At 39.5% G+C, this 58487-nt stretch overlaps 2 protein-coding genes across 2 annotated transcripts; both read left to right on the top strand.

The window, feature by feature from the left end:
- The first annotated feature begins 41021 nt into the window (after positions 1–41021).
- On the top strand, positions 41022–42075 carry LOC131920878 (mas-related G-protein coupled receptor member B4-like). Its single transcript, XM_059275376.1, has one exon. It carries the CDS (start codon positions 41029–41031, stop codon positions 42073–42075), a length of 1047 nt encoding a protein of 348 aa, XP_059131359.1. The 5' UTR covers positions 41022–41028.
- A 14085-nt stretch (positions 42076–56160) lies between these two features.
- LOC131902348 (mas-related G-protein coupled receptor member B4-like) lies at positions 56161–57036 on the top strand. The gene has a single exon (XM_059253347.1). The coding sequence runs from the start codon at positions 56161–56163 to the stop codon at positions 57034–57036; it is 876 nt and encodes a 291-aa protein (XP_059109330.1).
- Positions 57037–58487: the final 1451 nt, after the last annotated feature.

The following is a 58487-nucleotide window of genomic DNA, read 5'->3' as shown; positions in this document are numbered from 1 at the left end:
ACATTGGGAAACTCTTTGGCAGCTTCTTGAAGACTCCCATGGCAAACTCAGTTCAGTCCTTTCCTGCCATCATAGAAGAAACCCCTACTCAGAGCAATTAAATAACCAAATGCATCTTGTAACAAACCATACAGCTTGGGGTGATAAAACACTTATAGCAGAGAGAACAGGAAATTCAGGAGAAACCATAAAGTGAAATTTTTGGCAAACTTCTATAAATTAGCAAAGTCCAAAATTAAAAATATGAATTAATGACTTTCTCTTAGAAGGTCTTGTAGACACAGGTATGGATTTCACAATAATTGCATCAGAATTTTGGCATCCAAATTGGCCTCTTCAGGAGGTTGATGTCCAGCTGTTAGGGATTGAAACATTATCTCAAGTGAAATACAGCAGAAGATGGCTCGAATGTATAGGTACAGAAGGACAGAGAAGAAAATTAAAGCCATATGTGGCTAATATACCTATGAATTTATGTGGCCATGACCTATTACAACAATGGAATACCCAGATTAACAATCCTCTGATCTAAGAAACAAACCATAAACTAACATATGCTTCTGAGAGAAATATTAGAAGGTATTTGTAGCTGGAGAATTTCTCTCCAGCTCCCGCCACCAAGTCCCGCCAGTCCCAGAGCCCATTTATAAAATAAACACACAGACTCTTACACTATTTAAACTGCTTGGCCATTAGCTCAGGCCTGTTATTGTCTAGCTCTTACTCTTATATTTAGCCCATTTCTATTAATCTTTACTTTGCCACATGGCTCATGGCTTACTGGTACCTTACATCTTCCTTGTCCTGATGGCGGCTCGCAGTGTCTCTCCCTCCGCCTTCCACTTCCCAGAATTCTTTTCCTTGTCCCACCTATACTTCCTGCCTAGCCAATGGCCAATCAGTGATTTATTTACTGACCAATCAGCAACACACTTGACATACAGACCATCCCACAGCACTTCCCCTTTTCTTTTCTTAAAAAGGAAGGTTTTAACTTTAACATAGTAAAATTACATATAACAAAACAATTATCAAGCAAGAATTACAGTTACAATATTAAAGAAGAGATCCTATCTATCTTTTATTTGTAAGTTTAAGGTTTTATATCTAACTTATCTTTTATTATAACTAAGGAAAATTGTAAGTATCTAGTCTTTAACCACATCAAAGACCTCAGAAGGATATATTACTACCTGAGAAATGGAGAAGGATATAAGCAACTTTTAGGAGTATTGTAGGGTAGACAGAGACAGCTGGCAGCCTGGACAGTCATTCAAAGTTCTCTTGTAAAGTTGGGGCATCTGTCTTCAGCCCACAGGCCTAGAGTCTCTTACTCATTTTTCTCTGTGTCCTGTAGAATGTCTGGCAGTTTTCTCTGCAAAGCAGGAACCTGAAGGACCATTTTGTCAAGCAAAGTTCAGTGGTCACCTTTGTATGGGTCCTGCATGTCCAGTTGATCAGGCAGTCCAGGCAAGAACAGTTTCTTGCCCAAATGGCTATTTTTGTCAAGGTGAAGATAAACTCCGTATGGAGTGTCTTCGATGCCCATCCTCCTCTCTGAAGTAAATCGGTGCTGTCAGGAGCAGACACGTCTCATTGTCCAAAAAGTCTAAACTTTTAAAACATTTTAAATGCCATATTCTGTAGGTCTTTGAAGTGTTTGAAGACTACCTATCTATCTGAAATATATCTATGTATACCTAGAAGACTTAACTAACATGGCTACAAATATTATCATAGATGACTAACTATTAATCTATTTTTTAATTATCCATTACAATTTTAAATGAGTTACATAAACATAATACCTCAAACAAGAATAGAAATATATATACAGTATAACAAAATTAAGTTTAAATTTGTATCAATAAACTAAAATCTATAGCAATGTAAAACATTTTAAACAAGTTGTTATTCTTTAAAAGTAGGTTCATTAATCTACCCTTTCATCCTATCATATCTAAACTATCCCCCTTTTTGTTTTAGAAAGAGATTGTATTTATAATCAACCTGATTTAAATAAAAATATTGTTTTTTCTCTGTCCCACATCAGAGGGTTCTTCTGATTTGGGACACAAGAATCTCTTAACCATTTTTTTTTGAGCAATATGTCTGGGTTTAGAGGGGGAGTGAGCCAATTCCATCTCTAAAGCCAGCTTGGTATATTTGGGAATTTGGGCGTAGCTTCTCTTACTACTTCCTGCTGGAGGGGGGCGCTGTATCTTCTGGAGACAGAAAGAAAATTTTAGGATCATGGAGTAGTCCGTGAGGCTGTATATCTGAGCCAGTTGACTTGAAACCATTCTGGATGTTGAATCATCTGGGCCATGGTGTCATTGGAGAACTTTCAGGGGGTCTTGGCTGGTCAAACCTGATGTATCTTAATCTGGAACAAATCCATAGTCTCTGGCTTTCTGTGGAAACAAGAGCAGAGACTCTTTTCCAAAGCAACATATCCTTATATCCAAATTTTGAAGTCAAGGTACCTTTAAAATATACATTTTGGCATAACTCAACAGCTTTTACAATCAAATGTTTTTCTGCAGTTACGAATATCAAAGAGAACATAATCCAGATTCTCTGTGTGGTAGTCATCTTTATGTGGCTTATTTTTTTATATTAGCTTGAGCCTATTCCTTTTAAACTGCAGCCTTCTAAGCCTGAAACGGCGCAGTGGCTGCTGGCTCCGCCCACTTCAGCTTCCCAACATGGCGGTGGTCCGCTTTCTGCCAGCTCTGGGAGCCGTAACTCTCAGAAATAGTGGGTCTACATTTTTACCAAAGTAGCGTGTAGCCCAGAAACCTCTTTTTTTTTGTTTTGTACTAGCAAAGGCTAAATTCATCACATAGTTTAATGTGCTACTTGCAGAGGCCTCATTCCCACCATACTGTAGGTCGAGAGCGCACGCTAGGAACCCGCCAGTAGCTCAAACCGGCAGCTGCCGCTTATTTGAGAGAGACAATTAGGAAGCTGTTTTTAGGTCCATTTTAGAATCTTTTTTCTAAGTTTTTAGGTGGAAACTCTTGCCCCACGTTGGGTGCCATTTGTAGCTGGAGAATTTCTCTCCAGCTCCCGCCACCAAGTCCCGCCAGTCCCAGAGCCCATTTATAAAATAAACACACAGACTCTTACATTATTTAAACTGCTTGGCCATTAGCTCAGGCCTGTTATTGTCTAGCTCTTACTCTTATATTTAGCCCATTTCTATTAATCTCTACTTTGCCACATGGCTCATGGCTTACTGGTACCTTACATCTTCCTTGTCCTGATGGCGGCTCGCAGTGTCTCTCCCTCCGCCTTCCACTTCCCAGAATTCTTTTCCTTGTCCCACCTATACTTCCTGCCTAGCCAATGGCCAATCAGTGATTTATTTACTGACCAATCAGCAACACACTTGACATACAGACCATCCCACAGCAGGTATTATTATAAAGAGTAGTCACTGGCCATCCAGACTGTACAAAAACAGGGCAAAACAACTGCTGATCTTTCAAGGGCACCAACAGCTCCACCTTTTTAATGGTTAACAAACAAGCCTGTATGAATTCAGCAATGGCCTTTAACAACAGAGAAACTGCAGGCTTTGGAAGAGACGGTATTAATGGATTATTCAGAATCTCTCAACATAGTCAGTGACTCTCAATATGCTGAAAGGGTGATCTTACATATTGAAACTGCAGAATTTATCCATGATGAGTCAGAATTAACTTTGTTATTAATTCAGTTACAAGATATAACCAGGATAGGAAGCATCCCTTTATAAACAACTCACATCTGATCCCATACGGGTCTGCCAGGCCCCCTAGCACAAGGTTATGATGAGATTGATAAACTATTGATAAGAATTGTGCTGGAAGCCTCAGAATTTCATAAAAATCATCATGTCAAGAGTAAAGGTTTAAAAAAGGATTTTCCCATAACCTGGCAACAAGCCAAGGAAATTAGAAGGAAATGTCCTACATTTTACAATCAAACACCACTACCAGCAGGATATAATGCAAAGGGTACTCAGAGGAATGAAATCTGACAGATGGATGTGTTCAACTTTGCAGTATTTGGAAAACCACACCATTGATATTTATTCAGAATTTAAATGGGCAACTGTAGATGTAACCAACCTTCTTATTAAATAAGAAACACAGAACCAATGCAAAGAAGAAAGCCAAGAGTTCAGAGCTAAGAGCTAAAACCTTACCTTTCCTCCTGCAGTGGTCCTACCTCTCCGAACTCACTACCCCTGTGTTAAAGTCTTTATATAGTGTTCCTGTTCTGCCTTCTCATTGGTTGTAAACCCAACCACATGACCGCCTTGTCACGGCCTGTCTGTATAGGCCTCCAGGTTTTCCTTGCTTGGTATTGAGATTAAAGGCATGTGTGTCCAATAATGGCTGTATCCCTGAACACACAGAGATTTACCCAGCTCTGCCTACCAAGTGCTGGGATTACAAGTGTACGCCACCACTGCCCTGCTTTCCTATGGCTTGCTAATAGCTCTGACCCCCAGGCAACTTTATTTATTAACATACAAATAACATTTTAATACAAATAAAATATCACCATATTTCCCCTTTTCTATTTTAATAAAAAGGAAAAAAGAAAAAGCTTATAACTAACATAAGAAAAACTATATACAAAAGTACAATAACTATATACAATATATACAAGTAATAAATACTTAAACAATGTCTAGTTCATTTGTATTTGACAAATTCAGGGAAAATAATTCCATTATCTATTCTATTGTATCTAATTCACTTTCTATCCTAATTGTCAACTATAACTAACTAATCTTCAACTCCCTCAGAGACCCAAGAAGGAAATAGTTTTAGCTAACAAAAAAAATAAAAACAGGAAGTATATGCAAGCAACTTCCAAAAAATTGTGAGTTGACAGAAACAGCCAGCTGCCTGGACAATCATCTGAGGTTTCTCCGCAGTGTTGGGGCATCATCTTCAGCCTATAGGCTTAGCGTATCTGACAGACTCATTTGTGAAGTAGAATGTACACAAGGTCAACAGTTCAACCTCACATTGGGTGAGAGCAGTCTATATACCAGAAATACCTGAATTCCACTAGTGTCATGTCATGATTCAGGATTTTAAATTCTGGAAATTGTTAATGTTTTTTGAATTCAGCTGTCCATTCTTCTTGGCTATGTGTGTATGTGGCTTCATTTCAGCATCCTGTTCTTCTCCATATCCCTCTATTAAATGCCATTCTTCTGTTGAGAGGTGTGAGCTTAATTACTCTTCAAGAATAACTGTTTCAGCTACCTCCCCATTGCACATCAGAAGCCACTGGCCCACTGCCTGTTCAGCTGCCTTCGAAGAAAAGGGCACTGTACCTTTCCCGGATTGTGAAGGCCACTTCAGGGATGGTGCTATATTGTCCTGGCCTCAGAAGATGCCTTTTGATAAAGCCATAACCACACTTGTTTTGACAAGAATCGGTAGTCCTTTGCTTCGTGTCCTGTCTGTCCTGTTTGTCAGCAGTTGATTCGAGGATACTTTGTTGTCCAGTGACTAACTTTTGCTACAATGAAAGTTAACTCCAATTGCAGTTTTTTCAATGCCCATATTTTCTCTGAAGTAGATTGGTACTGTCAGGAGCTGACATGTCTCATAGTCATAACAAAAAAGAAAAATTTTCTAAGTTATTAAAACATTTTAAATGCCATATTCTGTAGATCTCTGAAGGGTTTGAAGATAACCTGTCTATCTAAAATATATCTACTCAATCTTGAAAACATACCTAATATAACTACAAGTTCTATTATAATGTCTAACTACTAACTTTCATTTCTTTATATCCTAATAGTTGGTAAAAACAACATTCAAGGATTAGAAAATTGCATTCCATTGTTAAATGAATGGTACAATTAGAAATATACATATAGCATTTTCTAACAATATAAATTTCAATATATATAATTTGTATACAATATAAAACAATCCAATCCAATGTAAAGTATTTACATTTTTCTTTTCTTTCTTTCTTTCTCTCTCTTTTTTAAAATAAGAACCTTAAATCTAATCTCCTTTGCTTAGCCCTTTTCCTCACCCTTGACAACAACTTGTAACCAACCCCCTAATCAATGAAAATTATCCCAAACCCAAAACCCATTAAAAGACCTAAAAGACCAAAAAAACCAACCACCCCACACCACCTCTTTAGGAATGTGGGCGTCGTATTCTTGAAATTGCTTCCTGGTGTATGGGCGAAGTTATCTTTATCCTGAAAGAAAAATTTTAGGTTAATTGTCAAATTCTGGGAAAGGTAACTATATCCTTCGTTATCCAGTCTGTGTATAATGCCAAAGTTCAGGGTTTATCTCAAATCCTTATTCAAGTAGTCTTTGAGACTGGATCATCTCAGCTAGCTCTCTCAAAATTGCTCTGAGCACCTTGTTCAAAGCTGATCTGTAGATGATGTTTGTCAGCTTAGTGATATTTGTCAGCTTAGTGGAATTGTTGTTGTTATGGGGCCCCATCTTCTTCCTGGAGACTTCAGTTGATGTTAGGCCTGACCATGATTTTCTTCAAAAAACTGATAAGAGACTCGAACACAAAGACTATATATGTGGCTTTTTAGAATTAGTTAGTACTCTATATGACCATTTATATCTTAACAAAGTTTAAAATGTATATATATATATATATATATGTATATATATATATTAATCTTGTAAATTTTGATATAAATTTCATACTTTAAAAAAAGTTTAAAGAATTAGAATAGAATCAAAGAGTTGAGATTAGTAATAGAATAGTCCCTTAATTAATTTGGCTTTTCTCCTGTCCCATAGCAGAAGATGGCTCTTTTCCTCTGGTATGATACAGGGAGTCTGCATTTTCCTTTTAACAACATGCTTGAGTTTAAAGAAGGAGAGAGCCATTCTCCAACTCCAAATTCAGTTTTAAATTTTAATTGAACTGGGACTATTAGAAGTTAAATAGTGTTAAATCTTTAAAGAAAAGCAGAAACAAACATTTAGGAAGACATAAAATTTTTTAGATAACATACCCATACACCATTTCACTCTGTTTCTTAGGATAGACGATTTGTCCCTTTTCTTCAGTTGTCTCATTTGTCCAGTGTTCTTCAAATTCCTTAACCTTCATTCTCCTAAAAGACAAAAACAAAAACCTTTCCCCAAGGTTTTTTGGGGATGTTCCTTTTTTGGCAAGTTATTATCTGATTAAATGAAAAGGCATATGTTACTGGTGTAAGTTAGTTTAAATTGGATGTTCATGCTGGTTGAAGAACTATCACCTCCTCTAATTAAGAGGTCTCTCTTGTTCAAATTGAACCTTTATCAATTTTGATGGTACCCACAGCTTATCTTCTCCTGTAGAAATAAAAGCAAAACCTCGTCCCCAATGTAATACATATCCTGGTTTCCATTCTGAGGTCAGCACATCCTTAAAGTATATAGGTTGATTTAATTCTGTAGTTTTTTCTATTATCCAATGTCTCTCTGCAGCTGTTGTTCCTTTCTCATTGGCATTGAGAAAATTCAAAGTTAATAGAGCATTATGTAGTCTATTTCTGGGGGTTTTTATTACTCCTTTCTGTTTATTTAGCATATCCTTTAGAGTTCTGTTTGATCTTTTTATAACTGCTTGACCTGTAGGATTATGTGGTATACCTGTAATATGGTTTATATTATAATAAGCAAAAAACTGTTTCATTTTTAACAGAGACATATGATGGAGCATTATCAGTTTTGATTTGTGCAGGTATACCCATAATGGCCATAACTTCTAGCAAATGAGTGATTACAGAATTAGCTTTTTCAGAACTCAAAGCAGTTGCCCATTGAAATCCTGAATAAGTATCAATAGTGTGGTGTACATATTTCAATTTTCCAAATTCTGCAAAGTGAAACACGTCCATCTGCCAGATTTTATTCCTCTGAGTACCCTTTGGGTTACATCCTGCTGGTAATGGCGTTTGATTGTAGAAGGAACAAGTAGGGCATTTCTTTACTATTTCTTTGGCTTGTTGCCAGGTTATGGAAAAATCCTTTTTTAAACCTTTACTATTTACATGATGTTTTTTTATGAAATTTTGAGGCCTCTAGCACATTTCCTATCAATAATTTATCAGTCTCATCATTGCCTTGTGCTAGAGGGCCTGGCAGACCAGTATGGGATCGGATGTGAGTTATATATAAAGGATGACTCATTTTTCTGATTGTATCTTGTAATTGAATAAATAATGAAGTTAATTCTGAAGCATCGTGGATAAATTCTGCAGTCTCAATATGTAATACTACTCTTTCAGCATACTGAGAGTCAGTTACTACATTGAGAGGTTCTGAAAAATCCATTAATACCAACAGAATAGCATACAATCCTGATTTTTGAACTGAATTATAAGGACTTTGAACCACTTTACTTAAATTTTCTGATTTGTAACCTGCCTTTCCTTGTTTGTTGGCATCTGTATAAAATGTACGAACTCCAGATATGGGTTTTGTCCTCACAATTCGAGGCAAGATCCAATCAGCTCTCTTTATAAGATCAATTCTATTGCTTTTGGGATATTTGCTGTTAATTTCTCCCAAAAAATTACTACAAGCTTTTTGCCAAGCTTCATTTTCTATCCATAATTTTTCAATATCTTCCTTAGTTAAAGGTACAATAATTTCTGCTGGGTCTATTCCTGCTAACTGACGAAGTCTCAATTTTCCTTTCCAAATCAAGTCAGAGATTTTTTCCACATAAGTTTTTAATTTTTTATTTGGTTTATTTGGTAAAAATATCCATTCTAATATAATATCTTCCCTTTGCATTAATATTCCTGTTGGAGAATGCCTAGAAGGTAAAATAACCAATATGCAATCCAGCTTTGGATCAATACAATCTATGTGCCCTTTATGTACTTTCTTTTCTACCAAGGCCAATTCTTTCTCAGCTTCAGGTGATAATTCTCTTGGATTGTTCAAGTCCTTATCACCTTCTAAGGTTTTAAACAAATTATTCAGTTCATCATTTTTTACCCCAACAATAGTTCTTAGATGAGAAATGTCTCCAAATAATCTTTGAAAGTCATTAAGAGTCTGTAGTCTATCTCTCCTAATTTGTACCTTTTGAGGTCTAATTTTTTGTAGTTCTATTTTATATCCTAAATAATTAATAGAATCTCCTCTTTGTATCTTTTCAGGAGCAATTTGTAAACCCCAGCAAGGCAAAATTTTCTTTACTTTTCAAACATTCTTTCTAAAGTATCTGCATTTGAGTCAGCTAATAAAATATCATCCATATAATGATAAATTTTAGATTTAGGAAATTTTTTACGTACCACTTCTAATGGCTGTTTTATAAAATATTGGCACAAAGTTGGGCTATTCAACATTCCTTGTGGGAGAACCCTCCATTGAAATCCTTTAACCGGTTGAGAATTATTATAAGTAGGCACTGTGAAAGCAAATCTTTCTTTGTCTTTTTCTTGTAATGGTATTGAGTAGAAACAGTCTTTTAAATCAATAACTATGAGAGGCCATCCTTTTGGTAACAGAGTAGGCAAAGGAATTCCAGATTGTAAAGAGCCCATTGGCTGAATTACTTTGTTAATTGCTCTAAGGTCTGTTACCGTTCTCCATTTACCAGATTTCTTTTTAATAACAAATACAGGAGAATTCCAAGGGCTGGTTGATTCTTCAATATGATGAGCATTTAACTGTTCTTCCACCAGCTCTTGTAAAGCCTGGAGTTTCTCTGTTGTTAAAGGCCATTGCTGAACCCATACAGGCTTATCTGTTGACCATTTTAAAGGTAGAGCTGTTGGTGTTTTTGGAAAATTATCAGTTGTGCCCTGTTCTTGTATGACATGGATGGCTGGTGAGCACTCATTAGAATAACATCTTTTAATATTTCTCTCAGAAACATGTACTAATTTATGATTTGTTTCTGAGATTGGAGGGATATTAATCTGAGTATTCCATTGTTGTAACAAATCTCGACCCCACAGGTTCATAGCTATGTTAGCCATATGTGGTTTTAATTTTTCTTTCTGTCCTTCTGGACCTATACATTCAAGCTTTCTTGCACTTTGTTTCCCTCGAGATAATGTCCCAATTCCTAACAGTTGAACGTTTACCTCCTGAAGAGGCCAAGTTGGATGCCAAAATTCTGGTGCAATTATGGTAATGTCAGCACCTGTGTCTACCAGACCAGACAACAAAACACCATTTATTTTTATTGTTAGTTTTGGTCTTTGTTCATTAATAGAAGTTTGCCAAAAAAATTTATGTTTTTTCCTGAATTTCCTATTTTCTCTGTTTCATCATCTCGACTAACATGATTTATTCCTATAGACATTTGGTTATTTAGTTGCTTTGAGTAGGGGTTTCCTCTACAACTGCAGGAAAGGTTTGAACTGGATTTACTGTGGGGGCCTGCCTGAGGCCCCTCTGGGAGTTTCCCGAAGCTCGAGGCAGAGGATTACCCTGTCTGTCCCTTGTTGATCTACATTTGTTGGTCCAGTGTTTTCCCTTACCACACCTTCTGGATACTCCAGAAGGAAGGGGCATTCTGTTGCCAGTGTTCCTTGAAGAAACATTATTTCTAGGAATGACCTGTTTACAATCCCTTTTCAAATGTCCTTGCTTTCCACATCCAAAACATCTAACATTGCTCAAACCTTTTGAAATTGCTTTTCCTACCCACATATCATCATGGTCATAAGCCTCAACATTTACTGTATCTCTAATCCAATCTTCCAAAGGTGCAGATCTTGCCTTTAACGGCCTGATTATTCTTTTGCATGCTGCATTTGCATTCTCAAAGGCCAAAGATTCAATTATTATCTGACTAGCCTCTGAATTCGGGACCATTTTCTCTACTGCTGAAGTCAATCTTTGTAAGAAATCTGTGAAAGATTCTTTTGGGCCCTGTATAACCTTTGTAAATGACTCAGTTTTTTTCCTGGTTCTTCAACTCTGTCCCATGCATTTAAAGCTGTCGTTCGACATAGAACTAGGGTTTGGACATCATATAAACATTGTGTTTCTACTGAAGCATATTGGCCTTCTCCAATAAGCTGATCCTGACAGACTTGTATTCCGCTATCCCTCCATTGTTTTTCTATATTTTTAGCCTCATTATTGAACCACATTTTCCACTGGAAATGTTGTCCGGGTTCAAGAACAGCCTGTGCCAATTCCCGCCAGTCCTTTGGTATAATCCTATTACAAGTTGACCAGTTGTTTAACATTTGCTTTACATATGGGGAGTGCATGCCATAAGATGCTATTGCCTCCTTAAATCTTCATAAGTCTAACATTTTAACTGGAGCCCAAGTATTTTGTGCATTCTCTTGATCAGGTAGCTGCTGTACCGCTACCGGATAAATTAAGGGTGATTGTGTGAAAACTGGCTTTCTTTCTGTAACCTTATGATCCAATTTTGAAACAACTTCACTGTTTATTTCTTCTGTTTGAGTTTGAATTTCTCTATAATTCATTTTTACCGGTTTAATAGGTTTTTCTAAGACTGTTATCCTGGCACTTAAGTTGACTATCTTTTTAAACAGTAAAATGAGGATAAGAAACTGAATAATTCGATCAATATTAACCTTTTCATATAGTTGTTCCATTGTCAGAGTGCCTAAAATTTCAAACAAAGTTCAATTTTCTTCCAATGTACACATAAAGCCCATTTTTTTAATGTAGAAAAAAATTCTCTTTTATATAGATATGTTAATTGACTTACCAAGTCTGGGTAGAACAGTAGAATCCCAGGGAATTTCAAAACAGCCACCTGGTGTTCGAGGTGTGAATCCAAAGAGAGAGAGAGAGAGAGAGAGAGAGAGAGAGAGAGAGAGAGAGAGAGAGAAGCGTAGCCGCTTGAGCCGAGTCAAGCCTTGGCTTTACAGGCAGGGGCCCTATTCAGCAGGGCAGGCCTGAGTTGTTTGTAGCAGTTGCAAGTAGCTCCAGCTGCGGGTCAGTCAGGCCTGGGCCCGAGCTAGGCAGCCGGGCCGCCCAGGCCGGAAACCGGACCTGCCGCCAAGCCAAGCCAAGCGGTTTTTAATGGATCCTTGTCACGTTGGGTGCCAAATGTAGATGTAACCAACCTTCTTATTAAATAAGAAACACAGAACCAATGCAAAGAAGAAAGCCAAGAGTTCAGAGCTAAGAGCTAAAACCTTACCCTTCCTCCTGCAGTGGTCCTACCTCTCCGAACTCACTACCCCTGTGTTAAAGTCTTTATATAGTGTTCCTGTTCTGCCTCCTCATTGGTTGTAAACCCAACCACATGACCACCTTGTCACAGCCTGTCTGTATAGGCCTCCAGGTTTTCCTTGCTTGGTATTGAGATTAAAGGCATGTGTGTCCAATAATGGCTGTATCCCTGAACACACAGAGACTTACCCAGCTCTGCCTACCAAGTGCTGGGATTACAAGTGTACGCCACCACTGCCCTGCTTTCCTATGGCTTGCTAATAGCTCTGACCCCCAGGCAACTTTATTTATTAACATACAAATAACATTTTAATACAAATAAAATATCACCATAGGCAACTGCTCTGAGTCTGAAAAAGCTGATTCTGTAATCACGCATTTGCTAGAAGTTAGGGCCATCATGGGTATACCTGCACAAATTAAAACTGGAAATGCTCCTGCGTATGTCTCTGGTAAAATGAAACTGTTTTTTTTTTTTTTTGCTTATTACAATATAAAGCATGTTACAGGTATACCACATAATCTTACAGGCTAAGCATTCATAGAAAGATCAAATAAAACTCTAAAGGATGTGTTAAATAAACAGAAAGGGGTAACACAAACCCCCAGAAATAGATTACATAATGCTCTATTAACTTTGAATATTCTCAGTGCTAATGAGAATGAAACAACAGCTGCAGAAAGACATTGGATAATAGAAAAAACTACAGAATTAAATCAGCCTATATACTTTAAAGATGTGCTGACCTCAGAATGGAAACCAGGATCTGTATTACATTGGAGACAAGGTTTTTCTTTTGTTTCTACAGGAAAAGAAAAGCTATGGATACCATCAATATTGATAAAGTTTCAATTTGAACAAGAGAGACCTCTTAATTAGAAGAGGTGATAGTTCATCAAACAGCATGATCATCCGATTTAAAATTAACATATACCATTAACAAACACTTTTCATTTAATCAGATATAACTTGCCAAAAAGGAACCTCCCCAAAGTCAAGCTTGTGGAAGGGTTTTTGCTTTTGTCTTTCAGGAGAATGAAAGCTAGGGAATCTGAAGAATATTGGACAAATGAGACATCTGAAGAAAAAGGACAAATCATCCAGAATAAATGTCCCAAGAAAAAGAGTAAATTGACCTATTGGTATATCACATAAAAATTTTATAAGTCTTCCTAAATGTTTGTTTCTACTCTTCTCTACAGACACAAAATACAAATGATCTTTATGTAGTCCCAGTTCAATTAAAAATTAAAGCTGGCTTTGGAGTTGGAGAATGGCTCTCTCCTTCTCTAAATCAAAGCTTGCTTGTTAAAAGGAAATATAAAATCTTTGTATCATTTAGAAGAGCCATCTGATATAGGACAGAAGAACACCAAAATTAAGGGACTATTTTATTGCCAATAATCTCAGTTCTTGGGTTCTATTTTGATTCTTTAAAACTTTTCTTAAGATATATGAATTTTATATCAAAATTTATAAGACGTATTTTTTAAACTTTTGTTTTGATATTAATGGTCATATAGAGTACTAACTAATTCTTGAAAAAAAAGCTTCATCTAGATGCCTCTACATGTTTTCGTGTTTGAGTCTCCATCTGTTTTCTGCAGGGAATCATGACCACACCTAACAGCAACTTTGAAGTCTCCAAAAAGATGATGAGACCCCAAAATAACAATTCCACATGGACAATAATAATACCACTAAGCTGACAAACATCACCCAAAGATAAGTTTTGGACTACAAACTGCTCAGGACAATTTTGAGATGGCTCACTGAGATGATCCAGCCTTACAGACTACTCAAACAAATACTTGAGATAAGCCCTGCATTTTTGCATTATGGAGAGACTGGGCAACAAATGATACAGCTACCTCGCCCAGGATCTGACAATTAACCCCAATTTTTTTTCAGGATCCCATAAAGATGCCTTTTCCCACAAACATCAGCAAGTAATTTTAAGAACACAACACCTACATTCCCAAGAGGTGTGGTGGGTAGTTTTTAGTCTTTCAATGGGTTTGGATAATTTTCATTGTTTAGGATGGTTGGATACAAGTTGTTATTGTTAATGGTCAGGAAAAAGTCTAAACAAAGAGGATTAGATTTAAGGTTCTTGTTTGAAAAAAAAAGAGGATACAGATAAGAGGTAGATTATTGAATCTACTCTCAAAAAAGATATAGAAATGATAGAATAAAGGGTAGATTATTGAATCTACTCTGAAAAGTAAAAAGAGAAGATATAGATAAAGAGGTAGATTATTGAATCTACTTTTGAAAGGCAACTAATACTTTTAAATATTTTACATTGGATTGGATTTTTGTATATTATATAAAAATGTTGTACATTGCTACAAATTTGAGATTCATTTATATAGACATGATAAGATAAAAAGGTAGATTATTGAATCTAATTTTAAAAGGCAACTACTAGTCTTAAATATTTTACATTGGATTGGATTTTTGTATATTATATACAACTACGTATTTTGCTACAAATTTGAGATTGATTTTGTTAGAATATATTATACATATATTTCTAATGTTGCTCAAGGTATTGTACCTATACAGTTCATTTAACAATGTAATGCAATTTGCTAATCCTTGAAAGTTATTATTACCAACTATTAGGATATAAAGAAATGTAGGTTAGTAGTCATTACAATCGAATTTGGAGTCATATTAGGTATGTTTTCAAGTCAAGCAGAGATATATTTTAGATAGACTGGTCATCTTCAAACCCTTCAGAGAGCTATGTAAAATGGCATTTAAGATTTTTTAATAACATAGATTTTTTTTTCTTTTTTTGATGACTGTGAGACATGTCTGCCCCCAGCAGCACCAAACTACTTCAGAGAAGATATGGGCATTGAAGAACTTCCACATGGAATTACCTTTCATTGTGGCAAAAGTTAACCACTGGGAAAGAAAGTGCCCTCGCATCAACTGCTGATAGTATGCTGTCCAAAATGGACAAGCAGGACACAAAGCAAAGGATTGCAAATCTTTGCCAAGATAAGAGTGGTTGCAGCTTTGGCAACAGGCATCCTCTGAGGCCAGAGAAATATGGCACCATTGCTGAAGTGGCCTTTGCAATCCAGAAAAGATACAGGGCCCCTTCCTTTGAAGGCAGCTGAACAGACAGTGTGCTGATGGCTCCTGTTGTGCAGTGGAACAGTAGCTGGTTATTCTTGGAGGAGTAGATAAACTGATGGAGTCTGGCCTCTCACTGGTAGACTGGCATTTAATAAAAGAGATGAAGCCACTCACAAACAGAGAAGAATGGGAAGCTGAATTCCAAAAACACCAACAATTTCCAGAATTTAAAATCCTGAATCATGACAGGACACTGGTAGAATTCAAGTTTAGTACATGGAATACTTGTACTAAATGTGGGGTTGAGCTGTAGGTCTTGTGTACATTCCTGCTTCACAAACGAGCATATCTGTTAGATATGCTAAGCCTGTAGTACAAAGATGATGCCCCAATGTTGCAGAGAAAGCTCAGGGGACTGTCCAGAAAGCTGGCTGTTTCTGTCATAACTCACATTATTTGGAAGTCACTTGTTTGCATTTCCTGTATATTATTTCCTTCTCGGGACTCTGAGGGAGTTGATAGTTATATTTTTCCTTGTTAAGAAATTCCAGAGAAGAAATTCACTAAGAGGTGTAGTGTATAAATTTGAAAGACATTATAATATAGTTTTCTGTTGATAATACAAGATAGGATATAAAGTGAATTAGGTACATTTTGGATTCACCAAAATAGGATAGAATGGACTATTTTCACTGAATTTGTCAAATGTAAGTGGACTAGACATTGTTGGTGTATTTATTGTTTGTATATATTGTATATAGTTATTGTACTTATTGTATATAGTTTTTCTTATATTAGTTATAACATTTTTATTTTAGACAAAAAGGGGAAATTTGGTGATGGATTATGTCCCCCAAAATACTATGTCCCCCAATAAAATTTACCTGAGGATCAGAGGAAAAAGCCAGCCACTATAGTAAACATAGAAGTCAGGCAATGGTAGTACACACCTTTCATCCTATCATTTGGGAGGCAGGGATCTGTCTGGATCTCTGTGAGTTCAAAGCAACACTGGGTACATAGCCAAGTGTGATAACATGCACCTTTAATCCAAGCACTAACTATAGTGTCCTGGAGGTCTGTACAGACAGACAGGAAGTGACAGAGACTGGACAGGGAGAAAGCAAATGATATAGCAGAACAAAATGTATATAGGCATGGTTATACAGGAAATAGGTCTCTTTGGAGACTGAGGTGTCAGTGAGGTTAGGTTAGCCTGTGGTTTTTCCTATTCCTCTGATCTCTCAGGTTTTCACCACTATATCTTGCCCCAGATATTTAATAAGACCTTTAAGATTCATCATAGTCAGGACAGAAATTTAAGCAGGAACTAGAAGACAAATATCATGCTTCTCAAACAAAAGAGAAGACTGAGGTCTCTGGAAGAAAACTGAAAACTAATTCAGTCATACAATTTCCTGAGATGGGAGGAACTGAAGATTTGAAGGGGTCTGATGTCAACTGCACCTCCATACTCTAGACTGGAGTGAGAGGAGATACTTTTACAGTTGTTGTGATGGACTGCCGAGGACAATTTCAAGAGCCATGCCATATTGCCTGCCTGAGTTAAGTTTCTGTTGTCCAGTATTGAGCCACTAACCAGAAACTTTTGACATGCCTGAACAAGTCTTGAGTTATTAGAAAATAACTTAACATTTCCTTATCTTTCTGTTACAGTGACCATTAGTAACAATGTTTTGTGGTTAGGTTGCTTGGCAACTCAACAGTCCCCTGATCTTTTCCCAGAGAAAGTTTCCTGGTCTGCTTACTATAAAACCCACCTGAGAAAAATAAAATTTTGCAGCTTGATCAGAATACTGTCTTGCTGTCAGTTCTTTGTGTTTCTTGTCCCTTTCATTTGCCATTCCCCCTTCTAGGGTCTCTGCTGAAGATCCCACTGGCCGGGACAACTGGCGCCCAGCATGAGGCTCGAGGACGTGGAGGAGTGATGAACATCGTCACACACCAAGGCAGGCCTGCCTAAGAGTTGGACCACCGTGGAAGACGACTCCATGAGCAAGGTCCAGTCAGTGATCGCCACGGAAACGCCCGGCCGTGAGTCAGATCCGGAGGAGTTTTAACGTGACGATGCAAGGTAAGTTTACCATGGGACAAGCATTTAATAAATAGGATTTGTTTATTTCGGGACTGAAACAGTCTCTCAAGACATGAGGAACTAGGGTTAAAAAGAAAGAGTTAAAAAAATTTCTTGACTATATTGGAGATGTCTGTCCTTGGTTTCCCCAAGAAGGAGCCATAGATGAAAAATGCTGGAGACGGGTTGGTGACTGTTTAAATGATTTTTACCAGACCTTTGGTCCTGAAAAGGTCCCTGTCCAAACTTTTTCCTACTGGAATTTAATTAATGATGTCTTAAAAACTTATAATCATTCCCCTGATGTTCAAAAATTAATTAAGGAGGGAGAAAAAGCCTTAAAAGAGTCCTCCCGTCCACCCTCTGTCATTCTGTCAGTATTAATATTCCTGAACCACCCATGTCTAAAATTGTTCCGGCTGCCCCGTCACCCCAACGAAGAACAACCACCCTCCTCCCCCCTTTTCTTCACAAGATGTATACCCTTCCCTCAAAAATTTTGATGATGATTTAACCCCAGAGGAGGAAGCCTCCTTAGAGGAGGAAGCTGCCAAGTATCATAATCCTGATTGGCCCCCCTCCTCAAACATGCCCACCACCAAACTTTCTCCTTTTAAACCCCCTCCCTACCAGTTTCCACCACAGGATGTGATGGCCTCTGCATCACCCTTTTGTGCGCCTGTTATTGAGGATGGGGAAACCTCTGCCCTCTTACAAAGAGCCAAGAGCCTTCTCCTCAGTGAGGTTTCCTCCCTCAAGGAGGTCCTCCAACAAAAGCACGAACATCTTCAACTCATAAAAGAACTCCGTACCGTTGATAAAGAATTAACCACATTAGCCTTAAAATCCCAAAAAGACCTTAAAAATAGCCCAGGGGATACTAAAAACAGCCCAAAAAAAGGTACCCACAAAAACAAATCTAAAAAGTGCTCCTCCTGCTAAAGCTTCTCACTCTCTTTATGCCTTCCCAGTAACTCGAAGCCAGACTGCTAAGGAAGAGCCTGACTCGGCTGCAGGAGTTACAAGCTTATCATCCCCTGATACTGAGGGTGAAGCATCCGAACACTCAGATAATGAAGGCAGCAGATCTGAGGGCTCTAACTCTGAGGATGAAACCCTTGATACTTCCCAAAAATACAAACACCTCAGTCTTAAATATCTTGAAAAACTTAAGGCAGCAGTTGCCATTTATGGCCCTACAGCTCTCTTTACTTAGAAAATGTGAGTGACCATTGGCTTATACCTAATGATTGGTATTTCCTGGCTAGAGCTACACTTTCAGGTGGAGATTATGTTTTATGGAAAACCGATTTTACTGAAAATTGTAGGGAGATGGCTCAACGCAACGCAATACAAAAAAAAAAAAATCCTGCAAAAGATGGACTCTTAAAAAGCTCCTGGGTAATAGCCCCTATGAGAAAAATGAAACTCAAGCCCGTTTTGCTCCAGGCTTATTAATACAAATTCAAAATGCAGGTCTAAAAGCCTGGAAACATTTGCCCCCTAAAGGGTCGGCTACCACCTCCCTGGCAAAGATTCAGCAGGGGCCTGATGAGCCTTATAGTGACTTTGTCAGCCACCTAAATGATGCTGCTGAGCAGCTTCTCGGCGATGGCGAAAATGAAAGTGCTTTCGTAAAACATCTAGCATTTGAAAACGCCAATCCTGCCTGTCAGGCTGCCATTCGTCTGCATCGCGCTAAGTCTGAACTTTCTGATTATGTCAGGCTATGCTCAGGAATTGGCTCCGCCCATGCCATGGGGCTCGCCATCGGAGCTGCCCTCTGTGCAGCCAACCAAGACCCTAAAACCAGCTTTAACTGCAAACAACCTGGGCATTTCTCCCGAGCATGAACTATGCCTCCTGCAGCTCCCAATGAGTGCTCTCCCCCCACTTCTCTCTGCCGGTGGTGTGGCAGGGGCAAAACACTGGGCTTCAGAATGCAGATCCAAAACAAATGCACAGGGTCAACCATTACCTCCTAAACAGCAGGGAAACTTCCAGAGGGGCCAGCCCCTGGCCCCCACCCAGAGGACAACCTCAGGGGCTATCAGGTTTGTCCCCCCTGCCCAGACTCAGCCACTCCCCAACCCCACCAATCCATTTCAGATCTCTGGAGAGCAACCACAGGGAGTGCAGGACTGGACCTCTGTTCCACCACCCAGTCAATATTGACCCCTGAAATGGGCCCTCAGCTCCTAAATACCGGAGTCTATGGCCCCTTACCTCCCGATACCTTTGGCCTAATCATTGGAAGAGCTAGCACCACCCTTCAAGGGATTCAAATTTCCCCAGGGGTTATTGATAATGATTTTACTGGAGAACTTAAGATTCTTGCCTCTACAAGTACAGGCATGATTACTATCCACCCAGGCACTCGCATTGCCCAACTCCTATTGCTTCCTCTCCGACATTCAAGCGTTAAGTGTAAAAAAATTGCCCACTGCGAGGATGGTCCCGGTTCCTCCGATGTTTATTGGTTTCAACAAATTTCCCAATCCCTCCCCCTCTTAACTCTCAAGCTTAATGGCAAAACCTTCCAAGGAATTTTGGACACAGGAGCTGATACCACTGTTATATCCCATAGAGATTGGCCCACTTCATGGCCTCTTACTACATCTCACACCCATCTTAAAGGCATTGGCCAGACTTCAAACCCTCAACTGAGTTCACAAGTCCTTAGATAGACTGATGAAGAAGGCAATTCTGGTACTGTTACACCTTTTGTTGTTCCTGGCCTACCTGTTAATCTCTGGGGTCAAGATATTCTTACCCAAATGGATGTCATCATGTGCAGTCCCAATGAAATTGTCACCAGTCAGATGCTTAAACAAGGTTTCCTTCCTGGCAAGGGCTTAGGAAAAAATTCTCAGGGCATTAAAACACGTATCCCAATATCTGTTAAAAATGATAGGGCTGGATTAGGGTCTTCTCAAAATTTATCCTAATGGCCATTGACATTCCTGTACCCCATGCAGATAAAATTACCTGGAATACAAGTGATCCTGTTTGGGTTGATCAATGGCCTTTAACAAAAGAAAAGGTTGCGGCTGCTATAGAGTTAGTACAGGAACAACTTGCCGCAGGTCATATCGAACCAACAAACTCCCCATGGAATACACCTATTTTTGTTATTAAAAAGAAATCAGGAAAATGGAGATTATTACAAGATCTTAGGGCCATAAATAAGGTCATGGATCCTATGGGTGCCTTATAGCCTGGCTTGCCCTCTCCGGTGGCAATTCCTTCTGGGTACCATAAAATTGTTATTGATCTCAAAGATTGTTTTTTTACTATTCCCCTACACCCTGAGGATAAATCACATTTCGCTTTTAGTGTCCCCCAAATTAATTTCCAGGGACCAATGCCACGTTTCCAATGGAGGATCCTACCTCACGGAATGGCAAATAGTCCCACTCTATGCCAAAAATTTGTCGCTCAAGCAATAGATCCCATCAGAGTAAAGTGGCCTTCTATCTATATTCTCCATTATATGGATGATATTCTTTTGACAAGCCAACATCAAGACCAACTCTTCCAGTGCTATTACGAGTTAACCTAGAGCCTTTCAACAAGGGGACTTCAAATTGCCCCTGACAAAGTCCAATTAGCAGATCCCTATTTTTACTTGGGTTTTGAGCTTTATCAACAATGAGTCTTAACCCCAAAGATTCAATTATGAACTTCCCATCTTCAAACCCTAAATGATTTCCAAAAATTATTAGGTAATATTCAATGGCTCAGACCTTACTTAAAACTTACCACTGATGAACTGGTCCCCCTTAATGAGATTCTAAAAGGAGACTCAAACCCTTCATCCACCAGAAAGCTTATGCCTGAGGCCCAGACCTCTCTGGCTTTAGTCAATAAAGCTATTCAAAACCAAACTGTTTCCCAGATATCCTATTCTGACCCCATGTTATACATTGCTTTTGCAACATCCCATGTACCCACAGGAGTCTTCTGGCAACAACCATCAGAAAAGAAAAAAGAGGGAATCTCCTACTCTGGGCCCACCTATCCACCTCTCCCTCAAAGGTCCAGCCACTTACCCATCTTTAATGGCCAAGCTAATTATTAAGGGCAGAGAAACAAGTCGCCAATACTTTGGAAAAGATCCTGATTCCATAGTTGTCCCCTATACTCGAGAACAATTAGATTGGCTGCTTCAAACAAATGATGAATGGCCCATTGCCTGCTCATCCTTCCTTGGTACTATGGATAACCATTATCCTAGTGATCCCTTGTTACAGTTTGCCAGAATTCATTCCTTTGTTTTCCCCAAATTAACTGCCTCACAACCTATAAGGGAGGCTCCTCTGATACTTACAGATGGCTCAGCCAATGGAGTTGCCACCTATGTTGTGGATGGAAAGGCCACCTCCTGCCTCTCCCCATATTCCTCAGCACAGCTTGTTAAACTTTATGCAGTCATTCAAGTTTTTCAATTATTTCATTCTCAATGCTTTGATTTGTATACTGATAGTGCTTATGTTGCCCATTCTGTTCCCTTATTGGAAACTGTTCCCTTTATTAAACCCTCTGCCAGTGCAGCTCCACTTTTTCTTCAGCTGCGCTCCTTGATTATGGCTAGACAGTGCCCCTTTTTTATTGGCCATCTATGGGCCCATTTAAAATTGCCTGGTCCTCTGTCTGAAGGAAATGCCTTGGCTGATTAATTAATTAATTAATTAACAATTAATTTTTCCTGTTCTTGCAGGATCCCTTTCTCAGGCTGCCCAAGCACACTCTCTTCACCATTTAAATGCTCATTCCCTTCATTTGTTGTTTAAGATTACCCAAGAACAGGCCCGAGAAATTGTTAAAAATTGCACTGATTGTGCTGTCTCCCTCCCTGTTCAACATCTGGGAGTTAACCCCCGGGGCTTGGTTCCCAATGAAATTTGGCAAATGGATGTTACTCATTTAATTGAATTTGGCAAAGTTAAATACATACATGTTACAGTTGATACCTTTAGTGGTTTTATATTTGCCTCTCTCCAGGCTGGAGAGGCCTCCAAAAATGTTATTTCCCATATTTTACAATGCTTTTCTGTCCTAGGAAAGCCCAAAGTTATAAAAACTGATAGTGGCCCAGGATATACTGGAAAATAATTTCAATCTTTTTGCCAACAACTTCAGATTAAGCATGTCACTGGCATTCCTTACAACCCTCAGGGCCAGGGCATTGTTGAACGTGCTCATCAGACTCTAAAATCCATGCTTCATAAATTAAAGAAGGGAAGCCTGTATGATACATGAGGCAACCCCCGAAATCTTTTACATCATGCACTTTTTGTCCTTAATTTCCTTACCTTGGACAAGAATGAAAGGTCTGCAGTGGATCGCTTTTGGCATCCACAAACTCAAAGCCACCAAGCATTGGTCATGTGGCGAGACCCCTTAACTGCCCAGTGGAAAGGGCCCGACCCAGTACTGATTTGGGGTCGAAGGTCAGCATGCATCTATGACCAAACAGAGGGAGGCCCTCGTTGGCTCCCCGAGAGATTAGTTAAACAGGTCAATTCTAACCAATCACCCAGGGAAAAGGATAGCCCCTGAGGTCATTTTCCCTTTCCTTCTCCTTCTTTACAAATGCTGATGAAGAAAAAGCTGGGAGAATTTCCCTGGATATTTTGGATCTTGCTGCTGCCTGTACCTTCTTATCAGGACCAGAGACCAGTTGACACATCTCTATTTGCATGGCGTTTTTATTTGACTGAAAATTATACTAATTATGCTAAAACACAGACCTTCGGTCACCTATTGGCTACCACTGATTGCCCCTTGCAAGAATGCCAGAATCCCATTTTACTCAACTTTACTGATTTCCATAATTCCCCCAGCAAGGTGGCTCCTGCTATCTGTTTTTTGTATGATCAGACTGTTCACAATTGCAAAACTTATTTGAAAGAGAAAAGCGTAGGATGCCCCTATTCTTACTGCAAAATTCATGATGCCATTCCTTCTGCTAAGGGACAGGTAATTGAGAGAGAATGGAACGGCCCTAAATTTTATAAGACATCTACAGGATATTCCCTAGTGGTTTGGGACCCATGGGACTCACAATGGACTAGTCCAGTAGAAGGAGCCATGTACACGGCCTGAATGGCCACATGGCCTGGCTCCAGATTTTACATTTGGCTCTTTTATGTACAAGTACAATTTACGGTCCATCATAATATCCTTATACAAGAAAAAAATTTAATGACACAAATATCATCCCCCTCCTCTCCATTTTCTTGGCTTTCCCTCCTCTAAGAAGGCCTTATGTTTGCCAATGTTACTGGCATTGGGAATCTCTCATCATGCTTCCTACGCGCAGCCTTGGGACATCCTCCCTTGATAGCAGTACCCCTGCCTCAGATCCCTAATTGCACCACCACTGATAATTCCCATGGCTTCCACCCCATCCCTGAAGTATCTTTGTTTCTTGACCCAGGCCGCTCCAAGTTTGATTTTTGCTTTTCTAGTGTTTCCCTTCCCTTTTGCAACCAGACTGTATTACCCAATCATCCTTTTGCCACCCCCATCCCCCACCCCCCACCCCCCAATTTTTCTTTTGGTGCAATGGCACTCTATCAAAAAATTTGACCATCCCTATCCCACAGGACATGCTCTGTCTACCTGTTACTCTGGTCCCACAACTTATGCTCAGGACCCCTGCGGAGTTCTTGGGATGGGACTCCCCCCAGACCAAACAAAAAAGAGCTGTCTTCTTGCCCCTTGTGGCCAGAATTTCCCTCGTCACCTCGCTGGTCTCTGCAGGCTTGGCAGGAGGAGTTCTGGGTCATTCCCTCATAACAAAAGCTCACCTATCCAAGCAACTTCAGGTAGCAATTGAGGCTTCTGCAGCAGCCTTATCCTCCCTGCAGAGGCAGTTAACCTCTCTTGCACAGTTTGCCCTACTAAACCGATGGGCCTTGGACCTGCTGACAGCAGAAAAGGGTGGGACATGCCTTTTTCTGAGGGAAGAATGTTGTTATTATATTAATGAGTCTGGAATGGTAGAAACCCAGATAAATAAGCTACATAAACTTAGCCTAGAGCTACATAAGCAGCAATTCTCTGCCGCAGCAGATGATTGGTGAAAATCATCCATGTTCTCCCTTTTGATGCCTTTTGCAGGACTGTTAGTCAGCATCTTGTTATTTGTAACGTTGGGTCCCTATAAAATTGGCAGGCTAATCTGATTCATCAACAAACAAATAGACTCCCTGGCATCAAAACCTATACAGGTTCATTGCCATCGGCTCGAAATGTTGGATCGAGGATGTGATCTCTCTGATATTTCTCAGTCCTCTTCTCCTTTAGGAGCAGCATAACATCTGAACCTATGCTTATTGGCATCAGCCAGTATGGACACCGCTGGGTGCAAGGCCAAGCACTGCAGGGGAAGGCTGATTTAATAGCCCTTGGTTCGGATTCTCTGAGAGACAAACCTGACTTGCATAGAGGTTGGTATCTAGAGGCACCAAAATGCCTAAGCCCTCTCCTCCCCAAAAGGTACCTTTTTCTCAAGTCCTCAGCGGCTCTAGGAGGAGTCAGGTCAATGTCTCCCCCAGCCGGTTAAGGTCCACCACTGTTCAGGTGGGCACACTCCCTCATAAAATAAAATAAAGGGAGGAGATGCCGAGGACAATTTTAAGAGCCATGTCATATTGCCTGCCTGAGTTAAGTTTCTGTTGTCCAGTACTGAGCCACTAACCAGAAACTTTTGACATGCCTGAACAAGTCTTGAGTTATTAGAAAATAACTTAACATTTCCTTATCTTTCTGCCACAGTGACCATTAGTAACAATGTTTTGTGGTTAGGTTGCTTGGCAGCTCAACAGTCCCCTGATCTTTTCCCAAAGAAAGTTTCCTGGTCTGCTTACTATAAAACCCACCTGAGAAAAATAAAATTTTGCAGCTTGATCAGAATACTGTCTTGCTGTCAGTTCTTTGTGTCTCTTGTCCCTTTCATTTGCCATTCCCCCTTCTAGGGTCTCTGCTGAAGATCCTGCTGGCCGGGACAATAGACTGTGGCAGTTTCAATGTGAAGTATCACAGAGGATCTGCACTTGAACACTTGGTCCTAGCTGGAGTGGCAGATGGGAATCCTGCATCACTTTCAGCAGGTGGAACCTTGCTTGCAGAAGAAGTGGGTAATTGCTGTTGAGGCCTCCATTCTTGCTCACTCTCTACTTTCAAACTGTCAGTTCAATATGAACAGCTGGCCTCAAAATCCTGCTGCCATGTCTCCCCCACTATGGTGGGATAGAGTCATTCAAACTCTAAGTCAGAATAAACCACCTTGATTTCTCCCTGCTCTGACATGGGATGTCTTTCTGTACACTGTGAATATGCATTGTACTGATTGGTGATAAATAAAGCTAACATAGGCTTATAGGAGGGCAGGATGGAGTCAGGTGGGAAAATCCAAGGGAGATAGGCAAAGGAGAAAGGAGAGTAAGGTGAGATGCCAAAATGATGTCCAAGGAGCAACATGAAACTGGAGGCAGGGAAAGCCATGGAACATGTGGAAATACATAGTTTAATATATGGGTTGAGTTAAGTTATAAGAGCCAGATAGCAAGAAGCTTGACCCATAGGCCATAAAATTTGCAATTAATATTAAGCCTCTGAGTGATTTGTTTTGTTTATAAGTGGCTCCAGGAGCTCAGGCAGGACACAGGAAAACTTCCAGCTACATTTTGGTGCCAAATATGGTAGCAAGAATTTCCACCTGAAAACCTGAGAGAGCTTTAAAAAAGGATTCTAAAATAAAACCAAGAGCAGCTTCCTAATTCATGTCACTCAGGGTGGGCTGCAGTACAGAGACATGTCCACTGGCCATATTGGGCTTCAGCAGCAACATTGAGGATTCCTGGTATCTCTGATGGACTGAGCCATGACACAAAGAGGCTTCTCCCAGCCACTGCCTTTTGGCTTGGGAGCACAGCCTTAAGCTTAAAAACACAGGTATACTCCTTAATACTGCTTGCCAGAATGGGGAGATAAGCATGACTCTTTGGTAACTGTGCCATGTTAAAAAACCTAGTGGCGTGGGGCTGGCAGCCAGTGCTGCTACATCTTCAGTCCTAGCCAAACTGCAGTTTAAATTGATGGTCAAAAAATGATTACAAATTCACAACAAGACAAATCCAGATGGAATAAAACATTCACAGTGTGTATAAAAGGATATGTTGGCTTGAGAGAGAAAAGAGAAAGGCTATAGTCACAAACATAAAATAAAGTCTTAAAAAATAAAATAACATATAAAAATGCAGTAAGCCATGTAAAGATGGAAATTACACAGGGATTCTGGATTATGTTTTCTTTGGGATTTTTAACAGGAGAGAGATATTTTATTGTAAAGGCTGCTGAGTTAAACATATATATATATATATATATATATATATATATATATATATATATATATATATATATATATATATATATATATATATGGTCTCTTTACTTCAAAATTTATGTCTAAGGATACATTGCTTTGGAAAAAAGGTTTTGCTTCTCTTTCCACAGAAGATGAGAAGCTGTAGATTCCTTCTAGGTTAATATGGTTCCATCAAGGGAACCCCCCCCCAGAGATCTCCAGATGATCCAACATCCATAACAGCCTCCAGGCAACTGGCTCAAAGAATACAGGTTCACAATCTTCTGCAGTCAGTACATGACCATAATCCTAAAATTTTCTTTGTGTCCCCACCCCTAATCATCAGGAAGTAGCCTAGAAAACTACACCCACATCCCAAAAAAAGATTATGGATGTTTATCTTTGTTTAGGGGTTTTGGTTACAAATTGTTATTGTTCATAGTCAATCTCTTTATAAAAGAAGAAATGGAATATGATATAGAAATGATGGGGAAAAAAGAATAGATTATTAAATCTACTTTAATCCAAAAAGCTACTGTTAATCTTACATATTTTACATCAGTATGGATTTTAGTTTATTGATACAAACTTAAAGTTAATTTTGTTATACTGTATGTATATTTCTACTCTTGTTTAGGGTATTATGTTTATGCAGCCCATTTAATAATGAAATATGTAATTAAGAAATACTGGTTATAGTAATTTATAATCACAAACATATGGTATGTTTTCAAGATCATACAGAGATATATTTCAGATATGCATTCTTCAAACACTTCAAAGACCTACAGAATATGACATTTAAAATGCTTTAAGAACATAGACTTTTCTTGGCAATGAGACACATCTGCTCCTAGCATCACCAATTACTTCAAAGAGGATGGTGGGCATCAAAGAAATTCTATATGGAGTTTGTATTCTTTAAGGCAAAAGCTAGCCATGTAGACATAGAAAGTGCCCTTGCCTCAACTGCTGACACTATGCTGTACAAAGTAGACAAGCATCACACAAAAGGAAGTGACTGCAGAACTTTGCCAAGGCAAGGTGGGACAGTCCTTCAAAAATCCTGCTTCACAGATAAGTCTCTCTTGTATGCTATGTCTGTAGGCTGAACATGGATGCCTCAACATTGCAGAAGAACTCTAGGTGACTGTCCAGGAAGCCTATGTCCCTGTCATTAGGTAACATTACATCCTCTGTAGTCTTTGATGGAGTTGAAGCCTAGATATTTATAATTATAGCTTTCCTTAGTTATGATAAAAGATAAATTAGATATAAAACTTTAGACTTACAAAAATAGGATAGATAGTTGAATATTTTCTAATTTTGCCAAATATAAAGAAATTAGATGTTGTAACTGTAATTCTTGCTTGATAACTGTTTTGTTGTATGTAATTTTACTGTTAAAGTTAAAACCTTCCTTTTTGATTAGAAGAAAAGGGATGTCTTTCTGTGCTTTGTGAATATGTGTTGCTCTGATTGGTTGATAAATAAAAACTGCATTGTGTATGGCAGGGCAGGATGGAGCCAGTCAGGAAAATCCAAGAGAGATAGTGAAAGAAGAAAGGAGAGTAAAGGGAGATGCTAAACCGCCATTCAAGGAGCAATGGAACACATGTAAAGGCATAGAACACATGGTAATACATAGATTAATAGAAATGGGTTAATTTAAGATTAAAGAACTAACAAGAAGCCTGCCATAGGCCATACAGTTGGTAATTAATCTAAGCCTCTGGGTGGTTTTTTTATAAACAGCTGTGGGACCTCAGGGCCAGGCAGGACACAGAAATTCCAGCTACAATGTGGTCTGTGACTCAAGTATGTGTTGTCTTCATCAATAAGGTCTTAGAATCAAGTTCTGGAGAGCAATCAAGCGCATTGACAACAAGCTGTATTGTTTGGGGGTTGGAAGCCTATAGAACTCCACTGATCAACAACTTAAAAAAGGGTAACCTATAAGAAGCACTGGGCAACATATTTGATAGCCTATATTGTCTAGGGAGACACTGTGTCCTCCACTGTAGAGCAACTATATTTACAAATGTGTGTATATTTATTTATTTATTTTATTATAAATATGTATATATTTTTATAAATATTAATAGTTATTTTTTATAAATATATTATTTATATATATTTATTTAAGAATGGGAGTATGGTAGCGGGTGTCTATGTGCCTTTTTGAAAGGTGTTTAGTGTAGATACCCTTCCCAGGTCCCCCATCTCTACCCTACTCTCCCATCTTCTGTCCAGTTTAATCTTTCTGTCCCATTATTATCCTTCTCATTTCATAACACCTGCTCTTGAATTCTCCTGCCCTACTCCCTGCACAGGCCCTTACCAGTTTTCTGAATTATATAGATACTCCAACTTAAACACATATATCTGAAAGATCAATGTGTTATCTATACACACGACAGGAAATATGACATTGACATATTTCATGGGATTATCTCCTTCAGAAGGGTCATTTCCAACTCCATTCATTTACCTGAATTTTTCATATATTTATGGATGAATAATATACCATGTGTATATGAACAACATTTTCATCATTCAATCATCATGTGATTGATATCTAGGCTCTTATTATTTCCTGGCTATTGTAAATAGATCAACAATGAACATCATTGAGCAACTCTCTCTGAAGTAGGATACAGAGTTTTGGGTATGACAAAGACTGGTATATCTCAATTTCTGTGTTCGTGTTTATGTATGATGTATAAACATGGATGAGCCGCCACTCCACATGAGTTAAAAAACATTCTTCAGACAAAAGTCAACTACAAATTTTTATATATGTGATATAGAAGGTGGATTAAGGTAACATGTTATAAAATATCTCAGATTTTAATTCTGTATGTCACTTGCATATGGTTATTATTTAGCATTAATACATTATTGTGTTCATTTATGGTGAATGTTTTCAAATTCTAGCCAAGTTTCTTACCAGTGGAAGAATTCAGCTGTACATTTTCTCAATATTCATAGGAACTTTTCTTTTAGCATCCTGTTGCATGTGTAAGAGAATAATTCCTATCAAGTTTAGAAATTATAGAATGGGCCATGGAAGAAGAAATGCAAATGAAACACTATAATTCTATCTAAATTTTATTTATCTTTTTCAAAGAACTAGTAGAAGAAAACATGACAAATTTTTAAACATTGCTATATTGTAATGGAATAAATGAATGCTTATATTATCTTTTTGAGGTGTAGTAAACCACATCCTCTACCATTCAAATAATTTATTCATAGGAATGGTGACACACATGTAGGTATTCAATCCCTCTCACTGACTGTTCAGTTATTCTGTAACATTTTAATCTAAATTAATTATAGAGTAAAACAAAGTTGTAAAGTAATAGGTAATGTATTGGTATACCCTCTACCTACCCTGTAGTCATGTGAACCCCCACACTGATATAATAAAGGGTACTTGATGTTGGTGAAACAAAATTACCTATACTGTAGACCCCACTGGGACTGCATCATTTTGAACATCTCATGCGTTGCAGAGTTCTGGACATGGCCAAGGCTGGATGTTGGAGCATGTGCAGAGGAAAGATCCTGTCTCCATACAGGAAGCAATGAGACTCAAGTAAGACCAGGCATGCTCCTTTTATGATAACTCTCAAACACCACTAGAGGTATGTGTCAACCCAGGACCAAGTCCCCTAAAGACCAGCCATTAGGATTCACCCCATAAAAGCTGCACAGACCCTCCCAAAGCTATCAACCTTGCAAACAAGTGTCCACTACATGGTGGACACAGTTAAGCCACATCCAAAGCTCAACATTCTTCCCATGGCCCCCAATGTACTTGTCCCTCTTGTCTTCCAAATAAAATAACATTTTTAAAAACTGGAAATGAATTGACAGTGCTTGTGATTAGAAGAATGTAAAGTTAAATCATAGAATAAAGTACTTAAAATTCAGACCATTTACACTCTGAGAACATATAAGATTAACAAATTATGAAGAAGATTATATGAACTGGTACACATGCTGAAATCAGCATTTCACGAGATGGATGGGCCAACACATTTCTTTATACTGATGAAATAAAATAAAAAAAAAACTTTTCTGTTCAGTGGTGCTAGTGTTAAACCCAAAGATGAGAGGAGAAAGACCCCTGCCCCAAATCATTATGGCGAAAATAATTAAAGAAAGCAATTAATTAAATCAAGGTTTTTGATTCATGTACATGAGCTGCTGCACCCTAAAATTGGGCTCCAGAATTCAGCATTGGATGAGAGGTAGACAGGCCTTTATGCACCATATGTGTAGGGGGGTTCCAAATGGGAAAAATAGGCAGGATTACAGGATCAGAACATAGCAGTGGTCGACACAAGGTAACTGCAACAGGTAGTCACAACAAGGTAATCATTGGTGGTCATATAATCTTTTGAAACAAAGGTACAGTTGAGAGACGGTTATAAACAACTTTTTGAAACAAAGACACGATTACCATTCCTGGAACAAGCAGTACAGAACCATTTCTACTTATGGTTACAGATGAGACATAACCCAATCTTTGTAAAGCAGAGGTTTAATCATAAACAGGACTGAACCTAGTTTGACTTTACTATCAGTTGGTCTAGAAGATTAGACAGAGGCAAGATGGTTCACTAGTAATAAAAGTGTAAAGATGGGTGAGAATTGGAACTTAGGATACCTGCAGAGGATTCAGAAGGACTGTCACCTTGCATATCGATGGAGACAACCACACTGAGTGCCTCACTTCTGTTGAAGAAGTACCAAGAGTGATACACCATCACCATGCAGAGCCATGTAAGTGTGCATGGTCAGCTTATGTTTCAGTTATACAGTCACAAACCCAAAGCATGCACTTTTCATGTTGCTAGCTGTGGTGGGGATTGACACTTAAGGGAGAGAACAATTATTTACAGGGAGGTAGACCAGGATGGTAAAGGCTGATATGTGAGGCATGATATGATTATTATTCAGTTATGCACTCCTACAACACAAGCTGATAGTACTTGATGTTGCAACCTATTATGGGAGTTGGTCCATAAAAGAGAGAAGAGTAATTAATTATTTGGAGACAGGTAGACATAAAAGGATAGGATGGGAGAGGCTGTTAAGAGAGTGGAAATGGGGCAGATGTCAAGAAACGTCTTAGTGGGCATCTGAACTAAAGGTTTCCAGTGTGTAACTTGCTTCCCATATACATAATGAAAGTCACAAGGTCTGCTCAACATTTTTATAAGCCTCATCTGTGTCAGAAATATTTACTCAGCTCCCAAATGAAAATCCCAATTCCAGAACAAGGAAGCAGATTCTAGAACCAATCTGTGAAAGGGCCTTCTTCAGCCTTGGACAGCTCTCCACCTTCTAAAAAATAGAAGAAAGGTAAGAATATATTCCAAGAATGTTCAGAGAGCCGCTGTCTTGGGATTTTCTCTATATCCATATCACTGTGTGGCTACCACAAAAACGAAACATGTAGGGTTCAGGACTTCTTCCTGGGAAGGAATGAGACAGAAGCTTCCTTTTGAAGCAGAGAGATAGACTGGCTTAAGCAGACTTTTCTTATTTTCTCCAAAATCATTCATATTCATGGCTGTTACTCCTTTAAGGAGAAAGGGAATGTGAATATTTTGTTTCCCAGCAAAAAACCCTGTACAACAAGCTCATTGTTTGTTGCTTCTTAAAGCTGATCTATAAAGTTTGTATGTTGCATTCAAGAAAAAAACAGGAGGTTAGAATTTGAATAACTGAAGAATACCACAGAAAATGTTCATTTACGAAGACCACAGATTGTAGGGACAGAGGAGATGAATGGAGAATAATGATAAAGAAAGAGGGTGAAGGAAGTTGTTGCTTGGCTCCAATAATCAGCAGAAGGAATTGGTACTGGAGAATGAGAAAGTGGATGAGGGAGGGGAAGAGAGTTCATAGTCATAGGTCAGTAGTAAGAGGGGATAACTAAATGCACGGAGAAGCACTGCTATTGTCAATACCAGGAGACAAGTAGAAAATACAGTGCTAACATCCTGCCTTTTGTTCTCTTGTGTCCTTGAAATGTCAGCAACTGCTTCAAATAGAAAGCAACTTAGAGAAAAGGACAGCTCTTAGTGGTGAGATAAGGCACTTCTGTGAGATGTCAGGGACCAGAGAGAAAGGTGGAAGGAAAAACTTCCTTGCTTGAAAGTCCTCTTTCACTATGAGGTTTCTAGATTTAACTGTCATCAGATCATTTCTCACCTCATCTCCATCAGAATTACTTTTGTCTTGTTTTCATTTTATTCTTCTGTGCTGCTTCTGTGGGGGAATCACCCATTTTGATAAAAAATAACAAGATTAGGCTGAAATTTATGCAGGGAAATATACTTCTTATCTGCTACAGCATGAGAGTGGCAACTCAAACACAGAACTGTAGAAAAAAAGCTTTCCAAGAAAGTTGTTTTGCATGGGTTTGCAGCTGCACCTAGCCAGACACAAGAACTATGGCATTGCTATTCTTCAAACCTAAAGGGGCAGAGGCATTCCCTGGTCAAGGACTCTCAGCCACATCAACATGTCAGTGCAGGGAAAACACACAGAGGAGCAGGGGGTTTGTTCCTACAAAATCCTGGCACAGCCTTGTTGCATTTCTCCACTCATGTCTGAATCTCCATTTTCTGGTAATGTTTTTGTCATCAGAATCAGATAGAATGAAAATGAGAATCCCTTTAAAATAAAAACTCAGCTAATTCATTAAGAGAAAAATTAATGGACTTGGCCTCTCTGGCAGTATATAAGGGTCTTGAAGGTCTCTCAAGCATGGGATCATAGGGATATTTTTGGTATCTTCTCAAAAATAAGGGAAAGTGGAGCAGAGAACAGAGAGAAAAACAACAGAAGAGATGCAGAGAGAAAATCTCAATGATATTAATGTGATTTCAAGAAACCACTTTTGTACATTTAATCACGCTTTCCCCAAGAGACAACATCACAATAAATGTTGATTAAGGAAAGCATGTCCAGGAGTTATAGGTAAACACTACCATCACCACTTTTATGCTGACTGTAGCTGATGTCCACCACCTCCATTCTCAGCCCCATTTGACTTCTCTCCTGCTGTTTCACAAGTTTTTTAGCTAGGGATTTTATTCTCCACAATTGTGATTGCTATCCTGCTTATAGTATGGGTAATTCTTTTGTTCTTTTCCATTATTCACTTCTAATAGGCACAGAGTATCCTGGTGTACCTAAGTTTGTCAAGGGGGTTATCCTTTCCTGGGTAGACAGATTAGTTTATGAAGTAACTGTGGTATGAGCATGATAACATGAATTCCCACCTCCAGAGCAATCCAGGCCTGGCAGGGCATACCAATAACTCCAGTGCTGGGAATACAGAGACCAAAGATCCATGCAGTTTACTCGTCTGCTGTTGAGTCTGTGAGCTCCATGTTCACTGAGAAACTCTTTCTCAAAAGTAAAGTAGTGATCTATTGAAGAAAAACTTGACATCTGCTTGTAAGTTTTACAAAAACCAGCTACACACACACACACACACACACACACACACACACACACACACACTGTATTGTTACTGAGACGATTTTTCTGTGTTGGAATTCACATTGACAGAGACAGGTATAATCACTCATCCTTCTATGCTACAATTCCATCCTCAGAAAGCTGGTAAAAGCAGTCATTCTTACATCACATGCTCTAGGGGGGATTCAAGGTGACAATATAGGTAAGCTTTTAAAGAATGAATTCATTTAGTCCACATATGAACTTGTCCTGTTGCTCTAGTAACTAGAGTCTATTTGCAACTGCCTATCCATCACTATTTGTATTTCAGTTGCTGCACCTTCTCAGCTTCTCCTCAGTCTGCACAGAAAGCTTTTGTCATCAGAGAAAACTCTCCATCTTCTACCATCTTCTAGAAAAAGACTATGGAGAGGGTACATGTTGTGTTAGGTTTCTCTTTCTCATTTACTTCACTCCACTTAGCAGTCCTCCATTAGACATGCCCATGTTTCAGGTCCCTCTCTGCAGCAGCACTCAGACCTCACCTCTCCTGCCTTCTTCCTCCTTCCTCTGCTGAGCAATCATGTCAGAACCACATCCATCTCCAGGCTGTGCACCTAAGTGTGTCCTGCTGCTTAACTAAGCTGTGTTGGGTCTTTACCTTATTATCCTGCACATGATCAGTGTCAATGAATATACTGAGTGCTGTTGACAAAAAGTTAGGAATGTTGAGAATTTCTTTATCACTTTGCCAATGCTGGACAATGACTTCTGTTGCATTTGCCTTTTTAATTTATACAAGATTTGTCATCTAATGCTGTAAAGATTTGCATGTGTGCATTCATTCATGAATAAACAATGTCAAGGACTCACACAATCTGAGGATGAGGAGATAAATACATCCCATCTTCACTGTCTAATACACTGAGACATTTCTAGGATATATGGTTTTTAAAGTATAAAGTGAATTTTTACCCTTTTAAATTTAAACTGTATGGTTTTCATATTCTTGACATTGCTTTTATGAAGATTTCAAGCACAATGCTGTATATAACTATCAAGAGGTCATACGTGTTTCATATTTGTTAAACAATATTGTGTTTGCCCAATTCAGAGAGCTGTTGGCTATCTCTTTGTGCTATATTCCAATTACCATGTTAGGCTCCCACGTCTCTTTTCCAAGATTCTTCACAGATTATCACCCTATGTGGCATTCAATTTCATTTGCTACATATTTTGAAATGATCAATTTTGGTTCATATTTATGTTCTTTACTACATTAATTAATTAGTTAATTAATTTAGCCATGTTTTACCACCCTTGCATCTTGGAATAACATTGACTAAGTCACTATGAATACTATTTATCTGTGTTGTTGCCATTTTTTTTCAGTTTCATACATGTAACACTTCATTGTGATCATATTCACCCACTGTTACCCTCTCTCAGCCCTGAACAAATCTGTTGATCTTCTTCCTCCCAACCAGTCAGTTTTCTATTTTTATCTCATTTTTTAAATTTTATTTACTTACTATGTAGGCAGTATTCTGCCTGCATGTATGTCTGCAGGCCAGAAGAGGACACCTGATCTCATTACAGATGGTTGTTAGCCACCATGTGGTTGCTGGGAATTGAACTCAGTGCTCTAAACTGCTGAGTCGTCACTCCAGCCCTCCAGTCATTTTTTAATGATCCACTGATTGTTCAATCTTTATGTCAATGTATTTTATTTTATTGTTTCTTAAGGTGACCACATCTTTTTTTATTAACATAATTTCTTTATTGTACCTTCGGGAATTTCACATCATGCACCCTAATTCACATCCCAGGCCCTCCATATCCTACCCTTACTTGTCAGGGCCCTCCAAAAAGAAAATTAATCAAGACAAACCAAGCAAACAAAAAAAAAAAGAAAAGCAAATAAAAAGCTCTTTGCTCTCCATCTACTCCTGCTTCTCCAGTACCTCTTCATTCATCTTAGTGGCAATGGATGCTGCCACACAGTATACCCTTTTGTCCAATCAGCTTTACTTGAAATGTTCATTGCAAAGAGTCTTTGGTCTGATTCAAGGCCTCTGGTTTCTGTTATACCATCATCAATGGATCCTCACTAAAAATCATCTTTGATATCCTGAGGGCACCTGGAGTCACAGAGATCTTGTGGGTATTATTTCACAGGACCAGTCATTTCACCAGTTCAGGAAGGTCCTAAATGTGGTAGATGTTAGGGTGGGACAACCTCAGGCCTGGCTGTGGGCCTGGGTAGTCAGTTGAGCTGGTAAGTCCAAACCACTGGGGCCACCCCCTCAGGTGAGGAGCAGAGCTAGCTACACTGTACCCATGCCATCAGGGTCAGTCTCCTTCTCCCATGATGAGTTGTGGGGTAATCTCTCCCAAGTGTGGGGGCCAGCTCTGTCGTGAGTGTCAGAGCCAGCTCTCTTACTACAGTGTCCAGTGAGGGCCAGAGCCAGCTATACAATGGTCAGTGAATGGTGGGACTGGCTCAACACACCTCTCAGATTTCATCAGGAATGTATCCTATGGCCCCCTGAGATGACACAGGCCACAGAAATCAACACAGACCCCAGCTGCAGCAGGACCATGGACCTAGAGATGGCCTTCAGCAGCAGCTTGAGCCTGGGTAACATCTTGACAGCCAGGCCACTCAGATCAGGATGGCTCTGGTAGTGGCATGGCTCCTGGACACCAACAAGGTGGAACCACATGGCCAAAGCTGCCAAGTTCCACTGCTTGCTGGGGCTGTAACCTGGTCCCTAATTCAATTATACCTTCATCAGCTATCTGTTTTTAATAGTTTCCTTTACTGCCTAAGCTTGGCTGTCCTGAATTTCAATATGTAGAAAACGCTGGCCGTGAACTTAGAGATCCCCCTGCCTCTGTCTCCTGAGTGCTGAGATTAAAAGATCCATGCCTGGATCTAAGCTATTCTTTTATTCCTTTTCACAAGTTGGAAGCTAAGCTGAGCGGGGTCTTTTCCTGAGGTTAGCACACTCTTTATTCCTTTTAATATCAGGCTTTTCTTTAATCTGTTTATATTCTTGAACACAAGACTTAGTTCCATTCCACTTCCTGGTGCTGTTTTTCTCCTCAAATTCTACATTTTATAACTTTTTTGATCAGCTTCGTTCGTTTCATTTTCGATCTTCATGAAAGGGAAAGGCACAAAGCTACACAGAGAAACCCTGTCTCCAAAAAACAAACAAAAAAAAAAGTGAAATCTAATTACCACAGGACAGAGTTGATACTAGTCTGTTTTGAGATTTCCTGTGCCAATGCAATTAATGCAAAACTCTTCAATTTAGGCTCAGGCATATTTTTTGGACAACATCAGAAAGCAGCCGTATACTTCACTAAAATATCCCAAGAATAGTGTCTAGGCATCATACTAATATTCTTCTCCTCTGAACGCTCTCGAGCCAGGCCTCCACAGTTCAAGTCACCTTCAGCGCCACTGCCTTCCACTGACTAGAAAAACACTGAGTACCAAAACCAGTAACAATGGGAGCTAAGGATGTGTGGATCCTATTTTGGCTTCCTGTTTCTGAAGCTGAAATACACATTGGTGAACAGTTGTACCCATCATGCCATGCTACTATCATCATCAAGCTCAGTGTGTTTGGGTTGGCTGTTTATCTAGTACCAACCAGTCTGACTATTTTCAGTTGTTGATGCCCTAAGAGGGTTCCCTGGATTAAAACCTTGTGCTCTTATGGGGTGATCAAGGTTCCAAAAATGAAATGATCTTGGTGAACACAACTGAGTTTGTTGGGTCATTTTCTTCAAATCCCTTGTGTGAGGTTAGTTTGTAAGGTCTTCTGGATGCTTTCCCTGGGTCTAGAGCTCTGTCTTGGCATCCTCAAATGATTTCCCCTACATAAAGGACCCTGTCTAGAATAAGAAGTTATCCAGAAGGATCCTGTGACGTAAAGCTTTCTATATGGATACTGTTCCGGCTAAGCTACTGGTAGCACTAGCCCTCATTCTGCACCCTTCATCAGTGTGGGAAAGAAAAGCTTTCTTTTTCACAAATAGCTCTGTGGCTTTAGGGGTGAGAAACAGAAGCCCAATAAGAATGGCTGTATGGGGAAGTGGAGTGGAAAGAAAGCTCTAAATGAAGCTACCTGCCCAACGACACTGCTCTCTTTTCCAGACTGTTTGATCCATGTACAGATCTCAAAGCTCTTCTCAGGGGTTGGGACACTATTTCCAATTGGAGGTGCTCTCTAGCTTCCTCTGCAGCACAGCCCATGCTCTTCATGCCAGAAACCTGTGCCTTTGCATGTAGGTACAACTCACAACCAGAATAACATTTACTCCAAATTTTCAACTACCCTTGAACTTATGGTTCACTTGCTCATTTGTTATAGTTCTTAACTCTGCCCTGTAACCCTGTAGAGAACAGGACACTGGTGATATAATAACAAACATAAACATGCTTGATGTCCTCCAAGGCTTCTCTGCCTTCTACTTTTCAAATTTTAAAATAAAGACTCAGCCCTTCTAGCATAAAAAGTGTGACTATTTGCACACAGGTCTTCATAAGAAGTTCCATTCCCTTCATGACTCTCATTCATTATTCCATTTTCCCCATTTGGTAGACCCCTTACACTGACTGAGGGCAGCTATGGCTTGTGCCAGCATCTCCCATATTCCTACACCAGAGAAGGAACCTCAGCCATAGAACAGAAAGACAGTTAGTTTCAGAATTCTGTCTCTTCCTGACACAGCATTAGATGCTTAGCAACTGAACTAGGACCACCAACTGCCCCAGTGTCACTAGAGGCATTAGTTTACAGAAAGACTGAGTAGTACAAATGGGATTTTAAGAAGGTTCTAGCACTGTGGGAGTTTGATGAATTACTTAATCTCTGCAAGCCTGTTTCCCCCTCCTTATAAACCTGTGCCAGACATTCCCACATAGCCAGGTGGTCTTGACTGTAGCTAGAGTTTTCCTGTCTGGCCCACAGTCAGGACAAATCTCCTTCACCTGTCAAGTCCCACAGCCACTCAGACCCGACCAAGTAAACACAGAGACTTATATTGGTTGCAAACTGTATGGCCATGGCAGGCTTCTTGCTAACTGTTCTTATAGCTTAAATTAATCCATTTCCATTAATCTATACCTTGCCATATGGCTGGTGGCTTACCGGCATCTTCACATGCTGTTTGTCATCGTGGCGGCTGGCAGTGTCTCTCTCAGCCTTCCACTTCCCAGCTTTATTCTCCTCCTTGTCCTGCCTATACTTCCTGCCTAGCCAATGGCCGATCAGAGCAACACATTTGACATACAGACCATCCCACAGCACTTCCCCTTTTCTTTCTTTTTTTTTCAAAAGGAAGGTTTTAACCTTAACAAAGTAAAATTACATATAATTTAGGAATTTGGGCGTAGCTTCTCTTACTACTTCCTGCTGGAGGGGGGCACTGTATCTTATGGGGACACAAAGAAAATTTTAGAATTATGGAATAGTCCTTGAGGTTGTAGCATCTGAACAAGTTGCCTTCAAACCATTCTGGATGTTGGATCATCTGGGCCATGGTGTCATCAGAGACCTTTCAGGGGGTCTTGGCTGGTCAAACCTGATGTATCTTAATCTGGCACAAATCCATAGCCTCTGGCATTCTGTGGGAACAAAAGCAGAGACTCTTTTCCAAAGCAACATATCCTTATATCCAAATTTTGAAGTGAAGGTATCTTTAAAATATACATATTGGTTTAACTCAACATCTTTTATGATCAAATGTTTTTCTGCAGTTAAAAATCCCAAAGACAACACAATCCAGATTCTCTGTGTAATATTCATCTTTACGTGGCTTAATTTTTATATTAATTTTACTGTCTCTTTAAAGACTTTATTTTTTAAAACTATGTATTTGTTTATATAACTGTATATATCACCTTTTTTGTCTCTTTCAAGCCTACATATATTTTACACACATTGTAAACTATTATATCTGAATCTGTCTTATTGTGAATCTATTGCTTTAAACTGCAGCAGCTGTGTCTGCTGGCTCTGCCCACCTCAGCTTCCAAACACGGTGGTGGTACCTTACCGGCAGCTCTGGGAGTTATCTTGGGTCTATGCTTTTATCCAAGCAGCATGTAGCCCAGAAACCTCTTTTTTTTATTTTGTACTAGGAAAGGCTAAATCCACCATGCAGCTTAATGTGCCACTTACAGAGGCCTCATTCCTGCCATACTGCAGGTCGAGTGCACATGCTAGGAACCTGCCAGTAGCTCAAACCAGCAGCTGCCGCTCATTTGAGAGAGACAATTAGGAACTGTTTTTAGCTCCATTTTAGAATCTTTTCTCAGGTTTTAGGTGGAAACTCTTGCCACCATGTTGGGCGCCATTTGTAGCTAGAGTTTTCCTGTCTGGCCCACTGTCAGGACAAATCTCTTTCACCTGCCAAGTCCCACAGCCACTCAGACCCAACCAAGTAAACACAGAGACTTATATTGGTTTCAAACTCTATGGCCATGGCAGGCTTCTTGCTAACTGTTCTTATAGCTTAAATTAATCCATTTCCATTAATCTATACCTTGCCACATGGCTCGTGGCTTACCGGCATCTTCACATGCTGTTTGTCATCGTGGCGGCAGCTGGCAGTGTCTCTCTCAGCCTTCCACTTCCCAGCTTTATTCTCCTCCTTGTCCCACCTATACTTCTTACCTAGCCAATGGCCAATCAGTGTTTTATTTATTGACCAATCAGAGCAACACATTTGACATACAGACCATCCCACAGCACTTGACAAAAAGTTTCATGTGTTCATATTTCAATTTACTTTGCAGGAACACCAGTGGAACATTCTCAAGCATGGGTCCATCCACCCCAGCCTGGAGCATTGACAACACAAGAATGAATGGAAGTTACTACACTGGAAACTTACACTGTGTCAACATGTACAAAATCTTCAGTATTCTTACTGTCATCATGGCTGTGGTTGGGCTGGCAGGAAATGCCATAGTACTGTGGCTTCTAGGCTTCCATGTGCACAAGAATGCCTTCTCTGTCTATGTCCTCAACCTTGCTGGGGCTGACTTCCTCTACCTTTGCACTCAGATTGTGTTTTTCCTGAGACAAATCCTTTTTCTGTTTCATAGCAGCTACTTTCATATTCCATTCTATCTCACCACTCTATCCATCATTGCTTACCTTGCAGGTTTATGTGTGATTGCAGCCATCAGTGTAGAGCGATGTCTGTCTGTTTTGTGTCCCATATGGTATCACTGCCGGAGACCAAGACACATGTCATCTGTCCTGTGTGCCCTGCTCTGGACCTTCTCTGTACTGTTAAGCCTCCTGTTATGGTTGGGTTGCAGTTCACTACTGAGACCTTATGGATATTCTTTCTGTGACACTGCTATTTTTACCGCTATTGTACTTATAATAGTAATATCTGTGGTTCCTTGTGGATCCAGCCTGGCCCTGTTGGTCAGGGTCTTCTGTGGCTCACAGAGGATTCCTGTGACCAGGTTGTGTATGACCATTGCACTCACAGTGCTGGTCTTCTTACTCTTTGGTCTGCCCTTTGGTATCTATTGGATACTTCTCATTTTGAATGAGATGTTACCTAGAGTTTTCTCTTGCAATAGTTATGCAATGACAGTTTTCCTATCCTGTGTTAACAGCTGTGCCAACCCCATCATTTACTTCCTTGTTGGCTCCATTAGGCATTGCAGGTTCCAGAGGCAGACTCTGAAGATTCTTCTGCAGAGAGCCATGCAGGACACTCCTGAGGAAGAACATGGAGAGAGGGGTTCTTCAGGAAATGCTAGACAGCAGGAAACATCCTTGTGTAGTAGTTGAGTGAGTCCTTGATCAGACACAGTTGCTTTGAGAATCACCTTGGCCTTTATCTGTGTGGGCCATTTTCATAACCTTGGTTAATTGGTTGAGAAAATAGTCATTTTCTAGAAATGGGGTGAAATGGGGCTTGTTAAATAAAACCTGACTGCAGCTCCCTAAAACTGCCTTATGTGGGCCTCACTACAGCCCCTTGTGATATAACCCTTCTAATCAAATCCCTTGAGGTCAGGGCAGCTCCATTATAGACAAACCCCTCCCTACAAAGAAGGCCCAAGGCAGTGCAGGGAAGGTCAGGGTTTCTTTGGTCATTGAACATGATAAAGATTAAATGAATACTGTACTTAATAGAAAAGTCCCTACTTTTACCATTTGTTTTCTAAATGTTAAGAGAAATAATTGAACTTTCCATAATTCCAGTTTCCTTCAATATCCTTGCATTTTAGAATATATGTATAATTTTAAACTGTTCCTTATATAAATTGCCTAGTAAACAAATATGCATCATGAAGACTGCCCATTCTAAATCTCCATTCACTCATTTGAGTCTAGAACTTCAAATATCTGCCATCTTTCGCACTGAAAGAATAAGATCAGGTTTTTTTTTTTGGTTTTTGTTTTTTTGTTTTGTTTTGTTTTGTTTGGTTTGGTTTTTCAAGACAGGGTTTCTCTGTGTAGCTTTGCGCCTTTCCTGGGACTCACTTGGTAGTCCAGGCTGGCCTTGAACTCACAGAGATCCGCCTGGCTCTGCCTCCCGAGTGCTGGGATTAAAGGCGTGCGCCACCACCACCCGGCAAGATCAGGTTTTATACATCAACATCTAAGCATACTTGATGATGGAGAGAGACTGTCTCCAGTTTCTCTATTTCCCAATGCCTTGGTTAGCATTCCATGGTCATGGCTTCCCTCCTCTTCCCTTGTCTTTGCCCTGATTCTCTCTCTGTAACTGACTGACCCCTCATGAAAAAATATTACATGAGTGTCATTGAACTGATTTCCTCTTAAATTTAACCTCTGTCATATTTACATTATTCCCAAAAGTGCATAGCATCCATAATTTTAATTATGAGTGTTTACATTTTCCTTATAAATTGAGTCTGAGTATTGAAGCTTGGTAGGAATGTTTATTGCTTCCTTCACTTGGTAGTTGGTATAGAATTTTCTGGAACCATGGAAGTCATACCACAGGAAAGAGATCAGCTCAAGCTCAAATCATCTGAGTCCTTTGTCCTAAATGTGAAGTGTCTTCAGGAATACCAGCCTACCCTAAACCACTAAGAAATGACCAATGTTTACATCTATAATCCATATTGCTTTGGGAGTCACGGGGACTATCCTGACCAACTACTCAAAAGGAGGTGTCTCATGCCTGGAAGTGCTTTTGTGGGTTTATTGTCAGCCCAAGTGGCTTAACTTCCTTTAAGATGTATGTGTATGAATATACATATATGTGTGTGTGTATATATATATATATATAAAATGTTTGTATACATGCATATGTGTGTATACATGTATATGTGTACATGAATATATGTATAAACATATATACATGTATACATGTATATATGTGTTTATATATGTGTACATATATATGTACATGAATATATGTATAAACACATATACATATATTCATGTGTGTGTATAATTTCAAGGAAAGATAAAATAATACAATTTCTTAAGGCCTTAACAAACAACCTTCATATTATTTGTCCCTTGTGCCTCCTCTTCCTTCTTTATTGAATTTCCACCCTCCACCCCAATAAGATCCCCTCTCCATTATTCCATATCCCACCTCACATCATCTCTATCCTGCTATTGCCTCTCAAGCCCCCAACATGTGATCTTTTTATAATTTTCTGGTTTGTGGTTATTCCATGTTGTGTATGCACTTCTAAGAATTTGGCCTAGGAGCTACAGATAAGAAAGACTGTGTGGCATTTGTCTTTGTGGACAGGAGTCCATTCGCAAAACAATTAAGCCAAACAATTGATAAGTGAATCTTCATAAAACTAAAAATCTTCTGCACAACTAAGAAAGCAATTAGCTAGGTAAAGAAGAAACTCACAGGAGAGAATCTTTGCCAGTTACACACCAGATGGAGGATTAACATTGATAATATATAAAGAATTTCAAAAATGAAGTTCCAAGAACCAAATTATCATCTGAAAAATGGACTGAGACCTAAACAGAGAGTTCTTAAGAGAATAAATAAAAATTGCTGGTAAATCTTGAATGTCTTCATCAACCTAAAAATGAGAAGAATGCAAACTAAAACAACTTTGATATTTCATGTTGCCCCATCAACACCAACAACAACAAAACAAAAATGAACAAAAAATGTTATCTAGGTTGTGGAGAAAGCAGACCTCTCTCTCATTCATTCTTGTAGAAATGTGAACTGGTGTAGCCACTCTGGAAAACAGGATGGAGAATCTTCAAAGACTTAAAATGTATCTACCATATGCCCAGCTATACTACTCAATGGCATATGACCAAAGAACTTAACATCCTAGTCCACAGATACTTGTTCACCATTGTTCATTGATGCCTTCTTCACAGAAGCCTGGAAATAGAAACAGCCCAGTCTTCCACTGGAGGAATGGACAATAAAAATGTGCTACATATACACAATGGAATGCTATGCAGCCTTTTATGTAGATAAAATGTTAAACCTAGAAAATGTTACTCCAGTGAGGTAACATATTCTATGAAATAATATTTCATTCTTAAATGCTACTGAATTTGATAATTTAAAGTATAATTAAGAAAAGGTGATAGGCGCAGATTAAACAAATGCATAGTTCAATAAATTTGCTTGGATAAATATAACTACTTGACTCAAAACCCAATCAAGACACAAAATACTTCCTTGCTTCTGTGAGTTCCTTCTGTTCCTCCAGTCATAACTCTGCCTTGGAGGTCAGTACTGTCCATATTTGCAATTTAACGTAAAACTGAGAGTGCAAACTAAAAGACTATATTGTCATGTTGTGTGATGTGTGACTTTTTCCGTGGTACAGTTTTGACTTCTTTGTCAAAAATTATATGTTCATAGGTGTGTGGATTAATGTCAGGGTTTTCAATTTGATTCCATTGGTCCACATGTCAGTTTTTATGCCAGTACCAAGCTGTTTTTATTACTATAGCTCTACATTAGAGCTTGAGGTCAGGGATCATGATGCCTCCAGAAGTTGCTTTATTATACAGGATTCTTTTAGCTATCCTAGGTTTTTTGTTTTTCCATATAAAGTTAAGTATTGTTCTTTCCAAGCCTGTGAAGAATTGTGTTGAGATTTTGATGGGGATTGCATTGAGTCTGTAGATTGTTTTTGGTAAGATTGCCATTTTTACTATGTTGATTCTACCTATCCATGAGGATGGAAGATCTTTCCATTTTCTGATATTTTCTTCAATTTCTTTCTTTAGAGACTTAAAATTCTTATCATACAGGTCTTTCACTTGCTTAGTCATAGTTATCTGAAGGTATTTCTTATTATTTGTGGCTATTGTAAAGGGTGATGTTTGTCTGATTTCTTTCACAGCCCATTTATCATTTGTATACTACAGGTTTTTTTTATTTTTAGTTAATCTTGTATCCTGCCACCTTACTGAAGCAGTTTATCAGCTGTAGGACTTCCATAGTAGACAATAAGACAAAAACGACAGCATACAGAATGGGAAAAGATCTTCACCAACCCCACATCTGACAAAGGGCTGATCTCCAAAATATATAAAGAACTCAAAAAGCTAGACTTCAAAATACTGAACAATCCAATTAAAAAATGGGCTACAGAGCTTAACAGAGAATTCTCAACAGAAGAATCTCAAATGGCTGAGGCATTTAAGGAATTGCTCAACATCCTTAGTCATCAGGGAAGTGCAATTCAAAACAACTCTGAGATATCACCTTACACCTAACAGAATGGCGAAGATCAAAAACACTGAAGACAGCTTATGTTGGAGAGGATGTGGAGCAAGGGGAACACCCCTCCACTGTTGGTAGGAATGCAAACATGTACAGCCACATTGGAAATCAGTATGGCAGTTTCTCAGAAAATTGGGAATAAGTCTTCCTCAAGACCCAGCTATATACCCAAGGAATGCCCAATCTAACCACAAGTACATATGCTCAACTATGTTCATATCAGCATTATTTATAATAGCAAGAACCTGGAAACAACCTAGATGACCTTCAACTGAAGAATGGAAAAAGGAAATGTGGCACATATACACAATGGATTACTACTCAGCAGTAAAAAACAATCATATCATGAAAATTGCAGGCAAATGGATGGAACTAGAAAATATCATCTTGAGTGAGGTAACCCAGACTCAGAAGGACACACACAGTATGTACTCACTCATAAATGGATACAAGATGTGAGGGAAGAGATGGCCAGACTGCAACCTACAACTCCAGAGAGGCTAGCTAACAAGAAAAGACCCTAGGAGGGACACATGGATGACCCTTTGAAGAAGTGGATGAGATCTATAGGAGTGGGCTGGGTGTGTGTGGGAGTGTGGCAGAGGGCCAGGAGTGGGGATGAAAACATAGGGAAATGGGAGGGTCAAGCTGGAACAGGGACAGAGTGGGAGGGCAGAGAGGAAGATATCATGATAGATGAGGATAATATGGGAATAGGAAGAGGCAGGGTGCTGGGGAGGCCCTCAGGAATCCACAAAGTTGACCCCACCTTGGTCTGCTAGCAGTGGTCCAGAGGATGCCTGGACTGGTCCACTCCGGTGACTGGTCTAGCAAATAACCTAGCTGTCATCATAGAGCCTTTGTCCAGTGACTAATGGGGGCAGATGCAGAGATCCACAACCAGGCACCAGGCTGAGTTCCAGGAATCCAATTGATGAGAGAGAGGAGGGATTCTGTAGATGAGGGATACCAAGATCATGATGAGAGGATGTGTAGAGATGATGGGCCATACTAGTGGAAGCCCATGAACTGTGGACTGGTGGCTGTGGAGCCCCCATGGGACTGGACTAAGCCCTCTGAATGCAGAAGATGAGTTTGTCTTGAACTGTTTGGGGAGCACCCAGGCAACAAAATCGGGATCTGTCCCTGGTGCATGGGCAGCCTTCTAGGAATCCAGGGCCTATGGTGTGATACCTTGAACAGCCTTGGTGCAGTGGGAAGGAGCTTGGACCTGCCTAGGCTCAGTGTGCCGGGCTCTGCTGACTCCTCATGGGAGACCTCAATTTGGGGGATGTGAGGATGTGGAGTGGCTTGGGAGAGAGGGCTAGGGGGTGCGAGGAGAGAGGAGGGGAGATCTGTGGGTGGTATGTGGAGTGAGTAGAAAATTTATTAATAAAAAAATGAAAAAATGAATATATTTATTTATTTATTTTTGTAAATATATTACATATATATTTATATTTATTTATTTAAGGATGTGACTATGGTAGTGGGTTTCCATGTGCATTTTTGAGAGGTGTTTAATGTTAGGTACACTTCTCAGTGCCCCCTTCTCTACACCAACCTCACATCTTCTATCCAATTCAAACTTTTGTCCCATTATTCTCCTTCCCTCTTAATAATACCTGCTCTTGAATTCTCCTGCCCCATACCTGCACAGCCCCTCATCAGTTTCCTGAAAACTAAAACAAAGTGGTAAAGTAATAGATAATGTATTAGTATACCCTCTACCTACCCTGTAGTTATGTGAACCCCCACACTGATATAATACATTAACAGAAAGGGTACTTGATGTTAGTGAAACAAAATTACCTATACTGCAGATCCCACTGAGACTGCATCATTTTGAACATCTCAAGTGTTGCAGGGTTCTGGGCATGACCAAGGCTGCATGTTGGAGCATGTGCAAAGGAAAGATCCAGTCTCCACACAGGAAGCAATGAGACCCAAGTAAGGCCAGGCATGCTCCTTTTATGACAACTCTCAAACACCACTATAGATCACATGTGAACCCAGAACCAAGTCCCCTAAGGGCCAGCCATTAGGATTCACCCCTTAAATGCCCCACAGATCCTTCCAAAGCTATCATCCTTGCTGAACAAGTGTCCACTACATGGTGGACACAGTTAATCCACATAGAAAGCACAGTATTTTCCCCACAGTCTACAATGTACTTTCCCTCTTGTCTTCCAAATGAAATAACATATTTAAAAAAAAACTGGAAATGAACCAAAGGTGCCTGTGATTAGAAGAATGTAAAGTTAAATCATAGAAGAAAATACTTAAAATTCAGAACATTTACACTCTGAGAACATAAAGATTAACAAATTTAATGAAGTAGGTTGTATGAACTGGTACACATGCTGAAATTGGCTTTTCACAAGATGGGTGGCCCAACACATTTTTTTATACTGATGAAATAAAATAAAAATAACATTTCTGTTCAGAGGTGCTAGTGTTAATCCAAAAGATGGGAGGAGAAAGACCAGTAACCCAAATCATTCTGGCCAAAAAAATTAAAAACAGCAATTCATTAAAGCAAGGATTTTGATTCATGTACATGAGCTACTGCCCCCTAAGATGGGCTCCAGATTTCAGCATTGGATATGAGGAAGACATTGCTTCTATACATATCATGTGTAAGGGATTTTCAAATGGGGGAAATAGGCAGGATTACAGGATCAAAACATAGCATGTGGTCGAAATAAGGTAATCACAACAGGTAGTTATAACAAGGTATTCATTGGTGATCATATAACCTTTTGAAACAAAGGTAGAGTTGAGAGATTGTAGATGTAAACAACCATCTTATTAAATAAGAAACACAGGACCAATGCAAAGAAGAAAGCCAAGAGATCAGAGCTAACAGCCTTACCCGTCTGCTGCAGCTAGCCTCTTCAGCCAAGAGAGACCCACTTCCTGAGTGTTTGTCTTTATATAGACTTTCTGTTCTGCCTTCTCATTGGTTGTAAACCCAACCACATGACCGCTTCCTCACTGCCTGTTTGTACAGAACTCCAGATCATCTATGGTTGGTATTGAGATTAAAGGCCTGTGTCTCCAATGCTGGCTGAATCCTTGACAACACAGAGATCTACCTAGCTCTGCCTACCAAGTGCTGGGATTAAAGGCATGCACCACAAATGCCCAGCTCTGCTATGGCTTGCTATTATCTCTAACCCCCAGGCAACTTTATATATTAACATACATATAAAATCACATTTCAGTACAAATAAATTATCACCATAAGAGATGGTTATAAACAATGTTTTGAAACAGAGACATGATTACTATTCCTGGAACAGGCAGTACAGAACCATTTCTACTTATGGTTACAGATGAGACATAAGCCAATCACTATAAACCAGAGTTTTAACCATAAACAGGACTGAACCTAGTTTGTTTTTACTATCAGTTGGCCTAGAAGATTAAGACAGAGGCAGGTAGATTCTTCACTACTAATAAATGTGTGAAGATCAGTGAGAGTTGGAATTTAGGATACCTGCAGAGGATTCAGAAGGACTGTCAGCTTGAATGTCCCTGGGAAGAACACCACAATGAGTGCATTACTGCTGTGGAAGAAGTACCAAGAGTGGCATACCATCACCATGCAGAGCCATGCAAGTCTGCATGGTCTGCTTATGCTTCAATTATACAGTCACCAAACCAAAGCATGCACTTTTGATGTTGCTAGCTGTGGTGGGGATTGTCCCTTAATGGAGAGAACAAAAATATTTACAGGTAGGTAGATCAGTTGGGATGGGATGGTAGAGGCTGATATGTGAGGCATGATATTATTTTTCAGTTATGTACTCACACAACACAAGCTGATACTACTTGATGTTGCAACCTATTATTGAAGTTGGTCAATAAATTAGGGAAGAGTAATTATTTTTACATAAGTAGACATAAAAGGATGGGATAGGAGAGGCTGAAGAGAGAGAGGAAATGGGGAAGATGCCAAGAAACATCTTAGTGGGAATATGGACTCAAAGGTTTTCAGTGTGTAACTTGTTCCCTGTATACTTACTGGAAGTCACAAGGTCTGCTCAAGATTTTCATAAGCCTCACCTGGGTCAGAAACATTTACTCAGCTCCTAAATGCAAATCCCAATTCCAGAACAAGGAAGCAGAGTCTAGAACCAATCTGTGAAAGGGCCTTCTTGAGCCTTGGTCAGCTCTTCACCTCTAGACCTGAAGATGGAAGAAAGGTAAGGGTATATTGCAACAATGTTCAGAGAGTTACTGTCTTGGAGTTTTCTCTAGATCCATATTCCTGTGTTGCTACCACAAAACATAGCATGCAGGGTCCCAAGGTTTCTCCTGGGAAGGAATGAGACAGAAGCTTCCTTTTGAAGCAGAGAGATGGACTGGCTTAAACAGACTTTTCTTACTTTTGTCAAAATCATTCATATTCATGTCTGTTATTTCTTTAAGGAGAAAGGGAATGTGAATAGTTTGTTTCCCAGGGCAAAACCCTGACAATAGGCTCATTGTTTGTTGTTTCTCAAAGCTGATCTGTAAAGTTTGTATGTTGCGTTCAGGAAGAAACAGATGGATAGAATTTGAATAACTGAAGAATAGCACAGGAAATGTTCATTTACAAAGACCACAGATTGTAGGGACAGAGGAGATGAATAAAGAATAATGATAAAGCAAGAGGGTGAAGGAAGATGTCCACTCCTTGGCTCCAATAATCAGCAGAAAGAATTGGTACTGGAGTATGAGAGAGATGAGGGAGGGGGGAAGAGAGGTCAGTAGTAAGAGGGATAACTAAGTGCACAGAGAAGCACTGCTAATGTCAATAACAGGAGATGGGTAGAAAATACAATGCTAACATCTTGCTTTTTGCTCTCTTGTGTCCTTGAACTGTCACCAACAGCTTCAAATAGAAAGAAACTTAGAGAAAAGGACAGCTCTTGAGGTGAGATAAGGCACTTCCGTGAAATGTCAGAAAGCAGAGAGAAAGATGGAAAGAAAAACTTCCTTGCTTGCAAGTCTTCTTCCACTGTGAGATTTCTAGATTTAACTGTCATTAGATCATTTCTCCCCCATCCCTATCAGAATTATTTTGTCTTGTTTGCATTGTATTCTAGTGCTGCTTTTGTTGGGGAGACTCACCAATTTTTGATCAAAGTAACAAGATTAGACTGAAATGTGTGCAGAGAAATATATTTCTTATTTTTGATAGCATGAGAGTGGCTACTCAAATACAGAATTGTAGAAAATACCTTTCAAAAAAGTTATTATGAGTGGGTTTGCAGCTGCACCTAGCCAGACACAAGAACTACAGTATTGCTATTCTTCAGACCTAAAGGGGCAGTAGCATGCTGTGGTCAAGGACTTTCAACCACATCAACAAGTCAGTGCAGGGAAGACACACAGAGGAGCAAGTGTCTTGTTCCTATAAAATCCTGACACAGCCTTGTTGCATTTCACCACTCATGTCTGAATCTCCATTTTCTGGTAATGTTTTTGTTATCTAATCCAGAAAGTATGAAAATGGGGATCCCTTTTAATTAAAAACTCAGCTAATTCATTAAGAGAAAAATTAATTGACTTGGCCTCTCTGGCAGTCTATAAAGGTCTTGAAGGTCTCTCAAGCATGGGATCATAGAAAGATTTTTGGTATCTTCTCAAAAATAGGGGAAAGTGGAGCAGAGAACAGAGAAAAACAACAGAAGAGATGCAGAGAGAAAAACTCAAGGTTATGATATTAATGTGATTCAGGAAACCACTTTTGTATATTTAACCATGCTTTCCCAAGGGATAACATCACAACAAATATTTTTAAGGAAAGCATGTCCAGGGGTTATAGGTAAACACTACCATCACCACTTTTATGCTGATTTCCACCACCTCCCTTCTCAGCCCCATTTGACTTCTCTCCTGCTGTTTCACAAGTTTTTTAGCTAGGGATTTTATTTATCCACAATTGTGGCTGCTATCCTGCTTATAGAGAGAGTAATTCTCCTGTGCTTTTCCATTATTCATTTCTAATAGGCACAGAGTGTTCTAGTGTACACAATTTGTCAAAGCGGGTAATCCTTTCCTAGTAGATGGATTAGTTTAGGAATTAACTGTGGTATAAGCATGATAACATGAATTCCTACCTCCAGAGTAATCCAGGTCTGGCAGAGCATACCCAAAACTCCAGTGCTGGGGATGCAGAGACCAGAGGATCCTTGGAGTTTACTGATCTGCTGTTGAGTCTATGAGTTCCATGTTCAGTAAGAAACCCTGTCTCAAAATGTGAGGTAGTGATCTACTGAAGAAAAACTTGACATCTGCCTGTAACTGCTACAAATACTAGCTACACACACACACACACACACACACACACACACACACACACACACACACACACACGGAGAGAGAGAGAGAGAGAGAGAGAGAGAGAGAGAGAGAGAGAGAGAGAGAGAGAGAGAGAGAGAGAGAGACTGTACTGTTAGTGATGTTAGTGAGGCATTTTTTCTGGATTGACAAACATATTAGCAGAGATGAGTATAATTACTCATCCTTCTATGCTACAATTCCATCCTCTGAAAACTGGTTAAAAAAACAAAAATTCATTCTTACATCACATGCTCTAGTGGGGATTCAAGGTGACAATATAGGTAAGCTTTTAAAGAATGAATTCATTTAGTTTACATATGAGCTCATCCTTCCTGTTACTATACTAACTAGAGTCTAGTTGCAACTGCCTATCCATCACTATTAGAATTTCAATTGCTGCACCTTCTCAGCTTCTCTTCAGTCTGCACAGAAAGCTTTTGTCATCAGAGAAAACTCATTATCTTCTTCCACCTTCTAGAAGAAATCATGGAGAAAGCTCATGTTATGTTAGGTTTTTCTTTCTCATTTAATGCACTCCACTTAGCAGTCATCTATTAAACACGCCTATGTTTCAGGTCCCTCTCTGCAGCAGCAATTAGACCTCACCTCCCGTTCCTTACTCCGCCTTCCTCTCCTAAGCAATCATGTCAGAACCACATCCATCACCAGGCTGTGCACATAAGTGTGTCTTTCTGCTTAACTAAGCTGTGTTGGGTCTTTACCTCAATGTCCTGCCCATGATCAGTGTCAATGATTTGTCCATGCATGAATAATTGTGAATATACTCAGGGTTGTTGACAAAAAGAGTTAGAAATGTTGAGTATTTCTTTATCACTTTGTTAGAGCTGCTCAGTGACTTTTGTTGCATTTGCCTTTTTAATTTATACATGATTCATCATCTAATGTTTTAAAGATTTGCATGTGTGCATTCATTTGAATAAACAATGTCGACATCTCACACTGTCTGAGGATGAGAATATAAATACATCCCATCTTCACTGTCTGATACACTAAGATACTTCTAGGATATATGGTTTTTAAATAAAGGTATTTTTATCCTTTAAAATTTAAATTGGATGTTTTTCTTTCTCTTGATTTTTTGCTTTTATGAAGATGTCAAGCACAATGCTGAATATAACAGGTCAAGAGGTCATGCTTGTTTCATATTTGTTAAACAATATTGTGTTTGCCCAATTCAGAGAGCTGTTGGCTATCACTTTGTGCTATATTGCTTTTATCATGTTAGGATATACTATTTCTTTTTCAAGTTTCTTCACAGATTGTCACCCTGGGTGGCATTAAGTTTTCTTCCTTCATTTGCTACGTACTTGGAAATGATCAATATTGGTTCATATTATGCTCTTTATTACATTATTTTTTTTATTTAGCCATGTTTAACCACCGTTGCATCTTGGAATAACATTGACTAAATCACTGTGAATACCATTTATGTATGTGATTATCATTTTTTCAATTTCATACATGTAACAATTCATTGTGATCGTATTCACCCTCTGTTACCTTCTCTCAGCCCTGAACAATCCTGTTGATCTTCTTCCTCTCAATCAGTCTTTTTTTCTACTTTCATCTCATTTTAAAAATGTATTTACTTATTATGTAGGCAGTGTTCTGCCTGCATGTATGCTTGCATGCCAGAAAATGACACCTGGTCTCATTACAGATGGTTGTTAGTCACCATGTGGTTGCTGGGAATTGAACTCAGGATCTATGGAAGAGCAGCCTGTGCTCTAAACTGCTGAGCCATCATTCCAACCCTCCTGTCATTTTTTTAATGATACGCTGACAGTTCAATCTTTATGTCATTGTATTTTATTTTATTGTTTCTTTTGGAGACCACACCTCATCTTTTTTATTTAACATAATCTCTTTATTCTGTCTTTGGGAATATCTTATCATGCACCCTAATTCACTCAATGTGTTTGGGTCAGCTGCTTACCTAGTACCAGTCTATTTTAAGCTGTTGATGCCCTAAGATGGTTTCCTGGATTAAAACCATGTGCTCCTGTGGAGTGATCAAGGCTCCAAGAATGAATGGTATGATCTTGGTGAACACAACTGAGTTTATTGGATGATTTTCATCAAAGTCCTAGTGTGAAGTTAGCTTGTAAGGTCTTCTGGGGGCTTTCTCTGAGCCTGGACCTCTGCCTCAATATTCTCAGATGGTTTCTCCTTTATGAAGGCCTCTGTCTAGAATAAGAAGTTATCCAGAAGGATCCTGTGATGTGAGGCTTTCTATGTGGGTACTGTTCAGGCTAAGCTTCTGCAAGCACCAGAAGAGCTCTCATTCTGCACCTTTGGCCAGTGTGGGAAAGAAAAGCTGTCTTAGCTACGGAATCAGTCTAGACTCTGTGCATACAGGAGACAGTGGTGTAGCTGGGTCTGTTTGAGGGGCCCATGGCAGTGTGATCAGGAAATGTGCCTGGCGTATGAACTGGTATTCTGGATTCCATTTCCTATGGTCTGACACCATGCTCACCCTTGAGGCAGGGGGGAGGGACTGGGTCCTGCCTCAGCTAAATGTACCAGGCTTTATTGTCCCCCCATAAGAGAACTTATCTTTTTGGAGGATGGAATGAGGGGTGGTATGGCTGAGAGGCGTTCAATGAGGGTAGGGGAGGAGCAAAAGGAGGAATTAAAGGTGGATCTGTGGTTGGTATGTAAAATGAATATAAAATTAAGAAAAGAAAGGCTTTCTTTTCTTCAAATGTCTCTGTAGCTTTAGGGGTGAAAAATAGAAGCCTATTAAGGATGTCTGTATGGAGAAGTGGAGTGGAAAGAAAGCTCTGAATGAGGCTATACCTCCCAGCTATGCTGCTCTGTTTTCCAGACTGTTTCCAGCCGTGTATAGATCTAAAAGCTCTTCTCAGGGGTGAGAACACTATTCCCAAATGGAGGCGCTCTCTAGCTTCCTCTGCAGCACAGCCCACGCTTTTTTTTTTTTTTTTGGTTTTTCAAGACAGGATTTCTCTGTGTAGCTTTGCGCCTTTCTTGGATCTCGTTCTGTAGACCAGGCTGGCCTCGAACTCACAGAGATCCGCCTGCCTCTGCCTCCTGAGTGCTGGGATTAAAGGCGGGCGCCACCACCACCAGGCTTAGCCCATGCTTTTCATGCCAGAGATTTGTGCTATGCATGTAGGTACTAGTCACAACCAGAACCACATTTACTCCAAATTTTCAACTACCCTTGAACTTGCTCATTTGTTATAGTTCTTAACTCTCCCCGGTAACCCTGTAGAGAACTGGACACTAGTGACATAATCACACACAGAAAAGTGCTTGATGTCCTCCAAGGCTTCTCTGACTTCTAGTTTTAAAATTTTAAAATGAAGACTCAGCCCTTCTAGCTTAAGAGGTGTGACTTTTCCTACACAGGTCTTCATAAGTCACATTCCCTTCATGACTCTCATTCATGATTCCACTTTCCCTTTTTGGTAGACCACTTACAGTGACTAAGGGCAGCTATGGCTTGTGCCAACATCTTCCATATTCCTACACCAGAGAAGGAACCTCAGCCCTGGAACAAGAAGAAAGTTAGTTTCAGAATTCTGTCTCTTCCTGAGACAGCATAAGATGCTTAGCAACTGGACTGGGACCATCAGCTGCCCCAAATCCCTAAAGGCAGTGGTCTGCAGATAGACTGAACAGTACAAACTGGATTTAAAGAAGTTTCTAGCACTGTATGGTTTGATCCCCTCCTTATGAACCTGTGCCAGACATTCCCACATAGCCAGGTGGTCTTGACAGAAAGTTTCATGTATTCATATCTCAATTTACTTTACAGGAACATCAATGGAACATTCTCAAGCATGGGTCCATCCACCCTAGCCTGGAGCACTGACAACATAACAACAAATGGAAGTTACTACACTGAAAGCTTACACTGTGTCACCATGGATAAAATCATCAATATTCTTACTGTCATCATTGCCATGGTTGGGCTAGCGGGAAATGCCATAGTGCTGCGGATTCAGGCCTCCCACATGCAAGAGAATGAATTCTCTGTATATATCTTCAACCTTGCTGGGGCTGACTTACTCTACCTTTGCTTTCAGGCAATGTATGCCCTGAAGCATATCCTTCTTCTGTTTCATACCTCCTACTTCAATATTCCCATATTTCTCATCAATGTATTAATCTTTGCTTACCTTGCAGGTTTATGTATGATTGCAGTCATCAGTGTTGAGCATTGTCTGTCAGTTTTGTGGCCCATCTCATACCAGTGCCAATGCCCAAGACACATGTCATCTGTACTGTGTGCACTGCTCTGGGCCTTCTCTCTACTGTTAAGCCTCCTGTCTGGGGATGGTTGTGGCTTACTACTTAGTTATTATGACCATTCTTTCTGTAGGACTTATAATTTTATCACTGCTGCATTTATATTAGTATTATCTGTGGTTTCTTGTGGATCTAGCCTAGTCCTGTTGGTCAGGATCTTCTGTGGCTCACAGAGGATTCCTGTGACCAGGTTGTATGTGACCATTGCACTCACAGTGCTGGTCTTCTTACTCTTTGGTCTTCCCTTTGGTATTAATTGGTTCCTCTTAGATTGGATTATGGAGTTGCAGAGAGTTTTCCCTTGCAATGTTTATGCAATTACAGCTTTCCTGTCCTGTGTTAACAGCTGTGCCAAGCCCATCATTTACTTCCTTGTTGACTCCATTAGGCCTTGCACGTTCCAGTAGCAGACTCCAAAGATTCATATGCAGAGAGTCATGGAGGATACTCCTGAGAAGAAGGTAGAGGCAGGGCTTCTTCTTCTTCAGGAAATCATTGATAACAGGAAACAGTCTGATGTAGTAGTTGAGTGAGTCCTTGATCAGACACAGTTGTTTATAATATCCCCTTGGCCTTTATCTGTGTGGGCCATTTTCACAACATTGTTCAACTGATTGAGAAAATAGTCATTTTGTAGGAAATGGGTGAAATGGGGCTTGTTGAACAGAAACTGACTGCAATACCATAAGCTGCCTTATGTGGGCCTCACTGTATCCCTATGTGATGTAAACTTTTTAATCAAATCACTTGAGGCCAGGAAAACTCTCACTATAGACAAACCCTCCAAAGGAAGCCCACGGCAGCACAGGGAAGGTCAGGGTTTCTGAACTTGATAAAGATTAAATGAATACTATATTTAATAGAAATGTCCCTATTTTTTACAATTTGTTTTCTAAACATTGAGATAAAGTAATTGAAATTTCCACAATTCCTGTTTCCTTCAACAGCCTCACATTTTAGAATATATGTATGATTTAAAAATGTTTCTTATATAAATTGCTTAGAAAATGAATATGCATCTTTCAGACTTCATATTCTAAATCTCCATTCACCCATTTGAGTCTTGAATTTCAAGTATCTGCCATCTTCAGCATTGAAAGAATAAGGTCAGGTTTTTTACATCAACATCCAAGCACACTTGAAGGTAGAGAAAGACCATCTCCAGTTTCTCCCTTTCCCAATGACTTGGTTAGCATTTCATTGTCATGTCTTCCCTCTTCCTCCCTTGTCTTTGCCCTGACTCTCTCTCTCTCTCTCTCTCTCTCTCTCTCTCTCTCTCTCTCTCTCTCTCTGACTCTCTGACCCCTCATGAAAAAACTCCAATGAGTGTCATTGAACTGATTTCCCCTGGAATTAAATTTCTGTCAGATTTACATTATTTCCAGGAGTGCATAGCATCCATAACTTAATTATGAAGGTTTACATTTTCTTTTTAAAATGATTCATGAGTATTGAAGCTTGGTAGAATTGTTTAATTGTTCCCGTCCTTTGGCAGTTTGTATAGTATATTCTGGAATCCTGGAAGCCATACTGCAGGGAAGAGGTCAGCTCAAGCTCAAATCATCTGAGTCCTTTGTCCTAAATATGAAGTATCTTCAGCAATAGAGGCCTATCCTCAACCGCTAAGAAGTGACCAATGGTTACATCTATAAACTATATTGTTTTGGGAGTCAGAAGGACTACCCTGACCAACCATACAAAAAGAGGTTTCTCATGACTAGAACTGGTTCTGTGGGGAATATTATCAGCCCAAATGGCTTAACTTCCTTTAAGATGTTTGTATGAATATATATAGAGAGATAGATACATAGATAGATAGATAGATAGATAGATAGATAGATAGATAGATGATAGGGAG

Source organism: Peromyscus eremicus, chromosome 1 (assembly GCF_949786415.1).
Source record: "Peromyscus eremicus chromosome 1, PerEre_H2_v1, whole genome shotgun sequence".
Classification (NCBI taxonomy): Eukaryota; Metazoa; Chordata; class Mammalia; order Rodentia; family Cricetidae; genus Peromyscus; species Peromyscus eremicus.
Note: the sequence above shows the minus strand (reverse complement) of the source record. Positions and strands in the feature narration are given on the sequence as shown.

What these genes read in the sequence shown, in the direction of transcription:
- LOC131920878 (XM_059275376.1), top strand. Translation starts at nt 41,029, where the DNA reads ATGTGTTCATATTTCAATTTACTTTGCAGGAACACCAGTGGAACATTC.
- LOC131902348 (XM_059253347.1), top strand. Translation starts at nt 56,161, where the DNA reads ATGGGTCCATCCACCCTAGCCTGGAGCACTGACAACATAACAACAAAT.